Here is a 51,196-nt window from a genome sequence, read left to right as displayed (position 1 = left end):
TAAATTACAATGTCTGGGGGCGCCTGGGTGGCTCAGTCGGTTAAGCGGCCGACTTCAGCTCGGGTCACGATCTCGCGGTCTGTGAGTTCGAGCCCCGCGTCGGGCTCTGGGCTGATGGCTCAGAGCCTGGAGCCTGCTTCGGATTCTGTGTCTCCCTCTCTCTCTGCCCCTCCCCCGTTCATGCTCTGTCTCTCTCTGTCTCAAAAATAAATAAAACGTTAAAAAAAAATTTTTTTTAAATTACAATGTCTGAGGTTAATAAATATCTTTATCTCCTCCAGAAGATGGACCTGACATATATTACTTTGGATTTTTTTATTTTAAATATACATATCATTAAATGTCATCATTGTTTTATAGTTGATATTTGTTTAGATTTATTCAAACATTGGGGCACCTGGGTGGCTCAGTCAGTTGAGCACCCGACTTCAGCTTAGGTCATGATCTCGCGGTTCATGAGTTCAAGCCCCGCTTCGGACTCTGTGCTGACAGCTCACACCCTGGCGCCTGCTTCGGATTCTGTATCTCCCTCTCTCTCTGCGCCTCCCCCACTTGTGCTCTGTCTCTGTCTCTCTCAAAAGATAAGCATTAAAAATATTTTTAAAAAAATGTATTCAAACATTTACTACTTTTTTTTTTTTTTTTTTTTTTACCTTTGTTTCTTCTTGAACTTAGACTTTTCATCTGGGATCAATTTCCTCCTACCTAACCTTTTCCTATTTTAGAGACTCAGTTTTGTCTGAAAATTATTTTATTATGCCTGCATTGTCTCTTTTTTTTTTAATTGTTTTAATACTTATTTTTTTTGAGAGAGAGACAGAGTACAAGCAGGGGAGGGCCAGAGAAGAGAGGGAGACACAGAATCTCAAGGGGGCTGCAAGCTCTGAGCTGTCAGCACCGAGCCCAGTGTGGGGCTCGAACTCCCAAACTGGGAGATCATGACCTGAACCGAAGTCTGACCTTAACCAACTGAGCCACCCAGGCACCCCTAAAAAAAAAGATTTCTGAATGGAAATGATAATATGTTGAGCCAAATGATTATAAAAATATCACAGATGGTAAACGCAGAATGCAGCTAAATAATAGAAATTTATAAATTTAAAAAGCTTGTAAACTGGGAGAAACATAGCAAGACCTGTTTGTTTGGATTCTTCTCCTTGTCTCTTTGTCCTTGGAGTAAGGGCACTCCTTTCCTTCAGCATAGGGAAAGCTCCTCTCATATGATGGTTTTATGACCTTTGTAGGGGAAGAGGACAGAGGAAAGGTCAAAGTGACCTTTCTGTTTCTGTTTTCTCAAACTCCTTTAGTTCAAAATATTCAATATGCCAACGTGTCATATTTATAGGTAGCATGTCCTAAACCCCAAAATGAGAAAAACACAAAAATAAATCCAACTTAAAAGGAAGTTATTTTAAAAGAATACACAAGTCTGGCAAGAATGATAAGAGAGAAATGTGAACAGACACTTTACCAAAGAAGTTATATGAATGGCAAATAAGAACATCACTTAATCATTGGGAAATGCAAAATAAAACCATGAAATACCACTTCACACCCGCTAGAGTGATTCAAATTAAAAAGACTAATAATATCAGGTGTTAGTGACAATGTGGAGCATTTGGAACTTTAATTCATTGCTGGTATGAATCTCAAAAGTATTATGCTGGATGGAAAGAGTCCAACACAAGTGATTATACTGTATGATTCCACTTACATAAAATCCCAGGAAAGGCAAGCTATATAGTGACAGAAAGCAGATCCACAGTTGCCAGAGACCAGAGTAGGACAGATTGATTGAATGAGCACCTGGCTGGCTGTCAGTAGAGCATGCAAGTCTTGACTCAGGGTTGTGAGTTTAAGCTGCAAACTGGGTGTAGAGATTACTAAAAAAGAGAGAGAGAGAAACTAGAAATAAGAGCTTAAGGAAACATGTGGAACAAACGTAGGTGAGTATAAGTTGGTGTGCAGTAAAGCTTAGGTCTTAGTGTTACAGGAGGGTGGGAGAGACGCTGGTCCTTGTCTCATGGAGTTGAAGAATGAGTCTCTCAGACAGGAGAGAGTGAGCAAAGCAATAGAGTTTGTTGAGTGAAAGTACAAAGCTCTGAAGAGTGAGAAGGGTCCCCGACTGGGTTGCTGCCAAATGTTTTTCTCTCTTTTTATTGGTACCTTATCAGGAACTGGACAACAGTTTGTGAGACTATTCATGGCACCTAGCATGGGCAGGTCTGGAATGCATTTATCCTTTTTTTCCAAAACCCGCCCACAGCTATAGCCTCCCACCAGCATGGTAGACACTGTGAGGAGTAGGAGGGCTGAGGGCCCCTAAGGTGAGCCTTGAACTCTAGGGCGTGGCCCAGGTGGAGCCACTGCAGCTGCAATCAGCCTCGGGGAGGGTCCCTTATCTATCCCTGCCTACTGCTGAGGTCTCGCTGATGACACAATGATGGGATAATCTACTGCAGTTGTTTTCAATTTTCTTTATTTTAAAGCTTATTTTTATTTATTTTGAGAGAGTGAGAGAGCGAGCAGGGAGAGGCAGAGAGAGAGGGAGATAGAATCCCAAACAGGTCCCAAGCTGTCAGCACAGAGCCTGATTTGAGGCTCGAACTCACAAACCATGAGATCATGACCTGTGCCCATGTAAAGAGTCCTTCACTCAACCCCAAGTGAGCCACCCAGGCTCCCCAGTAGTTTTCAATTTTCAAGTTACAACCCATTGGTCAATTCACAAAACCATAACCATATGGTGGTGGGTTTTGACCAGAATTTTTAAAAAACGAAGTGGAATCAAATGGACTAGAATATAACAGAAAAGAGTAGACTATGAAATACCAGAATTCATTGCAAGATTGTCTTGCCATTACCTTGTGAAACTTTTCTTTCAATTATATATGCACCTATGTCTATATTGGGTGGTGATACAAAATTGAACTTTAACTATGGGTTTCCAACAAAGTTGAAAAAATGTTGACACACACACACACACACACACACACACACACCCCACATTGACTTAGGAATTAATGTAGGAAGGGGTCTTGACAACACTGATCCTAAAAAGAACAAAAACATACTGAGGATATGATCAATCTGTATATTTCACAAAGGAAACAATAACAAAGGTAAAGTCATGCAGACAATGAGAGGAAAAGCTGAGATGAAACATTAAACTGCAAAACCATTAGCAATTATTGGTGTCCTATGTAGGGGTTGCTTAAATAATAGGGAGACTTCATAAATGATCACCCACATGAGGTCACCACTGAGAGTGAAAGCAGAAACCAAGACAACAGGTCAAACGGGGATCCTGCCAGGCAATTGAGGATATACTTAAAAACACATACTCACCAATTAACAGTTATTTTTTAAGTATGAAGAATGAATGAGTGTTAAGATTGACTGTCTAACTACAATGTTTCATCACCACCACTGAGTTATTAAGGGCTTTTTCAGTGTCTGCCTTCATTACCACAGCTTCGCCTGACTCTGTCTGCCTCCACTAAACCTATCCTTGTCACAATTTGGATGACTCATCTAGTTTAAAGTTTAAACTACTAATCTGATTGTGCCACTGTGATATTGTGATTTATTAAAGAAATATCTATTTCTTTCTGTCTACTGTTCCTGCAAAACCCTTGCAATTTTCAGTATTAAGAGTTTTAGGGGCATCTTTTGTGTACAGTATTGATTTGGGTTCCCAGTTCCTGAAATAGCTCCAGGGTAAGGAAGAAGAAATGGGTGCCATTTGTTATTCATGTAACAATCCCCTTTCAGCCACACCTGAGTTCACGTTAATGAGACTTTTGGAGTGCATCTAAGAAGGGGGCTGATTGCCAGTGGAACAAACTCTGTGATTAGAGGGTTGGCACTTTCAGTCTCTCCTCACTAACCCCCATCTCCGGGGAGGAGGGAGGGGTTGAAGGTCAAATCAGTCCCCAACGACCAAGGATTTAAGCAGTCCTGTCTGTGTGATGAAGCCCGGGCCGCAGGGGTATGTGAGGGTGCTGAGAGTGGTCCTCCTAGAGAAGACACAGAAGCTAGGTGTACTTCCCCACCTTCCCCACATGCCCCGCCCCATGTAGCCCTTCATCTGGCTGTTCATCCATATCCTTTAATGCCCTCTGCAATAAACTGAGCAAATTTGAAGATCTAATTGGCTTTATTCAATACGTGAATTGGACAGCATCCTTCCTAGCAAATAGATAGGCTTTCTGAGGAATTGTACCAAACACAAGGTTTTTCTAGGCAAAAAGCAGGGGAGCAGGGAAGTTATTAGCAAAAGAAAAGGAAGGTTGTTTTAGGGCTTCTGTGTTTTGGGGGGAAGGGAATACAGGGACTTATGGAGATTATCTCACAGGTGCTGATCAGGACATTTCAGATCAACTGCTTAAAGGTCACATTTATTTCTGGGAGAGGTTCAAACTGCAGTTAAGTTTTGCTGTGCTGGGGGCAAGTGACTACATTTGGGGCTCACTGTTTCTTTCTTCTTTTTTTATGAGATTTTCTTTCTTTCTTTCTTTCTTTCTTTCTTTCTTTCTTTCTTTCTTTCTTTCGAGAGCAAGCAGGGGAGAGTGGCAGAGGGCTTAAGCAGACTCTATTCTGAGTGGAGCCTACTGCTGGGCTCCATCCCATGACCTGAGCTGAAATCAAGAGCCGGATGCTCAACTGACTGAGCCACCCAGGTGCCCCAGGGACTGTTGTTAACTCTTTTCCTAAGTTCTATGAGCTGCTCTAGCAAATTAATTAGAGGAGGGGGTGAACCTCTACGTTATAGGCTGTTGGTCAGAAGCACAAGTGACAACCTAGGTTTGTGATTGGAGTCTGAGGTAGAAATGAGGGGACAGTCTAATGGAACTGAGCCCTTAACCTGTGGGACCTGGTGCTATCTCCAGGTAGAAAGTGTCAGAATTGAGTTAAATTGCTGGACACCCAGTGGGTGTCATAGAATTGCATGATGTGTAGAAAACCCATATATGGCATCGTGAGTGTTGTGGAGTGTTCTTGGTGTGGGACACAAAGGCAGAAAGAAATGACAGATAAAATAAATTTCCTGAAAACCTGCAGCCCACTGACAAATACTTGAGGCTGGCAGAGTAAAACATTTCTCCAGGAATTCCCCAAAGCTTATGCTTTGCTAGAGGGAAAAACAACCTTAGCTTGACAATAGCTAGGCCTCCAGTATCCTGTGAGTCTTCTTTAGCATATGAAAATCTGATTGGAAGCTTGCCTTGAACTTTACATCCCCCAACTCCCAAGTTTATAACCAGTGTCTCTTCATGGTCCCAGGGCAGCTCTTTCTGCCCACGGGTCCTGTCCCCATGCTTTAATAAAATCACCTTTTTGCACCAAAGATGTCTTCAAGAATTCCTTGACTGTTGGCTCTGGATCCCCCCCCCCCCAATCACTCCAAAACCTCATAATTCTGAGTACTGGAGTGGTCTGAATATTCGGAGGTTAGTGTGTATAATATAAATGAAGACATTAGTTTTCCTTTACAACCAGACACAGCTTTAAACTTTTTCATCACAAACTGGAAAAAAAGATTTGAAGCTCCATAGCATCATATACAATGGAAGGCTCTTCATAAACTCTCCAGCCTCTCAGGTAGCTGATACTCTTTTGGAACACTCTTCCAACTTTTTCTTACCCATCCTTCAAAATTCATTCTAGCTTATCTTTTCCTAGAAGCCTTCCTCAGAGTCCCAAGATAGACTAAGAGCAGAGGTGCCGGAAATTCTGGGTAAGGGAGCTTTAGCATGGCAGTCTGTTTGGATGGGTTGAATACCTAAGGGATTTATTTTGAAATACCATTTGTAAAAGACGGGCACTTTGGGAAGAGGGAAAATATCCTCCCAAGACTGTTCGGTTCTTGTGACTGGTCAAATAATTAAACTGACACAAAACAGGTTAACGGTGAAAAAAGCAAATTTAGCTAATTCATGCAAAGGTCTCATAGATATGGGACTTAAGAAATGACCAAGGCAGGCAGCATTTATACTTTTTATACACAAAAATAAATATGTGAGGAATCGATAAGACAAAGAAACATAGGTTTGAATCTATCCAGAGGCTTTTTTTTTTTTTTTTTTTATGTCCTTGGCCCTGAATTCCTGTCTCTGATAAGGATGCACATTTCTACCTCTTGGTTCAGGGAGTATACCCTTCACATTGGAGGTTTATTTCTTGCTTTCTGGAGACAAAGGAGGGTGTTCTTGCATTGGCTGTTTTTATTCTTTTATTTTTATTTTTATTTATTCATTTTGAGAGAGAGAGAAAGGGGGAGCAGGGGAGGTTGAGAGGGAGAGGGAGACAGAGAATCTTAAGAAGGCTCCACACCTCATGTGTCTTGATCTTACGATCCTGGAATCATGACCTGAGCCAAAATCACAAATAACCAATATGCCAATGTGCCTGCCCCAAGACCCAACAACATACTTTTTGCCTTAGGAGGAATAGTATACTTTTCAAAAAAATAAGCATTAAAAAGAAAATCACAGGCCCAAAATGGCATCATTGAGGTTAAGGCCCCAAGTCAGTAGAGCAAGATTTAATACCTAACCTACCTACAGTTCCAACTCTCCAGGAATGTAATCTTTAGCCAGTCAATGTGGAATTTACTGGTCAATACTAGAAAATTTATTTATTTAAGTTTATTTATTTATTTTGAGAGAGAGAGAGAGAGCATGAGCAGGGGAAGGGCAGAGAGGACAGAGAGAATCCCAAGCAGGCTCTGCACTGTCAGTGTGGAGCCTGACATGGGGCTTGATCTCACGAACCATAAGATCATGATCTGAGCCGAAATCAAGAGTCAGACGCTTAACTGACTGAGCCACCCAGGTGCCCTAATACTAGGAAATTTATTGATATATCCCTTCTACACTGTCACGAGTATACTATTGTCACCGGCTAGATCCCAAGACCTGACTTTTACTGTACAGCTATTTGTGTACTCACCGACCTTTGTCCCACATTTTTCCTTAAGCTCTTCCTTCCAATTTATTTCTTAACTAAGGCAAATGGAAAGCAAACGCACCCCTTCCACAATGGTGACAGCCCTGGCAAGACTTCCAGAGGCCCAGACCACCCAGATCAGTTTGAGCATAACCCTGACTCACAACTGTGCTGATGGACTATGCAGTGACCTCTAGAATGACCGACAATTACCTTTACCTCATTATAATACTAAAATCTCTGCCCAAAGAGGGCACAAGCCTCATTTACATAACATACAATGTATGTGTAGGCATGTTTCCTTAAAGCACATGCACAACCTTATGCCCCTTGATATATATAAGAACCCCCTTTTTAAATATTTATCCTAACCCTAAATAAAAGGAACCCATCCACCGTTGCTTGGAGAGCCACAGTTTTAGAAGTTATTCTCTGTGATCTCCTTATTTGCTGCAAATAAACTTTACTTTGTGCAACAACTCAGCCTGGTGTAGTTTCTATCTGTGACTCACCAAGGAATGAACTCATATTGGTTTGGTCACTCTATGAAGACGAACACACACAAGATGTGTCTCTCCACAATGTCAGCTTTATTTAATTGCCGGAGTCCAGCTCCAGCAAGTCCAGGGGTTCCCGAAGGATGAACGGTGTCGGCGAAAAAGTGAAAATAAAACAAAACTAAAATAAAACAACTAAAATAAAAAATAAAAATGGACACAGACAACAGCAGTGTGTTGAACTGGCCGATTATTGCAGCAAACGTGGCATTATATTTGCTAGTGATTTCCTTGTAGCATACGTCATCTATGTTTTCTGGCATTACCCAATTGTAAAATTGTTCCTTTGTGTAATCACCCAATAAGGAATAATGTGGTTGTTTTTTTGTAACGTTCCCTCCTGCCCTTTGCTTATTGATTAATTTCTTTCATTGTTTTTATTATGTATCTACGTTTATCTATAAGCTAAGAAGTATTTGCTTTGCTGTTTTCATGAAAGGTCATCTATCCCTCAACACCTCAAGTGGAACAGTTACAGGGACGTGACCTCTTAGTTGTTTCCCTGAACCATTCATGGTTTTGAAGAACAAAAGTGTTTGCCTGGGTCCAAGGTGCGAGGAGGGGGCCCAAAGGGCCTTAGGAACCCACGCCTTATGCATTCTCAGAGAAACAATGCACCTAGGAACTAATGGACCATTCTGTACCTTAACCCATTAGGTTCAGTCATCATCTGGAATGCCTCCTGGGGGCCAAGTGGGCCTACGGGTTAGAGTGACCTGTGTCCATAGATACACTCCTTAGTTGCCGGAGTGGGGCTTTCAAATCCATATGTCTCTCCTTTACAGGCCCTCTTTGCTGGCAAATGTATGAGGCTATCCTTCCTGTGAGTAGAGGAGTCTTCATAGGGGATGGCAAGGGCTAAACGTAAGGCCGCACAATTTCTTGCGGAACCTTATTTTCTTCCCTAATGGTTCTTTTCCCAGGGGGCCTGCCGAGGGCAATTCCCCAACAGACAATACCCCAGGTACTTTAATAAGGCCAAATTACCTAAAAGCGGGAGTACAAGAAGCTTCACTGTCGGAGGGCCACCCTGTAGTCACCAATCCGTCCACAGCCCGGGCCTTGCCACTCAGGCTGGGATAGCTCGGCTTCCAGCATTTAATCATAAAACAAGGTTAACATTAATTGTGAAGCAGGTTCAGGATTCCAAACTCAATGGCATTTCACCACACATTTAACTTGGCTTCATGCATATCAACAAAGCAAAGCACAAAGTCACACAACAAACAAGATACATCAGGAGGTAAGAAGTTAATGAGCCAGAGTAAAGTCAGTCTGTAAGTACACAGTTGAGATGAAGCCTGTCTAGTCCAGGTCAGCTTTTGGCATGTACTGCTTATTATATTCTGGCGTTGGAGGCTCCCTATAAGGTTCAGAGATCAACTGAGAGGCAGGTGTCTGTCTTTCAAATTCGGTCAGAGGTGAAAGGGTCTGTGTCTGGAGAGTCTGATATTTAGATGCAGAAGTTCTCCCTTTCCAATGGAGTTTAATCAGTGTTAGGCCTTTGTAGGCCCTTTCTGGTTCTAGTGATTATCAGCTCCTGGTTCTTCCAGGTTCCAGTGGTCGTAGAGATTATCAGTCCTTGGAACTGCTAGTCTGTGCTGGTTTTGGTGCTATCTGGTCTTAGTTGCAACACCATTGGCTGCTTACATCACTGCTTGACATGAGTCATTGCTTGACATGAGTAAGTCCATCTTATTCTCTACACACTCCCCTTAAGAGGGCAACCTTGCCTAAATGCATTTCATGCTAATAAATTCTTTTCTTCTAGTTTTATGCACCTTCTCTGCCTTTAAAAACCTTTCTTTTGTTTAGTTCAAAGAAATTCCCTTCTACTTGCTAGATTGGATACTACCAGATTCATGAATCATTTAATAAAGCCAATTAGATCTTCAAATTTTCTCAGTTGAATTTTGTTTTTAATTTTTATTTTTAAATATTTATTTGTTTGTTTAAGTAATCTATAGACCCAACGTGGGGCTCAAACTTATGACCCCAAGATCAAGAGTCATATATTCTTCTGACTAAGCCAGTCAGGTGCCTGAATTGTGTTTTTTAGTAGAAGGAACAGTGAATGTGAGATTTATTTATTTATTTATTTTAATATTTATTTATTTTTGAGAGAGAGACCACAAGCAGGGGAGGGGTAGAGAGAGAGAGGAAGACACAGAATCCAAACAGTCTCCAGGCTCCGAGCTGCTAGCACAGAGCCCGACGGGGGGCTCAAACCCACAAACTGTGAGATCATAACCTGAGCCAAAGTTGGACACTTAACCAACTGAGCCACCCAGGATCCTTGAATGTGAGATTTCTGAAATGGGAGCAATCTTGACATTAGGCAACAAATTTGAATTCTGTAAGAAAATGGAAGACATCTAAATGTCATTTTCTATTTGATACTGCCTTGGAATGCAGAATGAAATGAAACAGATGTAAAATGAAATCATAGAATGCTGATGTATTTATACTGCATGAAGTTTTAACTCATCACCAGGCATCCATGATCCTCTTCTTCACACACACCCCAGCTTTACTACTTAGCTGGAAGGCACCACTCTGACGTTCCCAATACAGTGGGAATGGTGGGAATGATGTTCCCACTCCCCACCCACAACCCCACGCATTTATTCACCCCTCAACTTCAAAATCAATTTATTAAAATCTCACTCTAAAATAATAATAATTTGGGGCACCTGTGTGGGTCAGTTGTTTAAGTGTCTGACTTTGGCTCAGGTCATGATCTCATGGTCTGTGAGTTTGAGCCCTGCATCGGGCTCTGTGCTGACAGGTCAGAGCCCGGAGCCTGCTTCAGATTCTGTGTCTCCCTCTCTCTCTGCCCCTCCCCTGCTTGCACTCTTTCTCTCTCTCTCACTCTCAAAAATAAACATTAAAAAAAAATCTAAATACTAATTCAATAACAGTTGCTAAAAATAAAATAGAAATGACTCTCGTTACTCTATTTTAGGATATTAAAGTTAAGTCGACTAAAATACAAAGTAATCCACCATGAAAGAACATTGATGGAACCAATGAGGTAAGTATTCATATAAGGCACACACAGTGACCCAAGCATATAAGTATGGAAATATGAAATGACTGTCAGTTTAATATTGTAAAACCTCTCTATATTAATATGAAATATTTTGTTAATCATCTACTTGATTTATGTCCTGAAGGGTCACATAATGCAATGGCAATAATATAAATTAAGCTAAACAAAAGACAGTGTGTATAAATAAAGATAGCTCCCAAGGAAGCTTCCATTGATATTAACATAGATTTTCTGTATCAGAGAAATTTTAGTTGAGGTGGCTTTTTGGAGAGGCCAGTAAAGATTAGGACTGCAAAATTAGCCGTTTACACAGCTAATTGGCAATCACGTTGTTATATGAAGAAAATCTGCCTTCTGATGAGGCTGGAAATTCTTTAAGGGCAGGGACATTTTCTGTCTTACTCTTTGTTTCTCCAGCTGATATCCAATAAATATTGATGATAACTAACTCTTTGTTGGGGAGTAGCAGTAGAGTAGGACAGTGTCTAGGCATAGGGAAAATGATCAATGTTGTGTTCTAAAGGACGCTGGAGTCAAAGCTTAGAGAACGAATCACCTGCTGTAGAAATACTGAGGAGAGGGGCTAAAATGGGGGGGGGGGGTCTAAAGCAGTGAGAGTTTTAGCAATCTGCCTCCCAAGAAAACTACGAATAAGTAGGCATCCTAGATTTGTGTAGGGGCTCTATAATGAGATTACCCAACTCTGTAATGAGATTAACCTGTCACTGCTGAGATAACTTTAAGGAATAATTTAGGGAACTGCCTTTCAAAACTCCCTTATTTCTTTATTAATATTAGGCCACACCTCCTAGCCTGATTCTTTTTTATTGACTAGATAATGGGTCAATAAATTACCTGCAGCCTATTTTTGTATCACCTGTGGGTTGAGTGGCTTTTTAAGTGGTTGGGAAAAAAAAATCAAAAGAATAATAATACTTAATGACCCATGAAAATTATATGAAGGTCACATTTTAGTGTCCATAAATGGTCTTATTTGAACATAGCCATGCTCATTCATTTATGTATTACCTGTGGCTACTTTTATGCTGTGATGGCATAGTTGAGTACTTGTAACAGACACTATATGGACCACAAAGCTGAAAATATTTATTATCTGACTCTTTAAGAAAAAAAAAAATTGTCAACCAGATTCACCCATCCATAGAAAAGTTAGTGTGAAGGTGGTAGGTTAGCCAGATAAATGGTGTAATAACTAAATTCACAAGTTTTCTTTGGTGTTTTTGCAGTGAGAAGGCTTTAACCCACAGACTACTAGTGTTCAGTTCCCTTTCACAAATCTCATTTCAGCCTGATACCATTAAATATTTGATCATCTAGCTTCCTTTATTCTAATGATTTGGCTTCAAAGGTCAGACTGTAGAGTACATCTTATGTACTTATAAGTTGTATGAGAACAACTTATGTACATCATAAGGTTCTTGAGTATAGTATTTCCCCTCCCTGTCATAGTAACTTTTACCTTGTAAATTAATAATTGAGCCCTTGGTTGGGATTGGCTTCCTGGATGGCTTGAGTGCTGGAAGAGAATGTGCTCTTCATACAGAATTGAGCAGTCTGTGCTCAATGTAATTGTAAATTGATACATTGACTCTCTAGTTTTTCAAGGCCATCTCAATAGCCTACTTAACACTAGTTCATTTTTCAGAGATGGACTCACTCCTGGTGAACTCAGGGCATTACCTGGAATATACTGAGCTCCTCAGAAATTATACTGATTATTACTATAGACTTACCTCTAGGGGAGACAATGCATTGATAGGAGTTCTTTTTCAATAAATTGCATTCTGGTTTATACACTACTTTGAGAGTCTATTTAGTATGATTTAGTTCCGTTAAGCTTGCTTCTTCCTGAATGTTTAAACAAACTTGAGGTCCTAGAACTGCAAAACAAAGGATTAGAACCTGGAATTAGTTTGAGCATAATTTAGTCATTCATTATTCACTTATCTAACGTTCACTGAATATCTCCCATGTACAAATCACTGCACTGGCCTCTGGGGTTCACAATATGAATAATACATAATCTCTGCTCTCAGAGAATTTACAGCAGTGAAACAAAGTTATAAATGCAAAGATATAGATAGATATGAACAGAAGTTATCCCAAGGACACACGAGGAGCACCTTAACATAATCAATGGAGACTTAGAGAAGTAATGCCAGGGCTGAGCCTTAAGAAATGGATAGTGAGGGGCACCTGGGTGGCTCAGTCGGTGAAGCATCCGACCAGCTCTGGTCATGATCTTGCGGTTCATGAGTTGGAGCCCTGTGTCAGGCTCTGTGCTGACAGTTCAGACCCTAGAGCCTGCTTTGGATTCTGTGTCTCCCCTTCTCTCTGCCCCTCTTCCCATCATGCTCTGTCTCTCTCTAGCTTTCTCAAAAATAGTCAATCTGAGAAGATAAAGACTCCTGGGAATAGAGGAGGTGAAGGCATGAACAAGGCAGAGACCCAAAGAACATCATAGTTTGTGGAAGAATGTATATTCCATTTGGCACACTGGGGTAATGAGCATGAGCCAGATTAAGACTTTGCCATCTTAAAGAGTTTCACCTTTAATATTTTTAGGATAATGGTGGGGAGTCACTGAAACTGTCACTAATATTTATTGAGCATGGTACTGTTTTACGTTTTTTAAAGTCATTTAATGTTTTCAGTGACACAGTAAATAGACACCATTATTATCCCCATTTGTCAGATGCAAAAACTAAGGCTCAGAGTAGTTAAGTAATTGTTCCAAGACTAGGTAGCAACACATGGCAGAACAAGGATTTGAAACAGTCTTTCTTTTTTTTTTTCCTTTAAATTTATTATTTCTTTTTGAGAGAGAGAGAGAGAAAATGAGAACATGAGAAGGGGAGGGGAAGAGAGAGAGGGAGAGAGAAGGAGAGAGGAATTCTAAGGAGGTTTCATGCTGTCAATGCAGAGCCCGACATGGGGCTCAAACCTATGAACTGTAAGATTATAACTTGAGCTGAAATCAAGAGTCAGATACTTAACTGACTGAGCCACCCGGGTACCCTGAACCGAAGTCTTTTTAACCCCAGAGGTCATGTTCAATAGAAGCACTGTGGAATAATGTCAAGCCCATGTATTTTGAAGGAAGTCATCCAAATACTGTCATCCATTCTTTCTGCCTTGATTTTCAAGTTAGACTTTGAAGAGTCATCCTCAACCTTCCCTCCCCTTGAAAACAGGACACAAAACCCTTTTCATATGATGTGAATCTACTTGAGGAAACATATGTGGAAATAACACAAATGCCAAGTATGGGTAAATCATGTTTTACAAAATTTTTTCTATCCTGCCCTTTGAAGATAATTTCAAAGATGGTAAATATCCAAACTGTCTTTTGCTTTTCACTTACTCCTTCATCAAGCCCTATCCAAAAGGGCTCCACTCTTAAACAGTCAACATTTGAAGATTTCAAAATAGAAAAGAATAAAAAATTAGTGTTTTAAGTGACTTCAAGGGATCAATTTTCAATGTAAAGGAGTAACTCTGAATTTACTAGCTCATAAATTTCTTTTAGGATTTTGTCTGGGAGAATATTTAATTAAAGTACAGTAGACACTTGAAATTTTTAGATTAACATTCATGATGTGAAAAAATCATCAGAAATATCTTTTAAGCAATTTGCAATTTTTCTGAGTCATAATTTCAGGTTTTAAGAGAGTAGGCTGGTCTCAAAGTCCAGAGTTAAGTCTTAGATCAAAAGCTAAACTTCAGGAAATTAATGTCCACATCTTTTTCTAGTATCAAATCGGGATGAACAATGCAGGAATCTTGCATGTCCTAGGATGTCCTAATGGACACTCAGAAGCTTGACTCTCTGTGGAAGACCACAAAATATATTTTTTTCTACAATTCTTGCTGTTCTGTAACTTGTGTTAAAATCTCTTATAGACTTTATATAATAGAATTGCAGGCCTCAAGTTAAAGCACTCCTTTTTCTAGGTAGAATGGAAACCAAAGCTCCAGACTAGCTTAAATTGTAAGTTTCTTGCTAAACTTGAACGTAACTAACTCTCAAGCCATCTACCTTAGGTTACTAGAAATAAACTTTTGCCTTGCGTCACACATTATATTTTTGTTCCTTATAACATAAGGTTTCTGCTAACTACCAGAAAAGGGAGGAAGGTGAGTCATCTCAATTTCTGACTGACCTTTATAGGGGATGGAAAAATTTTCCTCTACCTTTCCAGATTCTTTTGGCTGGTCTATTAATTAAATTAACATAAGACAGATTAACAAGAAATATACACATTTAATGATGTAGTATAGGGCACCATAAGAATGTGAGACTCATGGGGTGCCTGGTGGCTCAGTCAGTTAAGTGTCTGACTTTAGCTTAGGTCATGATCTCATGGTCCATGAGTTAGAGCCCTGTGTGAGGCTCTGTGCTGACAGCTCAAAGCCTGGAGCCTGCTTCAGATTCTGTGTCTCCCACTCTCTCTGGCCCTCTCCTGCTCATGCTCTGTCTCTCTCTCTCTCAAAAAAAAAAATAATAAACGTTAAAAAAAAAATTAAGAATGAGAGACCCACAGGCAGTCAGGCAATTGAGGCCTCTATGTCATCTTGAGCTAAGAAGAAGGCAGTCAGGGTCTGAGACCTCAAAAGGAAAGAAGACAATTCACAGGAAGATGGTAAGAACAAATGTTTGGTAAACAAACATGGAGAGACAATGGACACAGAGAGTAATCTGATCCACAGGCCCTGACAAACTTCCCCCGCACCCCCCCCCCCCCCCCCCCCCCCCCCCGGTTTACCACACCTAGCCCATATTCTTTAGAGTTATCTCAGGTGATAGTTCTCTTCCTAGACCATGCTCTCTATCTAAATTCTTGTAGACAGTTAAGAGGGGAGATAAAAACCTGAGTCTTTTGGACCTTGATTGATTTCAACTCAAAGTAATCCATCCAAAATGGCACGTTTTGGAGAGGCTTATTCTGAACCTCTTCACCTTTCAGCTGGCAGCAAACACTGTGTTCCCTTTTCTCACCTATTTTCTTGGGTCTTACTGTAAGACCCTGGACAAAGTGTTTAATCATCTTATGATGGCTATTAAGATCAAGAAGAGGTTTTGTTGAATTGAGGTTATTGCAGAAGATAATGTAATGTACTAAGAGATTCATCTAGAAAAATATTTGTAAATGTCTCCAACTCTTAGTCAGACTTGAGATTGGTACACACCCCTCCCATGATGCCAGTGGGGCTTACACTTTCAATAAGAATATTCCATTATTCTCTAGTTTCTATCTTATTTGGATCTTGGTAATTATGATAACTGAAACCAACATATTTCTCTGTTTCTATGTTAAATAATTCTGGAAGAAAGCCTTCTTTCCTGCTTTTGTGCTATCAATATTAGGATCTAGCAAAAATAACTTAGCTACTCTCTCCAAGAAATACTTCCCCTTAGAAAATAAAACTATGAAACAACTAAAATAGCCTATTCATCTAGCTGACTGGTTAGTACTTACTCAAGAACATCATCTGGCTCTCCTAAACAATTCAAAACTATAATGGGATACATGTTATCTAATCCCACTCAACTCCTTGTTTTGCCAGACCCACCATAAAATCACCCTGCCCTGGCCTAAAACCTTATAAATATTGTCTCCTGACTTTTGCCTTTTGAGATGCTGTTAGGACTCTGTCAATGTGATGACTTTCCTTATTGTAATAAGGCTAATAAACTTAATTTTGTTTGATTAATGGGGCTTTTAGCTGGTCTTTTAGGAAGTATATTACAAATTAAGGAGCAAAGTCCTGATTTTACCAAGGTAATTTGCTTATATCTCCATTGTTTCCTCTTAAATAAAACACTCTCCTGGTCCTTCTCTCCTGATTTTCATGTTAATCATGCCCTTGCCTTTCTTTATAGCTTTCACAAATTCCTTTTTCTCTTAACAAACAGAGAAGGAAAAAAGCTTTTAATGAGAATTATGCCATAAAGTACCTGGCAATTGTTTCTCTGCTCCCCAGCATTCTCAGCAAGCTAACTGCAGATTCACCTGGTCACTTCATTATTCTGGCAGTAGTAAGGCCCCAAATCCTATGCAATTCAATCTTGGGGTTCCATTTGCATTACACTAAGAAAGAATTTACTGATAGTTTTCAGTTGTGAAATACTGAGTGCAGCAAGAACAAAACTATCTAGATAAGAAAAATGCAATGTTGTCACTATTTAGCAAATGCTCACAAGACAGAAAAGAGTGTCTTCTGAGAGTTTTTAAGAACTTCATCTGGGGCAATTTGGAGACATGGTCCTGAAAAACATACACAGGGTTGTAGTGTGCAAGCCTAGGACTGGATATCCAGCAGGAATACGGTCAAGGAGTGGGGAATGTTCTGTATTTTCTATTTCTGCTAACTGTGGTCTACATCTTAAGTCTCAGGAGTAGAGCAAAGCATAACACTTTTGTAAGGTAAAATGAAGATTCTCAGATGATCCAGGGTGCAAGGGAGAAGGGGTAAGAAATACAAAAATGCCATGCATAGACAAGATTCTCACCTCAGGTTAAACATGGCAGTAGGCATCTTGGGGGTGACATTCTCAGCATGTCTGTGTCTCTCCCAATCTGAACCAGTTGCCTTCTACCCTTGGCTCTTGATATTTATTTGTGATTTCCTTTCACTGCCATGTCAGGCATTCCCTTTGCCTCTGTCCCATTTCCTATGTTTCATACCTTGTTCTTTCTTAGTTTTCTCATTTTGGTGGCACATATCCTCCAGTGGTTACTTTTTCTTTTTCGTAATGTTTATTTTTGAGAGAGAGGGATAGAGTGCAAGAGGGGAGGGGCAGAGAGAGGGAGACAGGATCCAAAGTGGGCTCTGCACTAACAGCCCAGAATCTGATATGGGGCTTGAACTAATGAACTGTGAGATCATGACCTGAGCTGAAGCTGGACACTTAACCAACTGAGCCACCCAGGCACCCTTCCTCTAGTAGTTTCTTAAGGAAGGGTATATGGAGATTATTTTTATAGTCTTTGCAAAGTTTTCTTTTTTTTTTTTTAAGTCTTTGCAAGTTTTTATATACACCAGCACTTGTTTGATAATTTGGCTAAATAGAGAGCTCTCTGTTTGGGATAAATTTTCCTTCAGAATTTTTAAAGTACTACTCTAATGTCTTCTAGCATCTCAATGATGGGGTTCCAGACACACAACCCCAACATATGGCACCTTGGCATACTGAATATATTAATTTGGAGTTTGAAAAAACAGTAGAAGCAGGAAGGTCACTCTGACCTCTGTGCTGTCCCCCCCTTGTTTCCTCAAAGGAAGAGATAATTCCTTCATGTGAAAGATACCATCCCTCCACTAGGAGAAAGAGAGGTGTTCTTATAACCAAAGACAGGACATTTAGGGCCCAGAAGCCTGCATAAATAAGCCTTGTCGCCTATTTACCATTTACTATCCATAACCCAAATTCCTTTGTCTTGTCGTCTCCTCACAAATTTATTGTCCCTTTGTCTAAAAGGTATCAAAACTTCCTGCTCTGGTCACTTCTTCTCATCTTCGTTCTCTTATGAAGGCTCTTGTATACATGTAAGAATTCTACAAAATTTGTATAATTTTCATCCATTAATCTATGTCACTTTAATTTTTAGACATAACCAAGAACCCGAACAGGGTTAAAGAAAACTTTTTCCTCCCCTATATCACATTGCTGCTGAAAAGCCCAAAGCAATTCTGATTCCTGTTGATCTGCTTTTTATCTCCTATCTCCTCCTGTCCCTTTTCTGGAAGCTTGAGAATCTCCTCTTTTACCTTAAATGTTTTAGATTTCACAATTATATGCTTTGGTGTAGGGCAATTTTTATCTGTTAAAATGGGCTCTTTTGATTTGGAAATTTGTGTCCTTCAGCTCTGGAAATTTTCCTTGAATTATTTCATCATTGATTTCTTCCCTTCTGTTTTTTCTTTCCTGGAAATCCTATTATTTGTCTGCTGAACTTCATAGACTGATTTAATTTTCTTACCTTTTTTCTCCTATTTCATATCTCCTTGTCTTTTTTGTTCTGTGTCTGATTTCAACTTTATCTCTTCAAATTTATTAAATTTTGACTTATTTTTAAAAATAATGTCTTGTTCTAGTTTTAAAAATAAAATATATTCTCTTACCTCTCTCAGGACTGAGAAATGGAAAACTACTGAAACCACAACTTGAAAAACAAAAACAAAAAGCACCAAGACCACATTTTGCAAGACAGACAATTTCAGCAACAGCTCATGGGTTCAGGAAAGATAAAACCACAGACTCTTTCACAAACAGCCTTGCCTAACCTATCAAAGCAGTCAGAGGCTTAACTCACTTGCAAATTCTGACCAATTCTTTCCTGTCATAGCCCTACCCTTCCGTCCTGCCCCTCCCCCATTCTTACTAACTTCCGCCTAAAACCATCCTTTGACTAACTCCTCCCCAACAAAACTTTATAAAACTTAAGTGCCAAAGCTTCTCAGAGTCCATTTGACTGATTTCATTAGGCCATTTCCCTTGTCTGGCACATTTCTAATAAATTATGTTTGGTATGTATTGTTGTAATCATAATAGACTTCTTAGGTGGTCTCTTCTGGGAAGTTTTGAACAGAAATTATGTAACATTTTCTTTCTCCAGCATATTGTTTCCTCAACACGTGCTTCTTCTGCTTATTTGGTCTTTACCTTTCATGATAGAGACTTTCTTTAGAGTTCTGGTAATCTTTAGTTTTCTGCTCATGATTGAGGGCAAAAGACAGAAAAGCTGATTGGAAGTTCTGAGTACATGGAGAGCTTTTGTATACTTTGAGTTTACTCTAGGGCCATTTATTTGTTGGGCAATCCTAAATGTCAGTTTCTCTATTTCTTCTCTCTTAGGTTGCACATATTCCCTCAGAGAAAGGTGTGCAATATCCTGCCTAGAGGGTAAAGATACAGCTGCCATGGTTTGGGGGCTGAGTAGTTGATAAAGACTGTGGAGTGGAAGATAGAGTATTAGCACACACAATGCATGTGATTATGTTGCCAGAGAGGAAGACCTCCTTCTGCCCTATGGTCCTTCTAGCTGGACTTAGAATCAAATTGACATGAGACAGATTAACAGGAGAAACTCAAATTTAACAGTTGTAAGTATGGGGAACCCACAGACACGAAATTCCAAAAAACAATGTGGCGACATGAAGCCTACATGAACTAAGGTGAGGGGTAGGGTCAGAGGATACAAAGTGGGGGAAGGCCATTAGCAGGAAGGTGAAAGAAGATGTTTGTGCAGATAAGTTCCTTAGGTAAAGTGAAGTCTCTGTTAACAGTTCTCTTGCTGGTATAGGCTCTTCTTCACAATGTAAATTTAGGCAGTTGATGAGGAAGCAGAGAGCTTTTCCTGCATCTGTTGGGTTTTGATTACTTTTAACTCGAAATAATCTTTATTCCAAAGTGGCCCATCTTGGGGCACTCTGCCCCTCAATGTAAACCTCCATTTTGCATGGTACTAATGACCTCAATTGTGCCTACTATTCCCCAGTTCACAGACTCATTTTTATCCTCTCCAGATACTTCCAGCTTCTACTAGAGTCAGGGAGAAATAGTCACCCAATAGCATGGATTTAGGGAGAGGATTTTTTCCACTGTTGCCAGAGAATTCAGTTTTCTCAGTTCTTCTAAGTTAGTTTGCAATCAGCTTGCTTTCCAGTTTCCAAAGGTTTATTTTTGTTGTTATTCTCCCTATCTTTGTGCTTTCATGCCTTTTTTTTTTTTTAAGATACCACTATTGTAGTTTTAGAGGAGAAATAAAATTAGATTGGTATATTGTATGTATCACTTTAACCTACAGTGCTTCCAATGTTTTTTTTCTTCATTAGCCATGTCGTCTTCCTTTGGCATTTCACCAGAAAAACATTTGTAGAGTCAACCATTTTGTAAAGGCTCATTCACTAATAGCCAAACTGTTTGAGGAAACATGTAGACAGATCATAAGATTAAGCAATGAAATGCTTTGACTACTTATCACTGAAATCTTTTTCATATTCAAAATTAAATCAGTGAATAGTTTAGGGAATGGATGCAGCAGACTTCTCTTTCAAAATCCCCCTTTTTTGCATTTTCTGAATCACAAGTCAAAGTGGTGTTATTTAAGAATGTACTGGGTATGAGGTGGGGGAAGGTAAGAAGAAAGAGGAAGGAGAGAGAGAAAAAAGGAAAAAGACGAGAGGAAGAGAAAGGTAATTGTCTGTCTGTAGAGGGTATAGAGGAGGAAAGATATTCCCTCTGCCTTTCTAGGTTCTATAGTTGGATCTATGAAGTAAACTGATAAGAGGAAGACTACCAGGAGAAAGGATATATAAATTTATTGACTTTTAAAGTTACATGCACAGGGAAATTATAGGGAAAAAGGAGTGAATACCCAAAAAAGCAGTGAGATTTAAGAGCTTATATATAGTCTTTTTAAAAAATATATACAGTCTTAATAGGGGAAGGGAAAGGAGGATTAGGCTGCTGAGGGGAGAATAAGTGATTTTTATGAAATAGAAATGGGTCCTCAGAAGACTATATGGGAGACATGATAGTTTGTGATAGTTTTCTAGTCTCTCCTGTGGTAAGAGCCAATTTTCCCTAGTTGATGAAACTCTAGAGGAAGAGATCTGTGACAACTGAGTTACTTTTGGAGGATCTGTCTATAGGCAGAGAAAGGGAATTTTAAAAAGTTTTGTCCTGCATTTTCTATTTTTCAAGTACCTTCAGCTCAAAATAACACTTATGTCAAAAATGCATATTTTAGGGTTGTATATTCTACCACCCTTCAAGGGCAAACTGGCCTGTCCATAGCCTTCTCATGCTATCTGGGCAGGGTCATCCATTCTAAGGCCTGGTCTTTAGAAATTAAAATGATGGAAGAGGAGTTAAGATGGCAGATTAATAGGGGGACCTTATGCTTGCCTTGTCCCTCGAACATGGCTAGATAATATCAAATCATTCTGAACACCCAAGAAATGTATCTGAGGACTGAGAGAACAAACTGCACAACTAAAGAGGGAAAAGAGGCTATATAATGGAGGGTAGGAGGTACAGAGACCTGATTGGGGGAGAAAAGAATCATGGGTGTTGAGGAGGGGAGGGAGCCCTGATCACGGAGAGCGGAAAGAAAGAGAGAGAGAATGAGAGAGAACAGTGCACAGGGTATTATGCAAGAAAAGCACTTCCCCAAAACCATTGATTAGGAAAATGAGAGGGACTGTTTATCACGGGTTTTTAAAAGCAGCAGAGCTTGAAGACAGAAGTTTTAGACATCCACACTGTGACAGGTGTGGAAGCTGGCAGGCTAAATGGTACTCCTGTGGAGTAGAAGGGCAGTGGGAGTGGACAGTGTGTTTTATGCACCACTTGGGTTTCACTAGGAGAGATAGTTCTCTTTGTTGGAGTGCACTTGGGAGAGCTGGCAATGGCGCTTAGGGTACAAAAGAGCTGGCAGGCACCACTGCACTGCCCTATTACTTAGCATAGGGAACCTGCTAAGGGCAACTAACCTGGACACTGGCTTTTTGTTGTACATTCCTATAAACTCCAAGCCTCTGTGCATTTGTGCAACTGCCCTTCTGGGACAAACTGGCAGCAGCCATAGCGTGGTGAGTCCCTCCCCCAGAGGATCATCATGGGTCCATGCTGTGCAGGGTCCCTAAAATTTTTTTGAAACTCAGCCAATATGCATGAGATAAAACACAGGGGCACTGTACCATTGAGGGGGCAGATGACCCAGACACAGGGTGAAAGCAGCAATCTGAGAGATGCCAGGGATAAAAGAGGGGAGATAGTTCACTCCTCTCTGAGGGATTCCTGGACTACAGCAGGTAAGAACTTCCCTCTGCAGAGATAAGACAGCAGGTTGACACCAGTTTTTATCACCTGCCCATCAGCACAGATGGATTTCAGTGAACAGCACAGTGTCCACAGTGGAGGCTTGAGCTGCTTATACCGAGCCCCACTCCTGTGCTCTTCAGGTGATTTTTTTACTAGAGAGCCTGAGAGCCAGAACAGCAGTGTGCCCCTCTCCCAGAAGACCAGCACAAACCCCCTGCATGCACCAAGCCTACCAACTATAGGGTGCTTCAAAGCTTCAGGTCTAGTGGAAATAGGATCAGGCTAGTTTTAACAAGCAGACCAAGTACACCTAATTAAAATTCATCACACACTGGAGAAGGTCCAAACACTACCCAATGAGGGAAAAACTTTGCAGGGAAAGAGCAGCCAAAACACAACAGCAGATTGCACACACCATACACCAGAGACACTTCCTAAAGCACCAGACACTGGACAGTATATAACCTCTTCTTAATAAAGCCATTACTTTCAAGAGAAGGAAACATAATAGGCTTTTCTAACACACAGAAGAAGTCAAAGACCTAAAAAAATGCCAAAATGGAGGAATTCATCCCAAAAGAAAGAACAAGAAAAGATCATGGCCAGGGATCTACTCAAAATTGATACAAGTAATATCCTTGATCCAGAATCTAAAGCAACAATCATAAGAATACTAGCTGTGCTTGAGAAAAGCATAAAAGACACTGGGGAGTCACTTACTGCAGAGATAAAAGACCTAAAATTAGTTAGGCTGAAATAAAAAATGCTATAACTGAGATGCAAAACTGACAGCATGTAATGAACACAAGGATGGAAGGAGCAGAGGAACGAATAATTAACATAGAAGATAAAAATTATGGAAAATAATGAAGCTGAAAAGAAGAGGGAAACAAAAATATTGGATTTTTATCCAATGTATCCATATCCAATGTAGACTTAGGGAAGTCAATTATTCCATAAAGTGTAATAACACTCATATCATTGGAGTCCCAGAATAAGAGAGGGAAAAATGGGCAGAAGGTTTTTTTGAACAAATTGTATCTGAAAACTTCACTAATCTGGGGAGTAAAATGGACATTCAAATCCTGGAGGCACAGAAAGGTCTCATCAAAATCAATAAAGCAGGCTAGCACCAAGATATATTCTTAGTAAAACTGATAAAATACAGAAATAAAAAATCCTGAGAGCAGTAAGGGAAAAGAAATCCCTAACTTACAAGGGAGGACAAATAAGGTCATCAGCAGACTTATTCACAGAAGCATGGCAGGCAGGCCAGAAGGGAGTTGCATGATATATTCAACATTCTAAATGGGAAAAATATGCAGCCAAGAATACTCTATATACAACAAGGCTGTCATTCAGAATAGAAGGAAAGATAAAGAGTTTCCCAGACAAACAAAAACTACAGGAGTTCGTGAGCACTAAACCAGCCCTGCAAGACATATTAAAGGAGACTCTTTGAATGGGAAAAAAAGACCAAAAGCAACAAACATAAAAAGGAACAGAGAAAATGTCCAGAAACGATGACTTTACAGGTAATACAATGGCACTAAATTCATATCTATCAATAATTACTCTGAATATAAATGGATTAAATGCTGCAATCAAAAGACATAGAGTGTCAGAATGGATTAATAAAAACAAGTTATGTGGTGACTGTAAGAGATGTACTTTAAACCTAAAACACTTACAGACTGAAAGTGAGGACATGAAGAAACATTTATCATGCAAAAAGACATCAAAAGAAAGCTGGAATAGCCATACTTATATCTGACAAACTAGATTTTAAACCAAAGATTGTAACAAGAAATGAAGAAAGGCACTATATCATAATAAAGGGAACCATCCAACAAGATCTACCAATTACAAATATTTATGCCCCTCAACTTGAAACACCCAAATGTATAAATCAATTAATAACAAACATGAAGGAACTTATTGATAATAATACAATAACAGCAGAGGACTTTAACAACCCATTTACAACAATGGATAGATCATCTAAGCAGAAAATCAATAAGGAAACAATGGCTTTGAATGACACACCGTGCCAGATAGACTTAATAGATATATTCAGAACAATTCATCTTAAAGGAGCAGAATACTCATTCTTTTAGAGTGCACATGGAATATTCTCTAGAATAGATCACATACTAAGTCACAAATCAGGCCTCAACAAACACAAAAAGATTGAGATCATACCATGCATATTTTCCAACCATGACACTATGATACTTCAAGTCAACCACAAGAAATAATTTAGAAAGACAACAAATACATGGAGGTTAAACAACATCCTACTAAAGAATGAAAGGGTTAACCAGAATACTAAAGAAGAAATAAAAAAATACATGGAAACAAATGAAAATGAAAACACAACCACCCAAAACCTTTGAGATAGAGCAAAAGTGGTAATAAGAAGGAAGTATATAGCAATTCAGGCTTACATCAAGAAGCAAGAAAAGTCTCGGGTGCCTGGGTGGCTCAGTCTGTTATGTGTCCAACTGTGGCTCAGGTCATGATCCCATGGTTCATGAGGTTGAGGCCCACATTGGCCTCTCTGTTGTCAGCATGGAGCCTGCTTTGGATCCTCTGTCTCCCTCTCTCTCTGCCTCTTCCCTATGCGTTCTCTCTCTCAAAAATAAATAAATATTAAAAAAGAAAAGAAGAAGCAAGATAAGTTTCAAACATACAACCTAATCTTACACCTATAGAAGGTAGGAAAGGAAGAGCAAATGAAGGCTAAAACCAGCAGAAGAAGGGAAATAATAAAGATTAGAGCAGAAATAAATGATACAGAAACAAACAAAAAAACAGTAGAACAGATCAACAAAACTAAGAGCCGGGTCTTTGAAACAATGAGTAATATTGATAAACCCCTTGCCAGGCTTATCAAAAAGAAAAGAGAAAGGAGATAAATAAATAAAATCACAAATGAAAAAGGAGAGATCACAACCAACACCAGAGAAAGACAAAAAACTATAAGAGATTATTATTAAAAATTATATGCCAACAAACTGAGAAATCTGGAAGAAATGGATAAATTTTTAGAAATATATAAACTACTAAAACTAAAACGGGAAGAATAGAAAACTTGAACAGACTGATAATCAGCAAAGAAATTGAATGAGTAATCAAAAATCTCCCAATAAGCAAAAGTCCAGGGACTGATGGCTATCGTAGACTCTAGGTCTAAAGTTCTTTCTTGTCTACCAAGAAAGCAGGACACAGGATTAAAATGCGAGAGATGGCTAATGTCCGGGAAAAGACAAGAGCCCTGAATAAGGGTCCTTGCCCTGTATTTATTAAGATCAGAAGGCTTACAAACGTGATGGGCGTGTACAAAGAGACAATGAATCAGTGAACATTAACTCATGAGCATGAGGGAAAAGGGGGTTTTGAAGATATATGGTATTTGGTGTTTGGGTCAATATAAAACAAAATCCTGGTGCTGGGCAGATGGGCAGATGGTTGTTAACAGCAGACAGGAGGTGCCATGTCTGTTTATCTTAGCTAGCCTAGGGGATAAGACAGATAGGGGAAATAACCTCAGAGTTAACAGGGCACCTTTTCTTCTGCTAATCAGCTCTGCTCTGGGCAGCATGGCGGTCTATAGCCCTATATACCTGTTCATCTAATTTGGTCCTTCCATCCTGTGAGAGCAGCTTTCTGCTATAGTACTAAATTGGGGGCACTTTTGCCCTGAATGCCTAATCTTGCTTACCTCATAAACTGTTGTATTGGGGCCTTTGCCCCTCTGTATTCTGGGGCCTTTGCCCCTCCCTCTCTATTCTGGGGGCCCTGGCCCCTCCCTACTTTACTCTGGGGGTCTTGTGTTGTTTACACAAGCTTGGGTGAGAGCATCCTATGGCTTTGTAATTCTTTATGACTTGTTAACCCACTGGTGTAAACCCAGGGAATTTCTAAGCTTATTCCCCACAATGGCTTTCCAGAGAAATTCTATCAGACATTTGTAGAGGAGTTAATACCTATTTTTCTAAACTGTTCCAAAAAATAGAAATGGAAAGTGCCAGGAGCCAATCCATCCAGCCTTCCTGATGGCACAGCCCGGTGGTTGGCGGAAGGGCAATGCATAGTGACCCTCTGAATGGGAAGCTACTGGTATCCCCCCTGTTACTCATCTTGGCCATCCCCATGGTCCAGTTGGCACTGATGATTCAAAATAAACCCATGGGGGCAAACTTGGGGATATTTTCTGGGGAAGACCCCCAGGAAAAACTCCCTCTGGGAAAAAACCATGAGAATCCGAAGATGGATAATGAAACCTCGTATCCAGCTGGTGCCATCCCCACCTGTCCATCCCCTACCTAAAGGAAGGATAGCCCCCTATATTTCCCAGCCAAGGAGGGGGACAAATGGTTTCAAAATCCCCACTCTGGCAACAAAGGAATGTATCTATGATTACAAGTTACTCCAACCCCTAGGCCCACTTAGCCCCCAGGAGGCATTCCAGATGCTAATTGGACCTGGTGGGTTAAGGTACAGGATGGTTCATTAGTTCCTAGGTATACATTGTCTCTGGGAAAGCATAAGTCGTGGGTTCCCAGGGCCCTCTTGGCTCCCTCCTGGCACCCCAGACCAAAGCGAATACTTTTGTTCCTTGTACTGCAAATGGTTCAAAGGAACAATTAAGAAGTCATGTCCCTGTAAATGTTCCACTTGAGGTGTTGAGAGCTAGATGACCTTTCATGAAAATAGCAAAGCAAACGCTTTATAGACTATAAATAAACGTAGATACATAGTGAAAGTAGTATGAAGAAATTAATCAATAAGCAAAGGGCAGAAGGGAATGTTACAAAGAAATAACCATGAAGTTCCTTAATGGGTGGTTACACAAAGGAACATTTTTAGAATTAGGTAATGCCAAGAAACATAGATGATGCACACTACAAGGAAATTGCTAACAAATATAATGCCACGTTTGCCACAATAAAGCGGCCAGTCTAACACATTGCTGTTATCTGTGTCCATTTGTCAATTTGCCGACACCGTTCATCCTTCGGGAATTCCTGGACCTGCTGGGGCCGGACTCCGGCAGGAAAGAAAACTTTCAAACTCATTCTATGAGGCCAGCATTCTCTTGATTCCAAAACCAAAGTTTCCATTAAAAAACAGAACTAGAAGCCAATATCCCTGATGAATGTGGATGCAAAAATTCTCAAGGCAAACAAACAAACAAACAAACAAAAAAACACCTGGCAAATCAAATGCAACTGTACATTAAAACAAGTATTCACCACTATCAAGTGGGATTTATTCCTGGGCTACAGGGATGGTTCAATATTCACAAATCAATCAACGTGATATACCATATTAATAAAAGAAAGAATAAGAACCATATGATCCTCTCAATAGGTACAGAAAAGTCATTTGACGAAGTACAGCATCCATTCTTGATAAAAACCCTCAACAAAGTAGGAATAGAGGGAACATAGCTCAACATAATAAAGGCCATATATGAAAGACCCACAGCTAATATCATCCTCAATGGGGAAAACGGAGAGCTTTTCCACTATGGCCAGGAACAAGACAGGGATGTCCACTCTTATCATCATTATCTAACATTGTACTGGAAGTCCTAGCCTCAGCAATCAGACAACAAAAAGAAATAAAAAGCATCCAAATTGGCAAGGAAGAAGTCAAGCTTTCACTATTTGCAGACATGATAGTTTATGTAGAAAACCCAAGAGACGCCATTAAAAATTGCTGGAACTTATAGATGAGTTCAACAAAATTTCAGGTACAAAATCAATGTACAGAAATTGGAGCACCTGGGTGGCTCAGTTGGTTAAGTGTCCATCTTTGGCTCAGGTCATGATCTCACTGCTCGTGTGTTGAAGCCCTGCATTGGGCTCTGTGGTGACAGCTCAGAGCCTGGAGCCTGCTTCAGATTCTGTGTCTCCCTCTCTTTGCCCCTCCCCCGCTCATGCTCTGTTTCTCTCTTTCTCAAAAATAAATAAACATAAAAAAATCAATGTACAGAAATCTGTTGCATTTCTATATACCAAAATGAAGCAGCAGAAAGAGAAATCAAGGAACCAGTCCCAGTTACAATTTCACCAAAAGCTATAACATACCTAGGAATAAAGCTAACCAAAGAGGAGAAGATCTGTACTTTGAAAACAGTCATGGATTGGAAGAACAAATATTATTAAAACGTCTGTACTACCCAAAGCAAACCCCACATGTAATGCAATCCCTATCAAAATATCACCAGCACTTTTCAGAGCTTGAACAAACAATTCTAAAATTTGTATGGAACCACAAAATTCCCCAAATAGCTAAAGCAATCTTGAAAAAGAAAAGCAAAGCTAGAGGCAACATAATTCCAGACTTCAAGCTATTATTACAAAGCTGTAGTGATCAAGACAGTATAATAGTGGCACAAAAACAGACATTCAGATCAATGGATCAGAGTGGAAAACCCAGAAATGGACCCGCAACTATACGGTCAACTAATCTTTCACAAAGCATGAAAGAAATCGACTGGCAAAAAAAGACAATCTTTTCAACAAATGGTGTTGGGAAAACTAGACAGCAATATGCAGAATGATACTGAACCACTTTCTTACACCATACACCAAAATATATTCAAAATGTATGAAAGACCTAAATGTGAGACAGGAATCCATCAAAATCCTAAAGGACACAATTGGCAGAAAACCTCTTTGATCTTGGCCATACCAACTTTTTACTACATACGTCGCTGGAGGCAAGGGACACAAAGGCAAAAATGAACTATTGGGAACTCATCAAGATAAAAAACCTCTACACAGGGGGTGCCTGGGTGGCTCAGTTGGTTAAGCGTCTGACTTAGGCTCAGGTCATAATCTCACAGTTTGTGAGTTTGAGCCTTGCATTAGGCTTGTGCTGACAGCTCAGAGCCTGAAGCCTGCTTCAAATTCTGTGTCTCCCTCTCTCTCTGCCCCTGCCCCACTCCCACTCTGTCTCTCTAAATAAATAAATAAATAAATAAATAAACAAACAAACAAACAAACAGTTTTTAAAAATTAAAAAAAAGACTTTTCAAAGCAAAGGAAACAATTTGCAATATATTTGCAAATGATATATTGGATAATGGGTTAGTGTTGAAATCTATAGGGGCGCCTGGGTGGCGCAGTCGGTTAAGCGTCCGACTTCAGCCAGGTCACGATCTCGCGGTCCGTGAGTTCGAGCCCCGCGTCAGGCTCTGGGCTGATGGCTCGGAGCCTGGAGCCTGTTTCCGATTCTGTGTCTCCCTCTCTCTCTGCCCCTCCCCCGTTCATGCTCTGTCTCTGTCCCAAAAATAAAAAAAAATAAAAAAAAATAAAAACGTTGAAAAAAAAATTAAAAAAAAAGAAATCTATAAAGAACTTACCGAACTCAACACCCAAAAAACAAATAATCCAGTTAAGAATCGGGCAGAAGCCATGAAGAGACATTTTTCCAAAGAAGACATACAGATGGCTAACAGACACATGAAAAGATGCCCAACATCATTCATCATCAGGGAAATACAAATCAAAACTACAATGAGACATCACTTCATACCAGTCAGAATGGTTAAAATTACCAACAGTGGGATGAGAAATAGGTCCTGGCGAGGATACAGAGAAAGGGGAACCCTCTTAGACTATTGGTGGTAATGCAACCTGGTGCAGCCAGTCTGGAAAACAGTATGGAGGTTCCTCAAAAAGTCTGAAATACAATTACCCAAGACTCAGCAATTGCACTATTAGGTATTTACTCAAAGGATATAAAAATACGGATTTGAAGTGGCACAACCACCCTGATGTTTATAGTAGCATTATGAATAATAGCCAAATTATGGAAAGAGCCCAAATGCCCATCAACTGATGCATGAATACAGAAGATGTAGTGTACATATACAATGGTATATTACTCAGTCATCAAAAGAATGAAATCTTCCCATTTGCAATGGCATGGATGGATCTAGAGTATTACGCTAAGTGAAATAAGTCAGAGAAAGACGACACCATTTCACTCATATGTGGAATTTAAGAAACAAAACAGATGAACCTAGGGGAGGAAGAAAAAAAAAGAGGAAGGCAGACTATAAGAGTCTTCACTAGGGAGTACAAACTGAAGGTTTATGGAGAGAAGGTAGGCAGGGGATGGGCTGGCTAAATATATGATGGGTGTTAAGGAGGGCACTTGTGATGAGTACTGGGTATTACACGTAAGTGATGAATCACTAAATTCTACTCCTGAAACCAATATTACAGTATATTTTAACTAACTAGAACTTAAATAAAAACTTGAAAAAAAAGAAATTAAAATGGTAAATATACATTTACCGCACATTTACATCACAACCTCAAGAAGTTCATTTATCCATTCTTTCATAAAGGAATTAATGTTGATTATGTGTCATCCTCTATGCTGTGTGCTAAGGATACAAAGGTGAAAAAAAAAAGACATAATCCTAGCTTTATGGTGCATATGATCTATATGTAGAGATACCTGCTTTTATATTTATTTTATAGTGATAATAATACCATCAATGAGTATATCAGATGTTACTCTGAAAGCACATTACCTGGTTCTCAATCAAGTCAAACAGGTATAAAATCCTCTCTTGCATGCCTTCCAGATTCAATGAGAATTTCATGTGCTTCAGCTTCTTTTTTATAGATTCCTCACAGCTCAAGATGGTCAAAAATATGTCTCTGCAGAGAGAATGAAATAACATTCATTAGATGTCTGCTTTCTTTTCCAATCATGTCCTTCTGAGATTACCTCTTGCTGATTTTTTTTTTTTTTTTCTAAAGAGAGCATGCATGTGAAGGCAGAGAGAAGGAAAGAGAGAATCCCAAGCAGGCTCCACACTGTCAGCCCAGATTCCTACTTGGGGCTCAATCTCACGAAGCTTGAGATCACACCCTGAGTGAAAATCAAGATTCCAGCACTTAACCGACTAAGCCACCCAGGCGCCCTACCTCTTGCTGATCTTGGAGTTGGGGCATTCCTAATTTTTTTTCAATATTTACGACACGCAAAAATGTATAAAGAATAAGTCAGCAGGCACAGGACTACCACTATCTAGCTGCTGAAATAAATAACTGCCAATGCATTTAAGTCCCTGGTTCATATACCTCCCCACTTTTCCCCCCAGAATGAAGCACTACCTTGAAGGTAGTGGGTTATCATTTCATTAAGTACATGTTTAATTTCACAGTTTATATATGTATCTTTAAGCAAAACATAGAATTGTTTGGTGTGTTTTTTACTGTATGTACTGGTATCATATTATACTTGTTACATCACAGCTTATTATTTTGAATGAACATTATATATATATATATATATATATATATATATATATATATATACCTAAAGATGAAACTTCATATAAACTCTAAGAACATCTTCAAATTTACTATATAGTATCAATATATCTTTCAATATTGCTTTAGCAATTAGCAATCCTCATTACCCCAACAATATATAAATTCCTGTTGCTTCACAATGTACTCCACATTTGCTATTGTCCAACTTCAAATTTTTTGTGACAGTGGGTTTAAAAGTGAATCTGGGGGCGCCTGGGTGGCTCAGTCGGTTGGGCATCCGACTTCAGCTCAGGTCATGACCTCACGGTTCGTGAGTTCGAGCCCCGCTTCCAGCTCTGTGCTGACAGCTCAGAGCCTGGAGCCTGCTTTGGATTCTGTGTCTCCTTCTCTCTCTGTCCCTCTCCTGCTTGTGTTCTGTCTCTCTCTGTCTCTCAAATATAAATAAATGTAAAAAAGAAAAAAAAGTGAATCTGATTGCTGCTTTGATTGATATCTCCTTGCTAATCAATGAAAACCTTTTCATATATTTATTGGCTATTTACATTCTCTATTTTTGTGAGTTGCATATGTGTAAGAGTGTAAGTTTCCTGAGGAGAACTTTGTATCCTCAGTGAGCAATGTCTAATACATTGTAGATATTAAATATATATATTTAAAAATATTTTGCTTACAAGTATATATAAATTTATTGCATACTGTAGGGAAGAAAATTTTTCCTTGAACCTCTTACTATTCCTGACTGGGTCTTAAATTTAAACTAAGAAAAAAAGATCAACAGGAGAAAAAGCATACAAATTTAGTTAATAAAAGTTTTATATGACATGGGAGTCTTCATAAGAAAATGAAGACCTGCAGAAGTAGTTAGACCTGAGTACTTTTATGCTAGGTTTGATTGAAGAATGGGCAATGGAGGAATATGATAAATTGTGGAGGTTATATGATAGGTTAAGGAGTATGAAGTAACTGCAATAAACTGGGGGACACTTAGCAATCCCTGTTTGTTGACATTCTTCTTGGTCCCTTTGTCTTTGGAGATAAGGATGCTCCTTTCCTCTAGGTATAGGGAGGGCACCTCTCACATGAGGACTTTATGATCTGTTTCAGGAAAGAAAGGGAAGGGAAGGAGGAGGTCAGAGTAACTTTCTTGCTTCTGCTGTTTTTTCAAACTCCTTCAGCTTAAAATAGTCAATATGCCAAATTGCCGTATTTGGGGATAGTATGTCCTAAACCCTATCAATATGTTTATAGCATACATTTTTAAAAATTATATTTTTCTTAATAATTTGTTACATATTTTAATATATTTTGAATGCTAATCTTTTATGGGTTACATATGTAGCACATATCTTCTTTCAATTTGTGGCTTGCTTTTTCCTTTGTTTTTTTTTTTTTTAAGTGACTCGGTGCACAATTTTTCATATTAATACAGGTTTCTATTTAATATGTAAAAGTCAAGGATGGATATTCCAACTTGCCAGGTAGCTCCAGTCCTTGTAGTCATTCAGGAGTCCAGGTTTCTTCCAATTTGAGTCTAAGCTACTTCCTAGGACTTTGATTCAGTTTTTGGTTCAAGCAAGGTTGCAGCTATAGTCCTATTTCAGCTAGGAGGAAAAGGTAAGACAAAAGTGGAGTGGGCACACATGCCCTGCTAAGGAAGGACATTGTATTTATACTGTCTGCTCTTCAGTTGGGGAGAACTTATTCACATAATCATATCTAACAACAAAAGAGGAAGAAACATAGTATGTAGCTAGACAGCTACATGCCTCCTCCCCTTAGAAAAGGTGGAGTAAGATTGTACATATGTACATATGTATGTATGTATTTGTAAGTAGGTTCCATACCCAACACAGGGTTCAAGTTCATGATCCTGAGACCAAGAGTTGCATGCTCTACTGAGCCAGCCAGGTGCCTCCTTTTTTTGTTTTTGTCTTTGTTTTTGTTTTAGGGGGAACAGATTTTAATGTACATTTGACAGTTTTACTTTCCCTCTTTTTCTTTTACTTGGAAGAGCTTGTATGGTTACAATGATCTCTCCCTTAAAGGTTTAATATAACTGACACAGAAAATCTTAAGGGTCTAATTTTTTTTCATGGGAATGTTTTAAATTCATTATTGGAAGTACTTTACTGGTGATAGAACTATTTAGGCTTTTTATTCTTCTTGAGTAAGTCTTGGTATGTTATATTTTTCTTAAAAATCTGAAATTTTGATCTAAATTCTCAAATTTATTGGTATAAATTTATTTGTATAATTACTATTTATGCATTATATTAACATTTGCTAAGTCTGCTATTACATTTCCCTTTTTTCAGATCCTAATGTTATGTGTGGCCTTTTTTTTTTTTAATCTCAGGAGAAGTTTGTTTTATTGATACTTTCAAATAACCAACTTTTGGCTTTGTAGATTCTTATTGTGTCTTTGCTTTCTAGCTTCTTATTTTCTGCTCTTTTTTACTTTCTTGTTCTTGTTCTTTTTTTTTTTTTTTTTTTTACATTTATTTATTTTTTGAGAGACATAGAGAGACAGAGCACAAGTTGGGGAGGGGCAGAGAGAGAGAAGGAGACACAGAATCCAAAGCAGGCTCCAGACTCTGAGCTGTCAGCACAGAGCCTGACGTGGCTCGAACTCACAAACCCTGAGATCATGACCTAAGCCCAAGTCAGACACTTAACTGACTGAGCCACCCAGGTGCCCCTACTTTCTTCTTTTGTTTATTAAATTGTTCTTTTGTTTGCATCTTAAGCTTGTTAATTTCCAGCCTTTCTTATTTCCTAATATAAACATTTAAAACTAAAAATTTTCTGTATGTGCTGCTTCAGATACATTCCAGAGGTACTGTTATTTGGTATTTACATTATCACTCAGTTTAGGATTTCTTCATTTCTATCAAGATTTCTGCTTGGTTCCATGGGTTATTTAATGTTACACTTTTATTTATTTAAGGTGTTTATTTTATTTTATTTATTTATTTATTTATTTAGAGTGTGTGTGTGTGAGTGGGCAAGAGGGGCAGAAGGGGAGAGAGAGAGAGAGAGAAAATTTTAAGAGGCTCCACACTCAGTGTGGAGTCCAATCTGGGGCTCCATCCCACAATCCCAGGATTATGACCTGAGCCTAAATCAAGAGTCAGATGCTCAAGCGACTAAGCCACCCAGACGCCCCTAATGTTACACTTTTAAATTACCAAATAAAATTTATGTTACCTTTTTTAAAATTAATTAATTACATTACAGTCAGAGGTTGTGCCCAGTAGACTATTCTGAGTACAAGGCATTGTTACCTTCCTTTCTTACTCTAGCACCTTTTCCTTGAACTAAACTGTCCTTCTTAACTTTCTCTTCTTTTAGGATAAATTTCAGAAATTTGTCTTCTCCTTACACCTGGTCATTAGCCCAAATGACATACAACACTTGCTTGAATCCTAGAGTGAGTGGAGCATAGGCTCAAACTCCAACTCATGCCACATACGTAATTTTAGCTTGCTATATCGTGCATTACTTGTAATACTAGTAGATAGCGTTTACTGAAGCGTCACTATATGCTCGGTATAGGACTAAAAATCTTACACACATTATCTTATTTAATTATCCCAACAATACCATTATTAACTCCCATTTTGCAAACAAGACAATTGAGAAACCAAAAAATTGAATAACTTTTCTCAAATCACACAGCTTCAAGTGGTAACATCAAGAGAAGAACCCAGTGTTGTTGGACCCCAGAGCCTATGCTATATAAGCACTCAAATGAGGTTTGTTGAACAAAGAATTCCCCCTTTAAGTAGTTTATGGCTAAAACGAAGTTTATTGCCACTGAGTCATGCATTCACATAATTCTTCATTATCACTATACATAAAACACTCAATGCTTGTTGAAAACACTTAGAAATTTAGGATTACTTCTTCTTGGACTATTTCAAGTCATCTATGAAGCAACAATATGAAGAATTAAAAGAGTTGTTACCTATCTTTTAATATCAGCTGTTTTGGAGTTACATGTTTTTCTGAAAAACCAATAGACATCCTCTGACCACATCCTTCTTCAAAATGTTCCCTGTTAATGCTGTGACAGCTCAGGCACTTGCAAGTTTTCTAAATTGTTTAAGATAATTTACAATCTTCCTTAAAAGTTAATTTTTTGTCATTCTTGTCACCTAATGTGTCTTTTTATTCATTATATATATTTCCACAATTAATTACATATTTATTTTAAAAATTTTATTGCATATATATGTTCATATGTATAAAATTAAAAAACAAGAAAAAATTAAATACATTTTATGGAGTTTATTACTCATTTTTAAAAGTTTGTGAGATTTTTTTTTTTGTTGCTTCCTTCTTGAACTTAATGACAACAAGCAATATTTGAAATTACCTTTTGATTTTAATTATCCACTATTTCTGCCATAAAATGAAAGAAAAACTTATGTATTAGTTAAAATAATAGTGCTATAATGATTATCTACATTTTTTATTGTGATAAAAATACATAACACAAAATTGATCACTTCAGCCATTTTTTTTACCATTTATTTATTTATTTATCTTAAATCCAAGTTAGTTAACATATAGTATAATAATAATTTCAGGAATAGAATTTAGTGATTCATCACTTACATATAACACCCAGTGCTCATCTGAGGTGTCCTCCCCAATGCCCTCACTCCTCTAGCCCCTCCCCACATCCAACACCCTGCCAGCAACTGCCGCCTTCCAGCAGCAAACGGAAGAAGAATGAGGCACAAACAAGTCAGCTGCAAGAGAAAGGGAGCAGGGTCGACAGTTGGAAGGACTGTAGCCCCGAACAACTCCTCATTCCCATATTTATTGGGGAAATGATATCAATCATCAAAAGACATCAAGATTCATTACATTGTTCAAAGAGTGTTCTCAAGAGAAAAACAGAACTTGCTTAAGCATGTAGTGGGAGTAACTTATGGTTGAGCAAGCACAATCAATGAATCTTATCAGATCCATTGCAGGTGGTCATGGTCTCTGGGGAAGCAGAGAAGTACAAACAAAAGAAGCCGGCAGCCTTCCACCCTGAGCGGGCCAGGCGTTCCCAGCTGCTCCGCTTCCGTGAGGTACATAAGCCGCCTCTCCAGAGAGACCTTTCAATATTACATTTTCTCAAGGCTATATTATTTATGACATAGCTCTGCATAATGTTTTTCTTCAATCATCACATTGTTGTCAGGGGCCATCACAAGCAACCCTCAGTTTGTTCTCTGAATTTGAGAGTCTCTTATGGTTTGTTTCCCTCTCTGTTTTTATGTTATTTTTTGCTTCCCTTTCCTTTTGTTCATCTGTTTTGTATCTTAAATTCCACATGAGTGAAATCATATGATATTTGTCTTTCTCTGACTGACTTATTTAACTTAGCATAATACACTCTAGTTCCATCCATGTTGTTGCAAATGACAAGATTTCATTCTTTTTAATCACCGAGTAATTTTCCATATATATATATATATTTACATATATATATATATACATATATATATATACATATATATATATATATATATGTAAATATATATATATATACCACATCTTCTTTACCATCAGTCAATGGACTGATGGACATTTGGACTTTTTCCATATTTTGGCTGTTGTCGATAGTGCGGCTATAAATATTGGGGTGCATGTTCCAATTCAAATCAGCACTCCTTTGGAGAAATACCTAGTAGTGCAATTGCTGGGTATAGGGTAGTTCTATTTTTAATTTTTTGAGGAACCTCCATACTGTTTTCCAGAGTGGCAACACAAGTTTGTATTCCTACCAGCAGTGCAAAAGGGTTCCTCTTTCTCTGTATCCCCGTCAACATCTGTTGATGCCTGAGTTGTTAATTTTAGCCCTTCTAACAGGTGTAAGGTGGTATCTCATTATGGTTTTAATTTGTATTTCCCTGATGATGAGTGATATTGAGCATTTTTCATGTGTCTGTTAGCCATCTGGATGTCTCTTTGGAAAAGCGTCTATTCATGTCTTTTGCCCATTTCTTCACTGGATTATCACTTTAGCCATTTTTAAGTGCAAAATTCAGTAGCATTAAGTGCATTCTTAGTGCTGTACAACCATCACCACTATCCATCTCCAGAACTTTTTCATCATCATAAACAGAAACTGTACCCATTAAATAATAGTTCCCCATTATCCCCTTCCCCAGCTGTTGGTAACCTCTATTCTACTTGCTATCTCTACAAATGTACCTATTCTAAGTGCCTCATATAAGTGGAATCAGACAGGGCACCAGGGTGGCTCAATTGGTAAAGCGTCCTACTTCAGCTCAGGTCATGATCTCATGGTTTGTGAGTTTAAGCCCTGCATTGGGCTCTGTGTGAACAACTCAGAGCCTGGGGCCTGCTTCAGATTCTGTGTCTCTCTCTCTCTCTGTCTACTCCTCCCCCACTCACATTCTGTCTGTCTCTCTCTCTCAAAAATCAACACAAAAAAATTTTTAAAAAATAAGTGGAATCAGACAATAATTGTCTTTCTGTGTCCAGTTTATTTCACTTAGCACAATGTTTTCACGGTTTATCTGCATTGCAGCACGGATCAGAATTCCATACTTTTTTAAGGCCAAATAATATTCCCAGGATATATATCACATTTTGTTTATCCATTCATTTATTGATGGATTTTTAGGTTGCTTCCACCCTTTGGTTAATGTGAATAATGCTTCTATGAAAACTGATATACAAGTATCTGTTGGAGTACTTGCTTTCAATTCTCTTGATTGTATACCTAGGAGTAGAATTGCTAGATCATGTGGCAATTCTACGTTTAACTCTTTGAGGAACCACCAAACTGTTTCCACAGCATTAAATCATTTTATAGTCCCACCAGCAATGCACAAGAGTTTCAATTTCTCTCTATCCTTGCCAATATGTGTTATTTTCACTTTTGTTTTGTATGGTAATAGCTATCTTAGTGCGTGTGAAGTGGTTTCTCAATCCAGTTTAACTGTCTACATGTAAAGTCTCATTTAAGAGGTAAGGGAATTGAAATTAGGAGCAACAAATAGAATGGCCCAAATACAGTTAGTAGATGGTAAAGGAGAAACTAAAGTCAGGGTTTCCTAACCCGAACAAGGGCTTTTCCTTCTTCCACAATCTTGCCTTATCATTTTCTATCTGTTTGGCTCTTTCTCTATTTTGTCTGACTTACATTTAGAGATGAAACAGGGTAGTGTCCATGTAGTATTTTGTCTAAGTTTATGAGAGTGTTGTTTTTGCAGGCCAACACAATAAAGTACCAAGAATTTTCTATGGCTCAACTTACTATTGAAACATGTTCCTTTTATCATAAAGGGGATATTAGGGGTGAAGAGTAACATTTCAGAAGATATCTACAAATACATTGAAAGAAAAGTTGTTTGATGGACTTTGGAGGGTGAAGAAATTGAAGACTTTCTGGATATATGGAGTAGTCCATAGTTCTTTTAAATTTGGATTGCATTAGAACTCTATCCATGTATACTTTAAAATATGTTCAACGTATTTCCTTCTAATTCTAAAGACCCTTAAACTTGATCATATCCTAAGACACATAAATGTCTATTTTGTTGAATTTTAAAGACCTTTAGGCTTAATGTAAGCCAGCATCATTTTTATATTCTCAGAACCACCCAATTTTTATTCATATTTAAATGATATATGAGAAAAAAAGGGTTGTTGTGTAGCAGGTCAGCAATTAATTCTCTTTTGTTACTGGGAGGCACTTCTGGGAAAGAAGGAGAGGAGGAGATCTGGTATAGTTTTCTTGTGAATATTCTAATAAATAGACTTCCTGGCAAAGAAGCTAATGGTACTTGCTAGCTGAAGAGTCCTTATGTATGAAATGCTTTTAGCAGAATGCATCTAGTTGACCAGGACTGTTATGGTAACTAACCTGGAGTCTATGAATTTATAAGTCTTCCTGTAAAATGTCATGTAAACTATGCAACTATCTGAGTATAAAATGGATATTTTGTGACTAAAATGTTGTGGGTTTGTTTTTGTTTTTGTTTTTTGTTTTTTTTCATGTCACCTGAACACGTTGCTTAGAAACCTCACATGCTAATCTTGGCCAGAGCTATATTGATCTGAGGGATGGGTCTCAGATCTGTCCCTACCTCACCAGTGCTTTATGACTACTTATATCCTTGAAATTAGAGGAAAGCTTAATATTAGAGAAGCCTCTTGTTTGATGAGTTTGATTTGTAGTCTGATCCTTTGTGCTATCCCAATATGTGAATTTTGGATGTCATCCATAGCTTTTCTGATTCATAGCCACATCATATATAAGATACATCCAAATGAATACATACAATAGGTCTTGACTCTTTTTAACACCTGCATAGGATTCCATTGTGTGTAGGTCATAATTTAGATCAACTTATCTACCCAGTCTCCTAATGAAGAATATGTAGATTGTTTCATGCTAGAGTAAAGATTTTTGTTAACAGATCAACTGGCACAGTTGGGAACAGATCAATAGGGTAGATTCTCAGAAGTAGAATTTCTTTTTTTATTTTTAAAAGATTAAAAAAATTTTTTAATGTTTATTTTTGAGAGACAGAGAGAGACAGAGCATGAGCAGGGGAGGGGCAGAGAGAGAGAGGGAGACAGAGAATCTGAAGCAGGTTCCAGGCTCAGAGCTGTCAGCACAGAGCCCAACGCAGGGCTTGAACTCACAAGCTGTGAGATCATGACCTGGGCCGAAGTTGGATGCTTAACTGACTGGGCCACCCAGGTGCCCCTTAGAAGTAGAATTTCTGAGTCAAAAGACATATATATTTTCAATTTCAGGAGCTATTGTCAATTTGTTTCCTATAGAAGTTATACTCGCATAAACTATATGAGGAAGTGCCTATTTCTCTATACTCTCGCCTCACCTCTTCCAAACCAATAGGCAAAAGTTTGAATTGCTTTTCTCTTACAGGTATAATTAAACATTACATAAATACATCTTTTTAAAAATTTAATATCTCATTTTAGGTCTGGGACCTGGATTGGTAATTTGGGCATAGGCTGAAACCCAGGTGTTGCTTCATTAAAGATGTCCTTTTTCACAGATGTTTTGTGTCTATAATTTTCCACACCCCCCCCCAATTTGGGTTCAGGTATGAATTTCCTGTTAAAATAAGCTCTCTGTAGAACAATGGTAACTATCAACCTTTGGATCTTAGTAGGAAAGAAAACTCCAAGCCTGGGGTTAGCTAGAAAGAAAAAGATATAGGAAATAATGAGAGGAAGTTTTGGAAGTGGTAGAGAATCATTCCATATTAGTGAAGAAGAAAATGACATCCTACAGTTTGCAAAGAGACAGTGGATGGATTGAAAGATTTAAATACAAGATGACTTTTGAACAGTTAGTAGAGTTGACTACAGCTGTAGGAGAAAGCCAAACTAGATATTTTATAGGAAGACATGAAGAATCTAGACTAAAGATATGTACAGGGAGAGAACAGGTTGTTTATTTGTTTGCTTTTATCTAAATGTAGGTAATCAACATCATCATCATCATCATCATCATCATCATTTTCACATAGATAGTTGTTTCACCATTGCTCTGCTGTTGTCAGCCAAGGTCCATCCAAAACAACAGGGTAATTGAGAAACAAAAAGGCACTCTTTATAATGGTGTGGGAACAGTGAAGAGAAACCAAAAAGGATGATGAAGCTTCTCAGGACTAGAAAGAGCATGGAACAGTTACCACCCTTGGACCCAAAAAGCCAAGGGACAGAGTAATAATAAGAACTCAAAGAACATACTTCAAGCTGGAAGAGAGGGCCACTTGATAGAAGCCATGGCCTTCAGAAAGGGATGCAGCAAGGAGCAGGGAGGGATCCAGAGAATAAATACTTCAAACTTACTTTCTTCATACTCTCTCTCTTTTTTTTAAATTTTCTTAATGTTTATTTATTTTTGAGAGAAAGAGAGAGAGAGAGAGTTCAAGCAGGGGAGGGGCAGAGAGAGAGGGAGACACAGAATCTGAAGCAGGCTCCAGGTTCTGAGCTGTCAACACAGAGCCTGACGCGAGGCTCGAACCCACAAACCGTGAGATCATGACGTGAGCTGAAGTCTGGCACTTAACCGACTGAGCCACCCAGGCGCCCCTATACTCTCTAATCTTGTCACCACCACCTCCTCACTCCCGAGGACTGAATCCAAATGGTAATTATGTTAGACAGAATAATGACTCTCCAAGATGTCCATGTTCTAATACCTGGAAACTGTGAATATTTTTCTTAACATAGCAAGGGACTTTAGACATGTGATGAAGAATCTCGAGACGGGGGATAATGGGGTGGGCCCAATGCAGTTGTAAAGGTCCTTATAAGTGAAAGAGGGAGAAGTGAAAGTGAAAGAAGAGTCAGAGAGAGGGATTTGAAGATGCTGTGTTACTGACTGTGAAGATGGAGGAGGGAGCCATAAACGAAGGAATGCAGATGGTCTCTAGAAGCTGGAAAAGGTAAAGAAAACAGATTGTCCTCTAGAGCCTCTAGAAGGAATGCAGCCATGCTACCACCTTGATTTTAGCCCAGTGACATTCATTTCAGGCTTCTTATTTCCAGAACTGTAAGATAACAAATATGTGTTGTTTTAATCCACTAAGTTTGTGGTAATTTTTTTATAGCAGCAATAGAAGACTAATACAAAAACCAAGGACAAGGCAACCTGTTGATGCAGTCCATAATGATCCAATCCCATGGACACAGAATAGGGTGGAAAGGGACAGGGCAAATATAAATTTGCCATGGTCAAATATAAATCACACAGCACTACTCTTTTTTAATCCTCACCATGCATTCTGTTCTTAGACAAAATGAGAAATTTTTTCCTCAAAATAAGAGACATACAAAGTACCACCAGTCACCATATTATCATGGGATGATGTCAATTCAGTCATACTTTCAACATGAAACCAAAAATATTAGCAATTTCCAGAACTCTTTATATAAGTTGTCTGGGGAAAACAAAGAAGGGAGTAAAGTCATTAATATAAAATGTGTCTACTAATTTCTCAACTGCTGGATTTAGTTGGATAGTTAAGTTGATAATTGTATCTTCTTTCTTCTACCCCCCCCCCCCCATTCCATAATCTCCTTACCTCTGCTAGCCTCTTGTTTTAGACAGAGTCCTTTACCTGGTGGGGTGACCCAACCATTGATGATTCTTTGTTAAGTTCCCAGTTTTCCATTGATCATTATTATGAGTCATGGCAGTACTGAAATGTACCCAGGTGAATCTCCTTGGTTCTAGATGTAGTCTTCCTTGATTTCATTTCCAGTTTTCCCCTGGTAATCATGATCAATCAATTTGGCCAATAGAATGACCAACTTCTCTATCTGGTGGTTCAGTGACATGAAGAACTCCAAGTGTCAGGGGGAGTCTCAGTTTCCAGTTTACCAAAAACTTGACTCTTTTCCCAGGAAGACACACACCTCTCCTGGGTGCTAGGACCTGTAACCACACTAAGCCCAAGAATTGCAGATAGGAAGCAAAAAATCATTCACCAGGTGTTTATGTGTAATAGTGAAAAAGTTACTCCCACTTTATCCCTTTTGCTCCCAGAATTATGTATCACAGTAGTAGAAGAGATGGACCTGAATTGCCACAAATAGTTAGATCGTCAAAACAGACTCACATGAGTCATAGATCTTACCAAAATCAAACTTTGCCAATTGGCTCAATTGATACATATAGGATATAGATACAAATGTAACATTTATCCCTGAAGGGGTACATCTTCCCAATTTCCCCTTTATTCCACCCTGGGATGTATTTTGGTTTTGGAGCAACAGACGAGCACTTAACAGTGCATTTTCAGAGAAAGTCATTTGATAGATAAAAAGGTTTGCAGGAGAAATTCTCAATATGTACACCAATCCATAAATTCCAGATTTATTTACAATAAGAAATCTAGACAGACAAGGTATAGCCATTTTTAGGTAATGAATTCCTTATCTATTTCCACTAGTAAATACCTTTAGCATGTTTACAAGCCAGGATGGTTAATCTCAACCGTGTCCCTGGTAGGGAGGAAATGAGTCACAGGCCTGGCATTAACTCTTTTCTTCACAGAAACATTTATTAGTTACTCGCTTAAGGCATACACAGCATACTGTAGGATGGTGTGCCAACTTCACAAGGCATCCTCTCCTGGCAGGCATCTTCAGCAGCTCTGGGTGATGGGATACATGTTGAGACAAGTGAATATTACAGGCATGAGCACACTGTCACAATGTTTTTGCTGTAGAATGAATGCCCTGGTCTGAGTCTGTGTGTGGATACCGCACACACAAGCTGGTGGAAGCATTTTTGGCAGGGCAGGTAAAATTATACCTGAAATGTATGTCTATCCCTATGACAACAAGCTGCTCCATCTCCATGATGGAAGGGATTCAGTGTAATCCATCTGCCAAAGGTTTGCCTGGTTTCTTGGGGAATGATGCCATATTCAGGCTCATCACTGGCCTTTGTTGTTGTTGGTAGTCACAACCTCAATCTGATGATGAGAAGATGTAGTTAAACCCATGTGTATTACTTTAACAGAGCTGCCATAACAAAATACCACAGACTGGGTGGCTTGGACAAGAGAAATATTGTCTCACAGTTCTAGAGGCTTAGATGTCCGAGATCAAGGTGTTGGCAAATTTGGTTTCTCCTGAGGGCTCTCTTCTTGGCTTACAGATGGCTGCCTTCTCATTGTGTCCTCATAGGGCCTCTTTGTGTGCACTCATCCCTAGTATCTCTGTCTGTATGTCCTCATCTCCCCTTCTTATAAGAACACCAGTCAGATACGATTAGGGCCCACCCTCACGGATTCACTTTAACTTAATTACTTTTTTAATGGCCCTATCTCCAAATACCATCATATTCTGAGGTTATGGAGGTTAGAGCTTCAACATATAAATTTTGGTGGAATACCATTCAGTCCATAACATTCTGCTCTCTGGATCCCCAAAATTTATATCTTTCTCATATGCAAAATACAGTCACCCCTATAACAACAGCTCAAAAGTCTTGGGGCACTAGGGTGACTCAGTTAAGCATCAGACTCTTGGTTTCAGCTCAGGTCATGATCTCATGACTTCATGGGTTTAGTTGATTTTCAGGTATAGTTGATCTTCATGGGTGTAGAGCCTTCTTGAGATTCTCTCTCTCCCTCTCTTACTGCCCCTCCCTCAGTCACACACAAGTTATCACTCACTCTCTCTCAAAATAAATAAATAAACTAAAAAAAAAAAAAAAAGTCAACCCATTTCAGCATCACCCCGCACATCTCAGATCTCATCTACTAAATATTAGCTAAATTGGAGTACCCTGGTGGCTCAGTTGGTTAAGCATCCAACTCTTGATTTTGGTTTAGGTCACTATCTCACGGTTTGTGGGTTTGAGCCCTGAGTCGGGTTCTGCGCTGATAGCACAAAGCCTTATTTGGATTCTCTCTCTCCATCTGTCTCTGCCCGTCTCCTGATTATGCTCTCTCGCCTTCTCAAAATAAATAAATAAACATTTAAAGAATAAAAATAAATAAATATTATCTAAATCAAGTATAGGTGAGACTCAAGGTATGATTCATCTTGAGGCAAAAATTCCTCTCTATTGTCTGAAGATGTGAAATCAGACAAATTATCTACTTCTGATATACAATGATGGGATAAGCAGGAAGCAGAAATTCCCAGTTCAAAAGGGTGACGTCAGAAAGAACAAAGGAGTCACAAGTCCCAAGCAAGTTCATAAGTGCAGCTGAGTAAATTCCATTAGATTTTAAGGCTCAAGAATAATATTCCTTGGTTTGATTCTCTGTCTTCTGGTCCCACCTGGGTGGTGGTCCTGCCTTTTTGGTCCACTGGGGCAGCAGCATCACCTAGAGGCCCTGGACAGTAGCTGTGCTCCAAAGGCCTTATCTGTAAATACCAGACACATTCTGAGGTACTGGGTTTAGGCTTCAACATTTGAGTTTTTCACAGAAGGGTACAATTCAATCCATGACACCAGGCATAGCTTCTTTTCTTGTCACCATGGACACTTGTACATGGGACCATTAAGCAAATGCTGGAGTAACTGGGGAAAGAAGGTTACTCATATGCAGAGGATAGGCCATCTTGTCTACCTGATTACTGAACTCTTCCTCCAGAGTGGATGCCCTCTCGTGGCACTTATATGGGAAAAAAATATCTTTACATTCTATACCCTTTATGATAAGTCTGTCCCCACACCTTTCTTCTTGTCCTCTTTTTGTCAATCTTCCAATCCTCTTGTTATCAAGTTTCTGTGTAACTGATCTACCATTAGTCATGAATTAGTGTAGATACAGATCTCAGGTCACCTCTCTTTTATGAAGTGCACAACCATTATATGATCCAGATTTCTGCCCCAGGGAGGGTTTCTCAACCACCTCAGAATTACCCCTCAGTGGAGCTATAGTGAAGTGGCCTTCCATTTTTGGCTTATGTCAGCATATCATGAGTCTCATTCACAAATCAGGTCTGCATTTTTTCTTATTCTGCTTTCTGGGCATAGAAAACTCCATATAAAACCTTAAATGTGAGATGAAGACAAGACAGCAAATAGTATCTGTAGTTACTACCAAGCAGCTCTGTCTCACCCACTCGTACAGTTTAACTGTACATCTTCAATCTACTTGGGCCTTGTCTCATATATAATATTGCCATTATAAATAATGAAATGCTACAGCAATTAAATGTTGTTGTACCCATGTAATGTTCTGATTTGATCATCATGTCATTCTTAGTTTATGACTGGCAGTTTGAGTGAACTAAATACTTGGATGTTCCACATTTAAGGACCCAGTCTCTACCAGGTCCTAGGAGCAAGTGAAGAGCTACTTTTCAAGAGAAAAGTTGGGAGAAGAAGAGGGTGTGTACTTCTTCCAAAACTCTAGGGCTCTCTAACATGACTCTTCTATTAAGGTTTCCTGGAGGCTGAACGCATCATTTCTGCCTCCCAAAGACACTTCCAATACCATTCGGACTTCTGTCACCTGCACAAGTAACAGGGAATCTTGCACTGTACCCTAGACTTGCTACAATAACTTCTAACTCTGGGCTTTACTCAAAACTAGAAACCTTATGGGTTACGTGGTAAATGAGAGGGAGCAACACGTCAGACAGAATGTAGGTTGTCAGTTTAAAGAGGTCCTCCAAGTATGATGCTTCTTTCTCCCTTTGGTGCAATGCCACATTCAGCAACTTCTTTCATTTCAGAGGGAAATCCCAACATAGCCTCAAGCCACTGGACCCCTAGAAATCCACCACAGAGGTAGGTCTTGAATTGTGTGGGATTTATCTACTGTTCTCTGGCAGACTGTGTCCATAACGGTCAATCTTCTAGGAAAGGATAAGATAGAGAAGAATAAACACTATATATGGAGGAGAAAAAGATATAGTCCAGAGGTAAGATGGTAAAGGCTTATTGCTATCCCTGACACATGATGGCAAGCTGCTTTTGATTATCATTGCTAAAAGGAATTGGAAAGGATTATTTACTAGGTCATTAGCTCATACCAAGTGCCAGAGGCTATGCTGATTTGCTCCATAAGTACACCACACCCAGGATCACAGCTGTGATTGGCATCACTTTCTGGTTAAATTTCGGGTAATCTACAGGGGCACCTGGGTGGCTCGGTCAGTTAAGCTTAAGTGTCCAACTTCAGCTTAGGTCATGATCTCACGGATGGTGATTTCGAGCCCCGTGTTGGGCTCTGTGCTGACAGCTCAGAGCCTGGGGCCTGCTTCAGATTCTGTGTCTCCCTCTCTCTCTGCCCCTCTCCCACTCATGCTCTATCTCTCCCTCTCTTAAAAAATAAATAAACATTTAAAAAAATTTTTTAATTAAAAAAAAAAGAAATTTCCAGTAATCTACAGCCATTTTCTAAAACACATGTGGCTTTTGCACCAACAGAGAATTAAGTGGGATTGTGGTAGAAATCACCACTCTGCATCTTTAAAGTGTATGTTGGTAATACAAATCTTTAGAATTTTCCCACTGAAGCATAATAACTTTTGGAACACTATCTTAGTAGGCTTCTACTTGAACCTTCTTACTGTAATGGCCTTCACCCTATCAATCAAAGGACAGTTAATAAATATTCCTTTTTCATCATGTATTCTGAGAGGTAGGGAAGTAACTATAGGATGGCTCCATCACGACATTGGACCCACTGTGAAATTGATTCTGGTCAAGATTTGTCACCTGACCTCATAAGATCTAATACTGAATAGTGGACTTGGTGGATTTTGTTTGCTTTTGTTTTGTTTTATTTTATTTTGCTTATTTTGTGTCTCTGAGGATTAGATATTAGCTTCAATTCGAAACCAATATTAAATAACCCCAAAAGACATTTATCTTTTTTCAGTTTACAGTCATACTGGGCCCACTTGTCATTGGGGAAAACTTTACTAAAGATTCACAACTGTGATCATATTGCAGAATACTTTGGGGCTCCAAGTCTGTGAATTAGTTTAGTTCTACAAACTGGATAAGAGGTTGTGAATCCCCATTATAGTGACTTAAGTTAGGTTTTTGCCTATTAGACCTAGAATCACCATCTGAATATGCCAAATGGCATGTTGGTAGGCTGCCCTTGTATTTATTTCCTAAGGTCTTATGACCAATTATACATTGTCACATATCCCTATAGGTCATACACTCTGATTATTGCTTCATCTCTGTGGGTTATTCTGGTAATTGTACTCACCTCGTTACTGAAGCCTAAGGATTGCTATGCTTCTTCCACTTCTGTACCTCTTCATTCATTACATTTGAGATGAGAGTACTCTATTCCTTGGCGATATCCTTCACTGACATCTCCAGCTGGCAAAGTACAGCCACCAGAGAGCTTTATATGGATGTTGGTGTCCCCCTTACTAAAGCATTCTGTAATGCATTGATATAAGGATTATCTTCCAGGTTTGCCCAGGGAGGCATGTGGTTCACAGTGGGAAAGCAAATAAATCATAATAGATTCATGTCATCATTCTTGAAAATAAACAAATTACTATTATGACACCTAACCATGCCATCTCATAATAGCAGAAACACCTTTCCTAACACCCTTGTAGTCATCACACCTTAAGGCCCAGATATATTGGAGAAGCAGGAGATCCTTCTGACTTAAAGAATCTTCAAGTCAGTAAATGTTTGTTGAGGATCCTTGCTGTATTATGTACCATGCCAAATGCTAGGGAAAACTGGTTAAACACAAAACTCACATAGTTCTTGCTTTTGAGAAGCATGTTTTTGTTAACTTCATAGGACCAGTTAGAACCATGGGGTCAATATGGGCACCATCTCTAGACTTTTGCTGAGAAAACTTTTGCATGTATTCGAAAAATGACCCTCTACTCATATTCCAATACTATCTCCAACTCCTTTTTAATTCAAGGCCTTCTCCATTACAATCCATATCCCAAAATCAAAACATAGACTTAAGAGTAGACAAGGCACAGTATAGGCCTAGATATAAAATGGGAGGCCAATCAGAGATTCCAATTTAATCACATTTCATATCTCAGATAGGAGGAAAAGGGCTTCTCTCATTAATTAAGAAATTCCTTTGGGGGCACCTGGGTGGCTCAGTTGGGTAGGTGTCCAACTTTGGCTAAGGTCATGATCTCACAGTTTGTGAGTTCAAGCCCCATGTCAGGCCCTGTGCTGACAACTCAGAGCCTGGAGCCTGCCTCAGATTCTGTGTCTCCCTCTCTCTGTACCTCTCCCCCTTTCTGCTCATGCTCTGTCTCTCTACCTCTCTCAAAAATAAACATAAACAAATTTTTAAAAAGAAAGAAATTCCTTTGGAGATTAATGCGGAAGGAATGTAGGATGTACAAGAGGATATTCTCAATTCTAAGATCTGTTAACTTGGAATAACAACCTAGAAGAGACCTAAAGTTTTAGTCATCATGATGTTTCCTGGTTAGAGCAGAAAAAAAAAAAAAAAGAAGAAAAAAAAAATTAGGTTTCTCTAGCCAATATATTTATAATCTTTCAGGAAAAACTTCCTATAAAGCAAAAGATTCATGTTTGACTACACAATACATATATATAATATATACATATATATGTATATATACATATATAATAAGCTCTTATAAATAATAAGAAAAAGTACAACAATTTAATAGAAAAATTGACAGAGGATGTGAACCTACTATTAACAAAAAAATAAATATTAATGGTATATAAACAAATAAGAAGATGTTCAACTGTATTCATAGTTAAACAAATGCAAATTAAAACAGCAAAATATCATTTTAACTTCGATAGATAAATTCATGGTGCTGGAGAATTTGTTGGAAAAGAGACATACTTATTGGAACTACAAATCTTTGCAGCTTCTTTGATGGGCAAATATTGGAAATATATATCAAAATTGGAAGCATGATACTGTTTGCTTCAGCCATGTCCCATTTGCTCTCTGCTCCATTTCCTACCCTCCTGCTCAGATTTATCTCACAGGGGCTGACTCCTGCAAACTACAGACCCCAGGCTCCTTTGCCCACTAGCTTCCAGGTAGATTCGGTCAATAGGAAGTACCAGCAAGAGATTGAAGAGCCAAAGAATAGAAGAAGCTAGTATGTTTCTTTTCCCTTTTCAATTCCAGGGCATTCCCAGCAGTGGCTGCATCTGACTCATGTATGACCCAGTGCCTGCCAGGCAGGACAATCCAACTCCCACAAAGTGCTTCTGGCTCCAGCCTCTGGTCATACTACCACCTCTTTGTCTCTCCAGTCCCTGGTGGCTTTATGTTGTTACAGATCTTTGAGTGACCTATTTGCTCTTTCAGGCTCCCTTCTATGTCTTTGAAACTGGCTCCCCATATTGAGTTCCCTCTATTAAAAGTAACCTGGAGTGTGATTTTAAATTTTTGTTTGTTTTGTTCTGTTTTTAAAATGTATTCTAACTGATATATTCTTTGACTTAGCAATTGTGGTAATTTTCCCTAAATTTTTAGATATGTGAGCACCTGTGGGCAAATACCTCAGTACAAGGATACTCAGTGAAGCATTGTTTTTAAGCGCAAATGCACAGAAATAAGCTAGATATTTACTGATTGGTAACTCATACAATAGAATACTGTACAGCTACTAAAAGGTATGAGGTAGATTTATAAATATGTTGATATGGAAAGATAGCCATGATACCATTAAAAGAAAATAACATGCAGAACAGTATGTATAGTGTAAGATTAAAAAAAAAAATACACATGTGCATTTATGTGTATCATGGCTGAGGGGTGCCTGGGTGGCTCAGTCAGTTAAACATCTGACTTCAGCTCAGGTCATGATCTCATGGTTTGTGGGTTCGAGCCCCACATTGGCCTCTTTGCTGATAGCTTAGAGCCTGGAGCCAGCTTCAGATTCTGTGTCTCCCTCTCTCTTTGCCCCTCCCTTGCTCACATTCTGTCTCTCTCTTTCTTTTAAAAATAAATAAACATTAAAAAACATTTTG

General features: G+C 38.9%; 2 long non-coding RNA genes across 2 annotated transcripts; both read right to left on the bottom strand.

The window, feature by feature from the left end:
* Positions 1 to 1,143: 1,143 nt before the first annotated feature.
* Positions 1,144 to 48,646, bottom strand: LOC122224412. The gene is made up of 4 exons (XR_006204770.1): positions 48,444 to 48,646; positions 30,975 to 31,104; positions 12,315 to 12,461; positions 1,144 to 1,236 (listed from the first exon to the last, which is right to left on the bottom strand). It is a non-coding gene; the product is annotated as an uncharacterized LOC122224412 (long non-coding RNA).
* Positions 43,788 to 44,368, bottom strand: LOC122224413. Its single transcript, XR_006204771.1, has 3 exons — positions 44,332 to 44,368; positions 44,063 to 44,225; positions 43,788 to 43,901 (listed from the first exon to the last, which is right to left on the bottom strand). It is a non-coding gene; the product is annotated as an uncharacterized LOC122224413 (long non-coding RNA).
* Positions 48,647 to 51,196: the final 2,550 nt, after the last annotated feature.

This window comes from Panthera leo, chromosome B4 (assembly GCF_018350215.1).
Source record: "Panthera leo isolate Ple1 chromosome B4, P.leo_Ple1_pat1.1, whole genome shotgun sequence".
In the NCBI taxonomy this organism is placed as follows: domain Eukaryota; kingdom Metazoa; phylum Chordata; class Mammalia; order Carnivora; family Felidae; genus Panthera; species Panthera leo.
The sequence above is the reverse complement of the archived record's forward strand: the minus strand, read 5'-3'. Positions and strand labels throughout refer to the sequence as shown.